Consider the following 56,499-nt stretch of genomic DNA (forward strand, 5'->3'; position numbering starts at 1 on the left):
CCTATTCATGAAAATCACTAATAAAATATATTGAGACACAGCTTAGCCTTTTGTTAATCACCCTGTCATCTCAGATTTTCAATATATGTTTTACAGCCAACGCTAGATAAGCATTTGTGTAAGTTTATCCATAGCCTAGCATAGCATTATGCCTTGCTAGCAGCAGGCAACCTTGTCACGGAAATGAGAAAAGCAATCAAATTAAATTGTTTACCTTTGATGAACTTCGGATGTTATCACTCACGAGACTCCCAGGTAGATAGCCAAAGTTCATTTTTTTCCCAAAAGATTATTATTGGAGGGGAAACAGCTCCGTTTGTTCTTCATGTTTGGCTGAGAAATCGCCTGGAAATTGCGGTCACCACAACGCTGAAAAATATTCCTAATTAGCTCCATAATATCGAAAGAAACATGGCAAACGTTGTTTAGAATCCATCCACAATGTGACCGCCTACGGCTATTCTTCAACAGAAATGCGTACAACTACGTCACAATGCTGTAGACACCTTGGGGAATATGTAGAAAGCGTAAGCTCGTTGATTCACAGCCAAATAGGGAGTCATTGGAACGCAGCGCTTTCAAAACCTGGGGCACTTCCGGATTGGATTTTTCTCAGGCTTTCGCCTGCAACATCAGTTCTGTTATACTCACAGACAATATCTTTACAGTTTTGGAAACGTTACAGTGTTTTCTATCGAAAGCTGTCAATTATATGCATATTCTAGCATCTTTTCCTGACAAAATATCCTGTTTAAAACGGGAATGTTTTATTCCCAAAAATGAAAATACTGCCCCCTAGCACGAAGAGGATATTATTAATTAAGAACAAATTCTTATTTACAATGACGGCCTTCCCCGGCCAAACCCGGACGACGCTAGGCCAATTGTGCACCATCCTACGGGACTCCCAATCACGGCCGGATGTGATACAGCCTGGATTCAAACCAGGGACTGTAGTGATGCCTCTTGTACTGAGATGCAGTACCTTAGACCGCTGCGCCAATACTACATAATGACAAAGTGAAAACATGCTTTTAGACATTTTTGAACCCTGTGTCAATAATTTGTAGAAGAATCACCTTTGGCAGCTTTTACAGCTGTGAATAATTCTGGATAAGAGCTTTCCACACCTGGATTGTGCAACATTAGGCCATTTATTATTTTGTCAAATTTGTAGGTCTTGCCATAGATTTTCAAGTAAATATATGTCTAAACTGTAACTCTGCCACTCAGGAACTTTCACGTTCTTCTTGGTAATTAACTCCAGTGTAGATTTGGCCTTGTGTTTTAGGTTATTGTCCTGCTGAAAGGTGAATTCACCTCCCCAATGTCTGGTGGAAAGCAGACAGAACCAGGTTTTCCTCCAGGATTTTGCCTGTGCTTAGCTCCATTCCTTTTTTATTCTGAAAAACCACTATGCTTGAAAATATGGGGAGTGGTACTTTATTGGATTTGCCACAAACATAACACTTTGTATTCAGGACAAAAAGTGAATTGCTTTGCCACATCTTTTGCAGTTTTACTTTAGTGCTTTATTGCACATCCAGAGTGACTTGCATGAGCAAATAGAGTTCAGTGCCTTGCTCAATGGCACATCATCAGATATTTCACCCAGTCAGCTCGGGATTCAAACCAGCGACCTTTCAGTTACTGTCCCAATGTGCTTAACCACTAGGCTATCTGCCGCCAAAAGTGATAATATTTTCATTTGTCAGCAACCAAGCATTGATCATAATGTCACCAGAATAATCAGATTTCATAAAACGGCAACATGTGGTCTCTTGTTTCTGCATCACTAAATTTGGTCCAATTCACACACATATCAAGAGAACATCCCTGGTCATCCCTCCTTCCTCTGATCTGACGGAGTCACTAAACAATTGTGCCGGCTCAGCTCTGAACCGCGTAGCGCATAAAAATTGTCTGTCCTCAGGTTGCAACACTCACTACCGAGTTCCAAACTGCATCTGGAAGCAACGTCAGCACATGAACTGTTCGTCAGGATCTTCATAAAATGGGTTTTTGTGGCCGAGCAGCCACACACAAGCCTAAGATCACCATGTGCAATGCCAAGCGTTGGCTGGAGTGGTGTAAAGCTCACCACCATTGGACACCACCAATGCCATCTCTGGAGTGATGAGTCACGCTTCACCATCTGGCAGTCCGATGGATGGATCTTGGTTTGGCGGATGCCAGGAGAACGCTACCTGCCAGAATGCATCGTTCTAACTAAAGTTTGGTGGAGGAGGGATAATGGTCTGGGGCTGTTAGTTCTAAGTCCCTTAAAGCTACAGCATACAGTGGCATTTGTCCCTACGATTATGTGCTTCCAACTGGGTGGTAACAGTTTGGGGAAGGCCTTTTCCTGTTTCAGAATGACAATGCCCCTGAGCACAAAGAAAGGTCCATACAGAAATGGTTTGTTGAGATTGGTGTGGAAGAACTTGACTGGCCTGCACTCAACTCTCAAGAAATATGTCATCCATGTTGGGCACCAGGCATGTCCATATAGCTGTTCTCATTGTCCTCTTCGGTGGGGTTTATTGGCAGTTGACATCCAAAGCTATGGTGCATTACTGCCACCTACTGTACTGGAGTGTGGGCCAGAGACAGGGAGAAACTAACTATACTCTTTAAACTCATTTCCTGTATCCCCTTCTCCCTCATTAGATCTCAGCCTCTCTTATTTCCCTCTGATACTGCGCACATTGTAGCAATACATGCTTCATGGTCTCTGTTTCCTGTCAGTAATAACAGTTTTCTGTTGGATGCTTTCCTATCACATTTAAGGGCGTATTTAACCGGCTGTGTCCCACCCTTAATCTTGTACAAATAGCTCTTCTGTCCTGCCGTTCTCTCCTCCCCGACATTCCTCTGTACTGCCTGCCTTAGTATCTCTATTCCACTGCTCCTGCCATCTCTACACCATCACTGACCATATTAGACTTTTTGCCTCTGCCTTGCTCATTGAAACGACAACATCAACATCCCCTCTACTAAGTGCTTGTTTAGCCAGTACACCCACTGCCTTGTTCCCCTTCATCCCCACATGTCCTGGGACCCAAGTAAATCTTATCTGTTTAACCATCAGTCTAATCCTGCCATGGGTTTGTAGCACCTCATAAAGCAGGTCTTGTCTGCTACGTGAGCTGAAAGACTGTAGACTTGTCAAAATTGCTCATGAATCTGCAAATAACTACTCTTTCTGGCTTAACTTCCTCCACCCCACATTCCTGCACTAGAAATGCTGACCCAGTACATCCTGTCCTTGGATCTTTTGAACCGTCTGTGTACATGACCAGACGACTCTTAAACCAATCAGATGGCTCAACACCCTCCCTATCTTTCTGTAGTCTCTCCAATACTTCTAGATCTACAACTGGAGGAAGGTGGAGCCATGGTGGATTTACAGGAATAGCTGCCGTTGGACTAAACTCCCTTCCATACAGTCCCATCTCCCTCGGCTGGGTATTACCCACCCAAAGCTTGTGTTCAGTTCTTTCTCATGTTCGCAGCATGCCTGTAAAATATATTTTGCAGGATGAGACACACCATCTCCACCTGTAGTGCAGCCACTGGGGACGTCCGAAACGCCCCACTACATATTCTGAGTCCTTGACCCTATATGACATCTAGCCTTTCCAATGAGGTCGGGGCTGCCAAACCATACGCTATACTGCCATAGTCTATTACAGATTGGATCAATGGAACATAAATGGTCCAGCCCCCCAACTCCTCAGACAGTGCATCACACAGTATTTCAAAATATTGGAAACGTATACCTTCAATGGGCAGTTTCAAGTTCTCACTGGAAAAAATTGCTAATTAGTAGCACGCCTCAAAAGTGAGTCGTAAGATTATAATACGTGGATGAGAAGGAAATGCCCGGGATAGTATATGTTCTGCCTTTTGATGCCTAATGTGTATAATTTTGTGATAGTCTTGTGTGTATATATAAGACAATGAATGCTGTATATATTAGGGGTAAGTAAGACCAGGGAGATGTACCTGTCCAGAGTTGTTTATTAGGAAATGGAACTGTACTAATTATCTCATTTTATGAAATAAACAACTATTGTGTCTGTCCATACCTGAGAGTAAACATCATTGATCATGATTGAGAACAACCGAGGACGAATCACGCTCCCCTGCGGTATACCGTTATCCACCAGGTAGCTGCCCACCCTCACTTGGATAGACCTTCCAAACAAGAAATCCTTTATCCAGTTGTACGTTCTTCCTCCTACCTCCATAATATCAAGCTTGATTAACTCCTCCTTCCACATCATATCATATGCCTTCTCCACATCAAAAAAGACTGCTACAACCGTTCACCTTAGCCTTCCTGACCACTGTTTCTAAGCAGAGCACTGGGTCCATAGTTCCCCTCCCCTTCCTGAACCAACTCTGAACTGGCCCCCTACTAGCCCCCTGCTCTCCAGGAAGTAAATTTGCCTCTCCGTAATCATACCTTCCTTAATCTTACATACTGTTGATATTAAAGCTATTGGCCGATAGCTTGTTGGCCTCGTTGGGTCCTTTCCTGGCTTCCGGATTGGTACCACTACTGCATCCTTCCAGCCGCCGGGTAGTTTCCCCTCTTCCCACACTCTGTTGTACAACACCAATACCTTATCCAGTGCCTCATCACTAAGATGGGCCAACATAACATAGCACACCTTATCTTTCCCAGGTGAAGTTAACCCAGGCTTACCTATTGCCCTTTTTATTTTTGCCATGGTAAATGGTGCATTCAACACATCATTTACATCCTCCCTCCTATCCAGAACTCCAGGGTCCTCCTCTCTCCCCTTCTGCCCCTCCTCTGACAAATGTGCAGAGCTATGCATCTCTGCCTTCTCATCTGTTACTGCCACATCCTTCCCACTTGTCAACACTGGATAATCCCACTCCCTTCTGACCCCACTCATCCTCTTAATCATCCCCCACACTACTCCCACAGGTGTCACACTTCCAATGGTGTCACAGAACCGACACCAACATGACCTCTTTGCCTGACGGATAGTTCTCACCAGGGTCTGGGCCTGCTTATACTGAATCAGATGTTGGAAATTGTGTTTCCTTTTCAGTACTCTAAATGCCCTGTTACTACTCCTCACCATTGCCACACACTCCTCCATCCACCATGGGACTGCTTTCCTCCTCCTCCTCTTCCATCTCCCTGAACTCTTAGGTATAGCCTTAGTAGCTGCCCCCGCTAAAGCTGTTCTCACCCAGTTATTGGTACTATCCACATCCCCTCTCATATCCACCCGAGCCATCACCTGCTGCTCACTCAACTCTTGAAACTGATCCCACTTTGCCCTTCCAAACACCCACCTGCCTACTCCATCCCCTGACACCTACTCCCTCCGGCTTACTGTGCATACTATGGGGTAATGATCACTCCCTACTACCGACTCCTCAACTCACAGATTTCAGCCATCGCACAAGATTTATTTTTATTTCACCTTTATTTAACCAGGTAGGCTAGTTGAGAACAAGTTCTCATTTACAACTGTGACCTGGCCAAGATAAAGCAAAGCAGTGTGACACAGACAACAACACAGAGTTACACATGGAGTAAACAATTAACAAGACAATAACACAATAAACAAGTCAATGACACAGTAGAAAAAAGAAAGTCTATATACAGTGTGTGCAAAAGGTATGAGAAGGTAGGCAATTGCTCTTAAACGCGAGTAAAACCAAATGCATGCTTTTCAACCGATCGCTGCCTGCACCCGCATGCCCGACTAGCATCACCACCCTGGATGGTTCCGACCTTGAATATGTGGACATCTATAAGTACCTAGGTGTCTGGCTAGACTGCAAACTCTCCTTCCAGACTCACATCAAACATCTCCAATCAAAAATCAAATCAAGAGTCGGCTTTCTATTCCGCAACAAATCCTCCTTCACTCACGCTGCCAAGCTTACCCTAGTAAAACTGACTATCCTACCGATCCTCGACTTCGGCGATGTCATCTACAAAATGGCTTCCAACACTCTACTCAGCAAACTGGATGCAGTCTATCACAGTGCCATCCGTTTTGTCACTAAAGCACCTTATACCACCCACCACTGCGACTTGTATGCTCTAGTCGGCTGGCCCTCACTACATATCCGTCGCCAGACCCACTGGCTCCAGGTCATCTACAAGTCCATGCTAGGTAAAGCTCCGCCTTATCTCAGTTCACTGGTCACGATGGCAACACCCATCCGTAGCACGCGCTCCAGCAGGTGTATCTCACTGATCATCCCTAAAGCCAACACCTCATTTGGCCGCCTTTCGTTCCAGTACTCTGCTGCCTGTGACTGGAACGAATTGCAAAAATCGCTGAAGTTGGAGACTTTTATCTCCCTCACCAACTTCAAACATCAGCTATCCGAGCAGCTAACCGATCGCTGCAGCTGTACATAGTCTATAGGTAAATAGCTCACCCATTTTCACCTACCTCATTCCCATACTGTTTTTATACTGTTTTTATTTATTTACTTTTCTGCTCTTTTGCACACCAATATCTCTACCTGTACATGACCATCTGATCATTTATCACTCCAGTGTTAATCTGCAAAATTGTATTATTCGCCTACCTCCTCATGCCTTTTGCACACATTGTATATAGACTGCCCATTTTTTCTACTGTGTTATTGACTTGCTAATTGTTTACTCCATGTGTAACTCTGTGTTGTCTGTTCACACTGCTATGCTTTATCTTGGCCAGGTCGCAGTTGCAAATGAGAACTTGTTCTCAACTAGCCTACCTGGTTAAATAAAGGTGAAATAAAAAAAATAAAAAAATAAAATAGATCCACAGATAATGCAATCGCCATCGCACTGCCCTATCAATCTGGACTACCGTATGCAAGAATGCTGTTCATTGACTATAGCTCAGCATTCAACACCATAGTACCCTCCAAGCTCAGGAGGCTGAAGAAATGTGTCTTGGCCCCTAAGACCCTCACAAACTTTTACAGATGCACAATTGAGAGCATCCTGTCGGGCTGTATCACCGGCAACTGCATTACCTACAATCGGAGGGCTTTCTAGAGGGTGGTGCCGTCTGCCCAACGCATCATTGGGGGCAAACTACCTGCCCTCCAGGACACCTACAGCACCCAATGTCACAGAAGAGCCAAAAAGATCATCAAGGACAACAACCACCCGAGCTACTGCCTGTTCACCCCTCTATCATCCAGAAGACGAGGTCAGTACAGTTGCATCAAAGCTGGGACCGAGAGACTGAAAAACAGCTTCTATCTCAAGGCCATCAGACTGTTAAGTTAACATCACTAGGTGGGTTCCATCTGGTTACGTAACCCTGTACCTTGGAGGCTGCTGCCCCATATACTTAGACTTGAAATCACTGGCAATTTTAATAAAGGAACACTAGTCAATTTAATAATGTTTACATATTTTGCTTTACTCATCTCATATGTATATACTGTAATGACCTGACTAGATCATAAATGAACAATTGTCCAGACAGAGGCTTGAGTTTGCGAATTGACGGTTTATTAAACCAACTTTACACAGGCTACTGTTTGGGCCGTAGCACACGCCAAATAGATGACAGATAACCCACAAGCCAATCGTGACCTTCTCTTGTGAAGCCCAGACGTAAGAGAGAGAGAACAAAGGCTGAACCTGGTCTTAACTTCCAATGCTCCACCCCCCTGCCCAACCCCCCTCCACGCCACTCCGCCAACCACCAGGATGCCCGACATCAGAACATTCCAGGCATCCCCGTGATTGGCAGATAGCAGGTTGATTGACATGTCGGACCCCGCGAACACCGGGTACTGGTCAGTACAACACAACCACCTCCTAGCCTAACACATAACACACAGCTGTCTGTGCGGGTCGCTACAATACTGTATTCTATTCTACTGTATTTTAGTCTATGTCACTCTGACATTGCTCATCCTAATATCATCCTAATATTTATATATTCCATATTCCCAACCTGTTGCCCAGCACAAGAGACTCATTTAGGTCTTGCAGTAAGTATTGAGTAATTCCAATAACATATATTAGTATTGTGGTTAGAGCATTGGACTAGTAACCGAAAGGTTGCAAGTTCAAATCCCCAAGGTACAAATCTGTTGTTCTGCCCCTGAACAAGGCAGTTAACCCACTGTTCCTAGGCCATCATTGAAAATAAGAATTTGTTCTTAACTGACTTGCCTAGTTAAATAAAGGTTAAAAAAAAACATTTATTAGTGTATTAACTTAAATATAGCCTACACAACAGCTTTCAACATACCAGTATTTGTGTGAACTTGGTGGTCGCAATGCTGTGAAAAACAGTTGTACTACATTAGTGTAAAAAAAAAGATATTCCCAAAGTTTAGCGTGGTTTTTCAATGAGACTCTTATTTTGAAGAAAACAAATCCACCATGTGATGCCAGCATAATATCCTGCTGCTGGAAGAACGGTAATGTAGACCTAGGCAACAATCACAACTGGCCGCAGCAACTGGTGAAAATAACGATTTGTGAAGGCAGCTTGAGCAAACGTACGGTTGGATTTCTTGCTAAATAATAATTATTCATCATGAACGTGGGCTTTGCTCTCGTTCTCCTCTGGTCTCTCCCAATAACCAATGGTAAGTAGCTAGCTAATGCTAGCTCTATATTGTCGTGTCTTGCTTTCTAATATAGGTAACGTTAGCTAGCTATAGTAACTAAATATTCAGTTTTGGTGATGGCATGTACTATTATGTAGTGGAAACCAAGATTGGTTATGGACAATTTTAGCTAACCCTTTAACTAACTTTAACCTAATTCTCGTAACCTGCCACGAAAAGTCACTTCTGCTAGTCAAAACCGACAAACCTGCCCCGAGAGCAGTGTAAGTATCCACTAATGTGATACAGCATTAGCTAGGCCTTTTCATAAAAATAAAAAAAATCAGTATACATACAAGAAGTATACAGACAATGATAACGTATACTAGGGGGTACACCAAATTACAGATTATACAAAGACCTTAAAATATGCACACATATTGATTGTTTTAACAGCTTTCTTATTAGAAGAATGTAGAATGGTCTTAATGTACTGCTCGAATTCCTTCTAGAAAACAGAATAGTTTTTATTTTTATTAGTGAACTTACATTTATGAATATGACATTTTTCCATTAGCACAATTAGAAGTTATGGAGGTAAAATTGTTTTTTCTTTATTATGGTTAAGGAAACCGAACAGTACAATCTCACATAAAAAACAAAAGTCATCAAGAGTATTAACAATTATAAAACTGTGAATATCTTTCCAAAATTGTTTTACATGTAGACAATGCCAAAATAAATGTGAAACGGTTTCTGGATGGTCAACACAAAAAGCACAATCAATGTTAATGTATTTTTCTGAGTTTCTTCAGGTAATGATTCGCAGGGTAATGCTTATGGATCATTCTGAAAGAGACCTCTTTGACCTTGTTAACAAGCAAGTATTTGTGTGGTAATAACCAGATTTTTTCCCAACAGATATTAGTGAACAATGTATTCCAGTAACTTGTAACATAAGGAATGGATACAATATCCCTTTGAAATAAAGCACATATAGATCTGTTGTTCTGAGGGAGCAAGGAGAAACATATTTTCCCTATTGGAGAGTCAACTGGATTAAGAGAGGGTAGGTCAGGAAGGTGAGGTCTGGCTACACCTCTAAATAACATGAGAGTTCCAGATGGAATAGCATCAAAGACTATGGCGAACTCTCAAGGTGTTACAGAGATATTGTAATTAGATAAAAATTCCTCATCATTGAGTGATAATCCTTCTGCATTAAAAAGTTAACTCACCAGCAGGATATGATTATTGAACCAGTTCTTAAAAAATAAATGCATGATTCAATACAAAACGTCCTTATTGTTCCAAATGAAATACCTATGCAGGGACAAAATGTTTATACAGTGGGGCAAAAAACTATTTAGTCAGCCACCAATTGTGCAAGTTCTCCCACTTAAAAAGATGAGAGAGGCCTGTCATTTTCATCATAGGTACACTTCAACTATGACATACAAAATTAGAAAAAAATCCAGAAAATCACATTGTAGGATTGTTAATTAATTTATTTGCAAATTATGGTGGAAAATAAGTATTTGGTCACCTACAAACAAGCAAGATTTCTGGCTCTCACAGACCTGTAACTTCTTCTTTAAGAGGCTCCTCTGTCCTTCACTCGTTACTTGTAATAATGGCACCTGTTTGAACTTGTTATCAGTATAAAAGACACCTGTCCACAACCTCAAACAGTCACACTCCAAACTCCACTATGGCCAAGACCAAAGAGCTGTCAAAGAACACCAGAAACAAAATTGTAGACCTGCACCAGGCTGGGAAGACTGAATCTGCAATAGGTAAACAGCTTAGTTTGAAGAAATCAACTGTGGGAGCAATTATTAGGAAATGGAAGACATACAAGACCACTGATAATCTCCCTCGACCTGGGGCTCCACGCAAGATCTCACCCTGTGGGGTCAAAATGATCACAAGAACGGTGAGCAAAAATCCCAGAACCACACACCTAGTGAATGACCTGCAGAGAGCTGGGACCAAAGTAACAAAGCCTACCATCAGTAACACACTACGCCGCCAGGGACTCAAATCCTGCAGTGCCAGACGTGTCCCCCTGCTTAAGCCAGTACATGTCCAGGCCCATCTGAAGTTTGCTAGAGAGCATTTGGATGATCCAGAAGAAGATTGGGAGAATGTCATATGGTCAGATGAAACCAAAATTGAACTTTTTGGTAAAAACTCAACTCGTTGTGTTTGGAGGACAAAGAATGCTGAGTTGCATCCAAAGAACACCATACCTACTGAAAGCATGGGGGTGGAAACATCATGCTTTGGGGCTGTTTTTCAAAGGGACCAGGACGACTGATCTGTGTAAAGGAAAGAATGAATGGGGCCATGTATCGTGAGAGTTTGAGTGATGACAATGATCCCAAACACATCGCCCGGGCAACGAAGGACTGGCTTTGTAAGAAACATTTCAAGGTCCTGGAGTGGCCTAGCTCGTCTCCAGATCTCAACCCCATAGAAAATCTTTGGAGGGAGTTGAAAGTCCGTGTTGCCCAGCAACAGCCCCAAAAGATCACTGCTCTAGAGGAGGTCTGCATGGAGGAATGGGCCAAAATACCAGCAACAGTGTGTGAAAACCTTGTGAAGACTTACAGAAAACGTGTGACCTCTGTCATTGCCAACAAAGGGTATATAAAAGTATTGAGAAACTTTTGTTGTTGACCAAATACTTATTTTCCACCATCATTTGCAAATCAATAACATAAAAAATCCTACAATGTGATTTTCTGGATTTTCTTTTCTCATTTTGTCTGTCATAGTTGAAGTGTACCTATGATGAAAATTACAGGCCTCTCTCATATTTTTAAGTGGGAGAACTTGCACAATTGGTGGCTGACTAAATACTTTTTTGCCCCACTGTATATTAACAACCACGCTAAGAATACTTAGCGTGGTTGAAAAGCAGATCATTTTGCAGGAATCTTATCAATGTCGTAGTTATTTTACAAAGTAACATACAATTGAGGCCACCAAAACAGGAGAAGATATGAGGGATGAAATTCCAAATTGAAGTAGGATTCTTTAAAAAATGTTTAGCTTAATTTATTTTAAATATTTTTCAAAGTATGAAAATCAACAACAAACAAATTAAGACCACCATATTCATATGAGTTCATAACGACAGATTTCCTAATATAATGTGTACGATTTTTCCAGATGAAGTTGAAAAGCACCTGGTCAACAGCTTTACCTATTTTGTTGTCAAGATATAGGGACTGGGCTGCATAAGTATGTCTGGAGATACCTTCAGCTTTAGAAAGCAATACTCTACCTTTCAAGGATAAATCCCTCTGCAACCAATGGTTCAACTTCTTTTTGTTTTAATAGGTATAACATTTAATGAGCATCTTTCTGCATATTTCCTGTTGATCCGTAGATATGGTAATCCCAAGGTATATTACTTTTTCCTTGACTGAAATATTGCATATAGAGGGTATTACACAGTCTTAAACAGCAAACAATTCACACTTTTTCACACTTATTAAGGTTCAGGCAAAAACCAGATGCTTGAAAAAAAACAATCTGTTTTAAGCTGTTCGGCAAATAAAATGTTTTGCCCTTGACGTTATTTCTTAACCCCCTAGCATTGAGTGACACAATAGACAACGACAAAGTGGAATATAGATCAAAGTACTATGAGCTGAACAACAATCGCAAATCGAAAAAGATTGAAAAGAAACCCGCATTGTATACCATATAGATATAAATGATTGAGTGTGAATAGCTGTTCTTGTCTATTGATGTTCTGTATTATGTTTTGTGTGGACCCCAATAAGAGTAGCTGCTGCTTTTGCAACTGCCAATGGCGATCCTAATAAATTGCCAATCTAGCTGGGCCCCAAGCTCTTTAGTGATGTCCCTGGTGGACCTCTTCTCCACCGCAGCACAGGACCACTGGCACCCAGGGGTCAGTTTGGCATGCTGTACTAACCATTCTTTCATTTTGGTAGATGCCTTAATTGTTTTCTATCAGGCTATAGTTATATTCAAGAATAACTGCATATACTTGAAATAAACAATAGCCTTAAAAATAACATGGATTAGCATGTACCTCCTCTGCCTCCTGCACAGTCTCCTCTAGGATAAACATTTTCAGGGAAGATGTCATCCTAGTTAAGACAACTGAACCCAAATGTATATCAGTTGGAATTAACAGGCTTCCTGTCTTGTATGCTTTGTCAAGACACAAACACACACAGCAAATACAGGGACATTTACTTTTCAGCAAACATTAACTTTGGGGTGGCAGGTAGCCTAGTGGTTAGAGTGTTTGGGCCATCGAATCCCCAAGCTGACAAGGTAAAAAATCTGTCGTTCTGCCCCTGAACAAGGCAATTAACCCACTGTTCACTGGTAGGCCGTCATTGTAAATAATAATTTGTTCTTAACTTCTTGTGACTCCCCATCCCGGATCCGGGCGTGTAATCATCGCCTGACAACAATTAGCATAAAGCAACGGATATAAATATCCCTAGAAAATATTCCTATTCATGAAAATCACAAATTAAATATATTGAGACAGCTTAGGCTTTTGTTAATCACCCTGTCATCTCAGATTTTCAAAATATGCTTTACAGCCAAAGCTAGACAAGCATTTGTGTAAGTTTATCGATAGCCTAGCATAGCATTATGCCTTGCTAGCAGCTAGCATTTACCTTTGATGAACTTCGGATGTTTTCACTCACGAGACTCCCAGGTAGATAGCCAAAGTAAATTTTTTTCCCAAAATATTATTTTTGTAGGCGAAATAGCTCCGTTTGTTCTTCACGTTTGGCTGAGAAATCGCCCGGAAATTGCAGTTACGAAAATGGCGAAAAATATTCCAAATTAGCTCCATAATATCGACAAACATGGAAAACGTTTTTTATAATCAATCCTCAAGGTGTTTTTCTAATATCTATTCGATAATATATCCGTCGGGACAATTAGTTTTTCAGTAGGACCGATTGGAGTAATGGCTACCTCTGTATTTTACGCGAGTCACCCTGGGAGCCATCATGTGACCACTTACGCAATGTAGCCACCTACGGCTATTCTTCAACATAAATGCGTAAAACTACGTCACAATGCTGTAGACACCTTGGGGAATACGTAGAAAGCGTAAACTCGTTGATAGGACATTCACAGCTCATTAGGGACTCATTGGAACGCAGCGGTTTCAAAATATGGGGCACTTCCGGATTGGATTTTTCTCAGGCTTTCGCCTGCAACATCAGTTCAGTTAAACTCACAGACAATATCTTTACAGTTTTGGAAACGTTAGTGTTTTCTATCCAAAGCTGTCAATTATATGCATATTCTAGCATCTTGTCCTGACAAAATATCCCATTTAAAACGGCAACGTCTTTTTTCCAAAAATGAAAATACTGAGTCGCAACTGACTTGCCTAGTTAAATAAAAATAAAAAAGCTGTGTCAACTTCAGTCTTGTTAAATGAGGTGGAGCTAACATTACAAAAACAAATCTGTCAACAAAATGTATTCCAGTACTTGACTATCTGAGGTGGAAGCTAGCTACAGTAACTACCTAATAATAGGGGTACACGGAGAAACTGTGTTGTAGTTGAGTTGCTTACTGATGTTATTTGCTGGAGGTGTTACACAATTAGCTAGTTACCTTGAACTAGAGTTGCAACAAAGTTGTTCAGTGTCTAACGCTAGACTAGTCAACAACAGTCATGACCGGTTAACGTTACCCCATTGCATTGACTCGCGTTGCCTCCTCAGTTCAGTCGTTTTTGAGATCTTGATGATGGTCGGTCGGTAACCACTATACCATAACCCTCAATGTCAAATGGAGGCGCAAGAAGAGGGCTTCAACATAGGCCTATGACTCCTTTCCATTCGGAAACTCCCGGTTGACGCATCGAAAGTGCCCTTCAACGCAAAGTCTGCCTCCGCGAAGTGCTGTCTGCAGATCCTGCTAGCTCAAACTAAAGGATGTGGAGCCACTTCTTCGAAAGTTGTGCGTCCTTGGGATTCCGATGGATTTTTTTGAACCAATTCATACAGCCTGGTGTAACAGTTTTTAACTTTACGTCCGTCCCCTCGCCCATACCCGGGCGCGAACCAGGGACCTTCTGCACACAACGACAACAGTCACCCTCGAAGCATCGTTACCCATCGCTCCACAAAAGCCGCGGCCCTTGCAGAGCAAGGGGAACTACTACTTCAAGGTCTCAGAGCAAGTGACGTAACCGATTGAAACGCTATTTAGCGCACACCGCTAACTAAGCTAGCCGTTTCACATCCGTTACACTGGCGCTATACAGTTCGTGTTTGAATTACTACTTGTTGCCATTTTCATTGTCCACACTTGACTCCACTCTCTTCGATTCACTCTCTGCACGAAAACTCTTTGCTGATTCCTGCTAGTGGCGCACTGGCGTCAGTCGTTACTATGGTAATTTAAAATGTTGCTGACCATGCCTCCAAATAAACCTTGTCGGCGATCAAAATACAAAATATAGATGTTGTGTTAAATACACATGTTTAGTATTAGTGGATTGAATACATCTCTTTGCTTAGTTTTACTTCCAAAAGTGTTTCCCTTTTTAAGCCCTGAAGTTTACGCTCAAACAGTAATAGCCTAAAATAATGAAAGTAAAACCTCAATGTAGCCTAAATTGCACAATGATCCATTTCTTTTAAAGGTATTATTTATCTTTATTCTACAATGTAATAACCCTGAACCCGTCCACCATGTGGTTATCCGCAGAGGCTGCGGGTTATGGGTCAACCCGCATATCACTAGTGTGTGTGCCCATCAGGAGGTTGGGGTAATTGTGTTCATCTCGATCAAGGCCCTCCCAATCTAGAAAGAGGGCTAGACATTCTGAGTCGCAACTGGGAAAGAGAGTGGAAAAAGAGCGAGACGTACAGATTTTGTTCATGGGGAAATATCATGTAATGACCCTTTTAAATCGCAGCCCCATGGGTGCACTGAAGTTTAGCAGGCCCACACACACACACACACACACACACACACACACACAGCTGTTTAGGGAACCATTCTTTACTCTACATTTTTATTTATTTATTCCAGCCCAATATGATAGTTCCTGTTGTGGTATTGCAAGTTCTGAGTCACGCGGCAGGCTGAAACCTCTTTTGTCTAGGATTAGCTCTACAGGGTTTTTCCTATTCAAAATGTCTGTGTACAATTGGTATAAAAGCACTGGCTAGCTAGTGAGGTCAATGTCATTGTGGCTAGCCTATTCTTTTTTTCACCACTGATGTTTTTGCTTCTTTGGTCTAGAGTAATTTGTGTAGATTTGAGTTTTTAATTTTTTTAATCCATTTTACAATAAGGCTATAACATAACAAAATATGTAAAAGTCAAGGGTTCTGAATACTTTGAAGGCACTATGTTCTCAATTTAAAATGATACCAGTAGATAATGTATATGCGGCTAACCCATAAAGCAGAAAGATTTCCTACATTATTTTTGTGACATGAAATTGTTTAGTGCAAAATTAAACCCTTGTATTCTAGGTACAGTAATGTTAATCAAAATAAGTAGCTGGCAATTATTAGGCTAATAAAAGATGTCAAAAAGGAAAATAGGTTTGGGGAGCGTTGTAATTCTACCTTTTTTTTAAATTTGTGTGAACATGATTTTACAATACAGAGACAACCAAGAAGGTCAATGTCATAGAGGATTGCAGACATTGTTGGTGATGGGTGAAAAGAGATCTGCACAACCAATGTTTGCAAGTCAAAGCCACTTGCCTTTACCCAAAGTACCCCTTCATGTGCATTTTAGCCCCTGGTGTTTTACAGGAAGTGAGCTATACTCATAAATGTCATGAATCAGCCATAATATATGAGAATCATAGGGGCAATAAACTGTTCCTTTTCTCTTAATGACCTCGACCCCGCTCCTCACTAATCCACAGCTCTCTACCCATATCAGTGCCTGCCAACGTGATCGTCTTCCCTGCACTCAGCACATTCCAAGCTTCATTTTTATTTTATTTTATCTTTATTTAACTAGGCAAGTCAGTTATGAACAAATTATTATTTTCAATTATGTCTTTGTCTCATCGCGCACCAGCGACTCCTGTGGCGGGCCGGGCGCAGTGCGCGCTAACCAAGGTTGCCAGGTGCACAGTGTTTCCTCCGACACATTGGTGCGGCTGGCTTCCGGGTTGGATGTGCGCTGTGTTAAGAAGCAGTGCGGCTAGGTTGGGTTGTGTATCGGAGGACGCATGACTTTCAACCTTCGTCTCTCCCGAGCCCGTACGGGAGTTGTAGCGATGAGACAAGATAGTAGCTACTACAACAATTGGACACCACGAAATTGGGGAGAAAAAGGGGTTAAAATTAAAAATAAAGATCTTTGTCGGAATGCACTCCCAGGACTCCCACTTCCACAAATGTTAGTTTTGTTCGATTACGTCCATATTTATGTCTAAATACCTCCGTTTTGTTCACGCGTTTAGTTCACTGTTCCAAAAGCACAATGTGCGAGCGCAAAATCCAGACGAAAAGTCAAGAGTTCCATTACAGTTTGTAGAAACATGTCAAATGATGTTTACAATCAATCTTTAGGGTATTTTTATGAGAAATCTTTAATAATATTCCAACCGGACAATAGCGTATTCATTACAGAGGAAAAAGAAGGCACGCGTGACCATGCAGTAAACAACTGATTGGCCATAGCCTAATAATCCACATGTTGAAACACCTCTTATTCGACCCCCTTCCACAATAGAAGCCCCAAACAACTTTCTAAAGGATGATGACATCTGCTGGAAGCCCTAGGAAGTCCAATCTGGCCGCATAGACACAGCATATTGGATAGGCAATCACTTAAATGAAACTACAAACCTCAGATTTCCTACTTCCTGGTTGGATTTGTCTCAGGTTTTCGCCTGCCATATGAGTTCTGTTGTACTCACAGACATCATTCAAACAGTTTTAGAAACTTCAGAGTGTTTTCTATCCAATACTAATAATAATATGCATATATTAGCATCTGGAACAGAGTAGCAGGCAGTTGACTCTGCGCACCTTATTCCACCCAGCTACTCAATACTGCCCCCCTGTCAGCAAGAAGTTAATAAACCTGTTTTCCTTTGTGTGTTTCAGTGCTTGCAGAGCTGCCTGTACCTCAGAACCTGACTCTGCTCACCCTGAACACAGAGTACCTACTAACATGGGACTGGGACCGGGAACAGACGACCACAGGCAACACTGTTACCTTCACTGCAGAGTACATGGGGTAAATCACCACACACACAGTATCACACTCTTGGACACATCCTCCACCCCTCCCCATGTCACATTATAATATATATCGCATGCTACAGTACACCCAAACTGTGGCTGGTCTAATTCTTCTTGCGCTACAATATGAGTTTCATGATCTGGTATTTGGCCAAGACTGCGTCTCATCAGTAGCAGATAGCCTAGTAGTTGAGCACATTGGGCCAGTAACCAAAAGGTTGCTGGTTCGAATCCCAGAGTCGACTAGGTGAAAAATCTGTCGATGTGCCCTTGACCCTAATTACTCTTATCCAGAGCGATGTCTGCTAAAGGACTAAAATGTAAATCGGTGTCCCTCTCTCTCCCCAATAGGAAGTATAAGATGCAGAGGAAGAAGAAGAACTGGAGCCGTGTGTGTGAGAGGACCATACATACCCACTGTAACTTCACAGGCTCTGATCTGCACTACCTGGGCATGTATGTGCTCAGGGTCCGAGCCAGTGCAGACGGACTGAACTCAGACTGGGTCCTTAAAGACTTCTGCCCCGATAAAGACGGTGAGAGAGAAATGGGGAAGACTGACTTTGATTTAAAAACACAAACTAAAGAGATGTAAATGTGAGAAAATAATAAACACAGTTGCAAAGAGGCAGTCACATATCTAAGCACAACCACACACCAACATACATTATCATCAAAAGTTTGGACAACTTGTGACGGCCCTGAATTTTTCTGAACCGTCTCAGTGCAGCTCCTTCCAATAGGGCGCTTTCCCTTTAATTCCCAATTAAATAGCCAGCATCAGCTGCGCGAAAGTGGGGTTGTGAAGGAGACGTGCATGAGGATGTGTTCAACCCTCAGTTCCAAAGCTTCTCTATTCCGTTTGTTTTGTTGCCGTTAAACGTGTGTTTTATAGCCTAAGAGAGTTTACCCAGGATCGGATCCACTCTTTGCGTCCCTGGACTACACCTCTCCGTTCTTCGTGGCCTTTCTCCGCTGGAGATCTATTGGCGGATTGGATTGTCTGACTGACCGACTGACTACCACCTTTTTGTATACGGTATTTCATTTGTTTGGATGTGATGTATACTGTGATTTAGGTAGTTAGTTGTAGTTGAGGACTTAATTAAGAGTTGATCCGCTTTAAAGTTCTGTGGTAAAGTAATTGTTATATTGATTGTATGTTTTAGTACTGGGTTTACGCTACACTGAATGAACGGACAAACATCGCGTGACAAAAGTCACTTGAGTTCACTGAACTCCTTTACCGGGCTGGACTCTTTTTAGGCACGAGGTACAGGACATTTCTGGAGGAACCAGAACTCATTGTGATATTATTATATATGTGTGTGTGTGTAATCATTGTTGCTAATACAACCCACGCAACAGAATATAGTTGTTTTTGAAGTTCTTTCCAATGTTTTAAGGGTTTATGAAAAGTTTATTTCCATCCTGACTTTTACATAAGTCCTTTGTATTGGTGTAGACTTGACGGACTAGATGGGACTCATTCCCACCCAAACTAAAAGGAGAAACCAATGTTTTCTCTGGTAGGCACAACCTACCTGGCACCCCTATAAATAATAACCTCAAGTCAAAACCGTTACATAAAAAATGGCACCCCAGATGGGGCTTGAACCCACAATCCCTGGCTTAGGACGCCAGTGCCTTATCCATTTATTGGCAGGTTGAGATGGACCAGGAAAGCAAGGACAAGACTGCTTTTGTCTGTGCTGAGGGCTTGTTTTCCTTTAAGGTGATGCCCTTTGGATTAAAGAATGCCCCTGCCACTTTCCAAAGACTCATGGAGATTGCGTTAGGTGAGCTCAAAGGGAAGATCTGTTTCGTCTACCTGGACGATATAATTATCTACTCTCAGAACAGAGAAAGACACTTTCAAGATCTTCAAGCAGTGTTGGACAAGCTAAGAGAAGCTGGTCTGACCTTAAATATGAAGAAGAGCAACTTCTGTCAAACCTCCCTGAAGTTCCTTGGCCATATTGTGTCTTTCGACGGTATTCATGTGGATCCTGAAAAGACAAAGGCTGTACAAGACTTCCCTGTGCCAACCACACTCAAGGCCCTTCAACGGTTCCTTGGGATGGCTGGATGGTACCATCGGTTTGTGTCGAACTTCTCCCAGGTGGCAGAACCCCTCAACGCGTTGAAGCGAAAAGGTGTGAAATTCCAATGGACGGCAGAGTGCCAGACCTCCTTTGAAACCCTGAAACGACATCTCGTCACACCTCCCATTTTAGGTCATCCCAACTTTGATTGCCCTTTTGTTGTTTACACTGATGCAAGTGATGTTGGACTTGGTGCTGTCCTAGTCCAACAGACTGGACTTGGCACTGAAGTGCTAGCGTTCGCCAGTCGGACATTGAATGGAGCAGAACGGAACTACTCCACAACCGAGCAAGAGTGCCTTGCAGTGGTCTGGGCTTTGGAAAAGTGGAGGTATTACTCGGAGGGAAGACACGTCACTGTGGTCACTGACCATTCCTCCCTTGTGTGGGTGTTCAAGACCAACAAACCAAGCACCAGACTCATAAGATGGGCTCTACGGTTGCAAGAGTTCACCTTTGCAGTGGAATACAGGAAAGGAAAATACAACACTGTTCCAGATGCCTTGTCCAGAGCTCCTGCTTGTGATAATGGTGGCCCTCATCTTACATGTGCTACTGTCCTGTCAAGCAGTCGAGACTCGCCCAAAACAGACTTTCCCATCTCTGATGAGGCCATATGGAAAGCTCAACAGGATGATCCAGAAGTACAGGCTTTGTACCAGACTATCCTGGAAGATGGAGAAAAGATGGTCAATCCTACCACAAAGCTGACCATCATTGAAGATAAAGTCTACCGAGTCGTACAACTACCTCACAGAACACTCTACCAAATGTACATACCGGAAACTCTACGCCTACAACTGCTTCAACATTTCCATGAAGACCCATTAGCTGGTCATTTGGGCAGGTTCAAAACCTACAAGCGGTTGCAAGCGTTACTGTACTGGCCACACCTGAGCATGGATGTGAAGTCACACATCCGAAATTGTCAGGTTTGTCAAATGTACAAACCAGAAGGTAGAAAGCCTGCTGGCAAGTTGCAGCAAACAGTGGTTACCCGACCTTGGGAAATGTTAGGAGTGGATTTGATGGGTCCATTTCCTAGAAGCTCCAATCAGAATGTGTACATGCTTGTTTTTGTTGATTATTATTCAAAGTGGGTGGAGCTCTTTTCCCTGCATCAGGCCACAGCGAGGACCGTCTCTAACATTCTTACGAAAGAGATCCTGACTCGCTGGGGAGTGCCTGATTACATCCTGTCTGATCGAGGTTCCCAATTTGTCTCTGATCTCTTTGAGGAGACCTGCCAAAGATGGAACCTGAGACAGAAGTTGACCACGGCCTATCACCCACAGACCAATCTCACTGAGAGAGTAAATCGAACCTTGAAGACAATGATTGCTTCCTATGTAGGGACCCAGCACAAACACTGGGACAAGCACCTTCACGAGTTTCGATTTGCCCTGAATTCTGCTGTGCAAGAGTCCACTGGAGTCACACCTGCAGAGCTGAACCTAAGTCGTCCTCTCCGAGGACCCTTGGATATGGTGCTACAGCCCCAGCAGCTTACTCCAGACGCTGCTTGCTATGACCAGGTAGGCCATCTCCTTGACTTGAGAGCTCTTGTCTCAAAGAACATGATCCAGGCTCGACTCAAGTAGAAGAGAAATTATGATAAGAACAGACGAGACATGCAGTTCCAGCTTCGTGATCGGGTGTGGCTTCGCTCTCATCCTTACTCGAAAGCTGAACAATTCTTCTCGGCCAAGCTCGCTCCTAAATGGCAAGGACCATATAGGATTGTGGAGCAGATGGGCCCTTTGAACTACCGAGTGGTGAAAGAGGACACAGGTGAAGATATGCGCATTGTCCATGTCTCACGCCTTAAGGCCTGTTACCCCTCGGCTGAGGAATTGGAGGCGATTGAGCGCCGCAAGGTCCTGGATATCTTTGAAGAGGATAGTGAGGAGACTTTTCTCAGATTCCCAGACCCAGAAATCTCACACCTTAAGGCCTGTGACCCCTCAGCTGAGGAGCGTGAGCTCCAAAAAGTAATGAATATTTTTGTAGAGGAAAGTGATGAGGAGACCTTTCTCGGTTTCCCCGACCAAGATGTGCCTTCCAGGGCAATGGTCGGCTTTTTCCAGGGGAGGGGGTGTGTGACGGCCCTGAATTTTTCTGAACCGTCTCAGTGCAGCTCCTTCCAATAGGGCGCTTTCCCTTTAATTCCCAATTAAATAGCCAGCATCAGCTGCGCGAAAGTGGGGGGTTGTGATGGAGACGTGACTGCGGATGTGTTCAACCCTCAGTTCCCGAAGCTTCTCTATTCCGTTTGTTTTGTTGCCGTTAAACGTGTGTTTTGTAGCCTAAGAGAGTTTACCCAGGATCGGATCCACTCTGCGTCCGTGGACTACACCTCTCCGTTGCCTTTCTCCGCTGGAGATCTATTGGCGGATTGGATTGTCTGACTGACCGACTGACTACAACCTTTTTGTATATGGTATTTCATTTGTTTTGATGTGAGGTATACTGTGATGATTTATGTAGTTAGTTGTAGTTGAGGACTTAGTAAGAGTTGATACGCTTTAAAGTTCTGTGGTAAAATTATTGTTATATTGATTGTATGTTTAGTACTGGGTTTACGCTACACTGAATGAACGGACAAACATCGCGTGACAAAAGTCACTTGAGTTCACTGAACTCCTTTACCGGGCTGGACTCTTTTTAGGCCCGAGGTACAGGACATTTCTGGAGGAACCAGAACTCATTGTGATATTATTATATGTGTGTGTGTAATCATTGTTGTTTCTAATACAACCCACGCAACAGAATATAGTTGTTTTTGAAGTTCTTTCCAATGTTTTAAGGGTTTATGAAAAGTTTATTTCCATCCTGACTTTTACATAAGTCCTTTGTATTGGTGTAGACTTGACGGACCAGATGGGACTCATTCCCACCCAAACTAAAAGGAGAAACCAATGGTTTCTCTGGTAGGCACAACCTACCTGGCACCCCTATAAATAATAACCTCAAGTCAAAACCGTTACATAAAAAATGGCACCCCAGATGGGACAGCTAAACATTGAGAACTAACCAAAGCAAATATTTTGTGTGGAATTAAAACAATGGATTCACCCCAAGATAATGTGCTCATCCATGTCATACCTGTCAATGGGAATACACAGGGCCATTCTGACCATCAAGCTGACAATACAAATCATAATGTGAATGGAGATAATGGAGTTGATTTGGGCCAGAGCCCTGGGAATCTGAATGCTCGGCCTGAGCCACAGGCCACAGGAGGTCTAACCAGTTACTCACTTATTGACATGGATCTGTGTGGAAGTACTGAGCTAGCCCTCCCTCTGACACCCAACCTTCCTCCATTGTCTGGTTTATCTCCATAGGTTGTAGTCTTACAACTTCAAGGTGACATCCTTGATATTCGTCAGACTCAACAACATCTCCAAACTCTTATCCACCATAATTTCCAATGTCTGAGGGAAGAGCAACAACAGAGTGCCATGGAATTCAAAAACTCACTGAGCACTCTAACCCACACGCGGACAGAGCTCAGTGAGAGTGGAAGACGGGAAATTACTGGTGCCATGGACAGGCAGTTTGACTACCAACGAAACCAACTCACTGCCACTCTCCAATGGTGCCTGCAACATCACCACACTGAGGTCCTCAAGGACGTTAATTCTGTTTTTTCTCCCATGGTTAACACTGTAGGCCACTTGCAGACAGAACTCTCTAATTGTGTTAAAATGTTGGATGACGTGTCTGTGGACATGGCCTCCATTAGGCACAACTCCTTACACAGAGTTGCTCTGGTGTCCACTTCTGTTCAGACCACTGAGGGCCAAGCTGGCACCTCTGAACAGCCAAGACCAGGCCATGCTACAGCCACCCCTTGCAGGATGCAATCCACCATGCATCCTGGTGTTCATTTTCATAGTCCGATAACGCCCTCCCCCTCTACTTCCTCAATCCCTCCTAGCTCGTTTGTTCATGGTGATTTGAGTAGACGTCATGTGGGGGCGATGCCCATTAAATTGCAATTTCCCACCTTTGGGAAAAAAGATGACAGTCCTGATCCGATAATGTATCTAGAAAGATGTAGTGACTTTCTTGCCCTCAATCCCCTGGCTGACGAAGAACTCCTTGCCACATTGAGGAATGTGTTGCATGGAACAGCTCGAGACTGGTGGGATGTGGCACGTCTCACCACTACCTCCTGGGCTGACTTTGAGGCCAAGTTTTCCTCTGCATTTCTGTCTGAGGACTACACCGATGAGCTGGCAGACAGAGTCAGAAATCGAGTACAAAGAGAGAAAGAGAGTATCTGTGATTTTGCATACAGTTACCACTCCCTGTGCAGAAGGTGGAAACCTGGCATTGAGGAGGAAGAGGTCATTAAATTGATCTTGAAGAACATCAACCCACTACTAGCCAGTCAACTCCGAGAACGAGTCACCACTGTCGATGGACTGGTTCGCTTGGGACAGCAGTTTGAGAAGGACAGAGAATGCCAACAGCAATATGAACAGAGAAAGAAACAGACACCCAAACAGTTACCCAAGACAGACCATCAACAACAGCCAGAGTCTCCAGCCAAGACCCCTCTCATGTTTTGTTGGAGATGTAGCCAAAAGGGACATTCTTCAGCTACATGTCCAAGACCGTATCAAGTAAACCCTTCCAGACAGCACAAATCACAACAGGCCAACACACCTAACTCTCTTCGCAGGAATGACCGTCCTTCTCTGGGTGCTTTAACCAGAGCTGAAACCCCAAGAGTCACTGCCTACGCCCCCCCATCGACATCCCCTTCCTTTCAGTTAATACCGCACCAATCAGAAGCTAAAAAGTTACATGATTGGGGTTCAAATGTGGCACTCTTCTCTGCCGTTGCTCCGGTACCACTAACCCTTGATAATCCTTCTGATGATCTCATTTTACAGGCTGTGAGAAGAGCTCAGCTGGAACAGCCAGAGGAGTTAAGGCTGTTGGAGCAGCTGCAGAATAATGCTGATGTATGTACTTCAAAGCTAGGACGCACCGGGCTCCTGAAGCACAAAATATTCCTTACACAGGAAATGCCGATCAAGCAAAAGCCATATCGTTTGTCCCCAGCGAAGCTAATCATCCAAAAGGGACTCATAAATGATATGTTAACCCAATATATAATAGAACGTTCCTCCTCTCCCTGGGCTGCTCCTGTTGTCCTCATCCCAAAAAAGACTGGTGGTCTTAGATTTTGTGTGGACTATAGGAAGACCAACAATGTTTCCCAGACTGATGCCTATCCTCTTCCCACCATCCATGAGATCCTGGAGTCATTGTCTGGCGCTGTTGTGTTCACTACCCTTGACCTCAATAGTGGTTATTGGCAGGTTGAGATGGACCAGGAAAGCAAGGACAAGACTGCTTTTGTCTGTGCTGAGGGCTTGTTTTCCTTTAATTAAGGTGATGCCCTTTGGATTAAAGAATGCCCCTGCCACTTTCCAAAGACTCATGGAGATTGCGTTAGGTGAGCTCAAAGGGAAGATCTGTTTCGTCTACCTGGACGATATAATTATCTACTCTCAGAACAGAGAAAGACACTTTCAAGATCTTCAAGCAGTGTTGGACAAGCTAAGAGAAGCTGGTCTGACCTTAAAATATGAAGAAGAGCAACTTCTGCCAAACCTCCCTGAAGTTCCTTGGCCATATTGTGTCTTTCGACGGCATTCATGTGGATCCTGAAAAGACAAAGGCTGTACAAGACTTCCCTGTGCCAACCACACTCAAGGCCCTTCAACGGTTCCTTGGGATGGCTGGATGGTACCATCGGTTTGTGTCGAACTTCTCCCAGGTGGCAGAACCCCTCAACGCGTTGAAGCGAAAAGGAGTGAAATTCCAATGGACGGCAGAGTGCCAGACCTCCTTTGAAACCCTGAAACGACACCTTGTCACCCCTCCCATTTTAGGACATCCCAACTTTGATTGCCCTTTTGTTGTTTACACTGATGCAAGTGATGTTGGACTTGGTGCTGTCCTAGTCCAACAGACTGGACTTGGCACTGAAGAAGTGCTAGCGTTCGCCAGTCGGACATTGAATGGAGCAGAACGGAACTACTCCACAACAGAGCAAGAGTGCCTTGCAGTGGTCTGGGCTTTGGAAAAGTGGAGGTACTACCTGGAGGGAAGACACTTCACTGTGGTCACTGACCATTCCTCCCTTGTGTGGGTGTTCAAGACCAACAAACCAAGCACCAGACTCATAAGATGGGCTCTACGGTTGCAAGAGTTCACCTTTGCAGTGGAATACCGGAAAGGAAAATACAACACTGTTCCAGATGCCTTGTCCAGAGCTCCTGCTTGTGATAACGGTGGCCCTCATCTTACATGTGCTACTGTCCTGTCAAGCAGTCGGCTTTTTCCAGGGGAGGGGGTGTGTGACGGCCCTGAATTTTTCTGAACCGTCTCAGTGCAGCTCCTTCCAATAGGGCGCTTTCCCTTTAATTCCCAATTAAATAGCCAGCATCAGCTGCACGAAAGTGGGGTTGTGAAGGAGACGTGCATGAGGATGTGTTCAACCCTCAGTTCCGAAGCTTCTCTATTCCGTTTGTTTTGTTGCCGTTAAACGTGTGTTTTGTAGCCTAAGAGAGTTTACCCAGGATCGGATCCACTCTTTGCGTCCCTGGACTACACCTCTCCGTTCTTCGTGGCCTTTCTCCGCTGGAGATCTATTGGCGGAATGGATTGTCTGACTGACCGACTGACTACCACCTTTTTGTATACGGTATTTCATTTGTTTGGATGTGATGTATACTGTGATTTAGGTAGTTAGTTGTAGTTGAGGACTTAATTAAGAGTTGATCCGCTTTAAAGTTCTGTGGTAAAGTAATTGTTATATTGATTGTATGTTTAGTACTGGGTTTACGCTACACTGAATGAACGGACAAACATCGCGTGACAAAAGTCACTTGAGTTCACTGAACTCCTTTACCGGGCTGGACTCTTTTTAGGCACGAGGTACAGGACATTTCTGGAGGAACCAGAACTCATTGTGATATTATTATATATGTGTGTGTGTGTAATCATTGTTGTTGCTAATACAACCCACGCAACAGAATATAGTTGTTTTTGAAGTTCTTTCCAATGTTTTAAGGGTTTATGAAAAGTTTATTTCCATCCTGACTTTTACATAAGTCCTTTGTATTGGTGTAGACTTGACGGACCAGATGGGACTCATTCCCACCCAAACTAAAAGGAGAAACCAATGTTTTCTCTGGTAGGCACAACCTACCTGGCACCCCTATAAATAATAACCTCAAGTCAAAACCGTTACAAACTACTCATTCTACGTTTCTTTCTTTTCTTTTTACTATTTTCTACATTGTAGAATAATAGTGAAGACATCAAAACTATGAAAAAACACATGGTATCATGTAGTAACCAAAAAAGTGTTAAGAAAATCAAAATATATTTGATATTCTTCAAAGTAGCCACCCTTTGCCTTGATGACAGCCTTGCACACTCTTGGCATTCTCTCAACCAGCTTCACCTGGAATGTTTTTCCAACAATCTTGAAGGAGTTCCCACATACACTACCATTCAAAAGTTTGGGGTCACTTAGAAATGTCCTTGTTTTTGAAAGAAAAGCAACATTTGTTGTCCATTAAAATAACATAAAATTGATCAGAAATACAGCGTAGACATTTAATTTTTTTTAATGACTTTTGAAGCTGGAAACAGCTGATTTTTAATGGAATATCTACATAGGCCCATTATCGGCAACCATCACTCCTGTGTTCCAATGGCACATTGTGTTAGCTAATCCAAGTTTATAATTTTAAAAGGCTAATTGATCATTAGAAAACCATTTTTCAATAGTTTGCATAGCTGAAAACTGTTCTGATTTAAAGAAGCAATAAAACTGTCCTTTAGACTAATTGAGTATCTGGAGCATCAGCATTTGTGGATTTGATTTACAGGCTCAAAGTGGCCAGAAACAAATAACTTTCTTCTGAAACTCGTCAGTCTATTCTTGTTCTGAGAAATGAAGGCTATTCCATGCGAGAAATTTTCAAGAAACTGTAGATCCCGTGCAATGCTGTGTACTACTCCCTTCACAGAACAGTGCAAACTGTCACTAACCAGAATAGAAAGACGGGTGGGAGGCCACGGTGCACAACTGAGCAAGAGGACAAGTACATTAGTGTCTAGTTTGAGAAACAGACCCCTCACAAGTCCTTAACTGGCAGCTTCATTAAATAGTACGCGCAAAACCACCAGTCTCAACGTCAGTGAAGAGGTGACTCCGGGATGCTGGCCTTCAAGGCAGAGTTGCAAAGAAAAAGCCTTTTCTCAGACTGTCCAATTAAAAAGAAAAGATTAAGATGGGCAAAATAATACTGGACAGAGGAACTCTGCCTAGAAGGCCAGCATCCCGGAGTTGCCTCTTCACTGTTGACATTGAGACTGGTATTTTGCAGGTACTATTTAATGAAGCTGCCAGTGAAACATATGTTTCTCAATTGTCTGTAATATGTTCCGGGATTCATCCAATGGCTTTGAGGAGTATACCACCTCCGTCATCAGCTTCATCAATAAGTGCATTGACGACGTCATCCCCACAGTGACCGTACATACATATCTCAACCAGAAGCCATGGACTACAGGCAACATCCGCATCGAGCTAAAGGCTCGAGCTGCCGCTTACAAGGAGTGTGACACTAATCCGGACGCTTATAAGAAATCCCGCTACACCCTCAGTAAAACCATTTAAACAGGCAGTGTCAATACAGGATTAAGATTGAATCCTACTACACCGGCTTTGACGCTCATCGGATGTGGCAGGGTTTGAAAACTATTACAGAGTACAAAGGGAAATCCAGCCACGAGCTGCCCAGTGACGTGAGCCTACCAGATGAGCTAAATGCCTTTCATGCTCGCTACGAGGCAAGCAACACTGAAGCATGCTCTCGGTAGCCGATGTGCAAGACCTTTACAGGTCAACATTCACAAAGCCACGGGCCGGACAGATTACCAGGACGTGTACTCAAATCATGTGCGGACCAACTTGCAAGTGTCTTCACTGACATTTTCATCTTCTCCCTGACAGAGTCTGTAATACCTACATGTTTCAAGCAGACCGTCATAGTCCCTGTGCCCAAGGAAGCGAAGGTAACCTGCCTAGAATGATTACCGCCCCGTAGCACTCACGTCGGTAGCCATGAAGTGCTTTGAAAGACGTTAACATTTTAAATCTATACAAACTCAGTCAGCTTAATCCAACGTTTTTTTTTATACAACCAGCAGGCACTATTTAAGACGACTCTGCTTGAGTTGTTAAGTGTTGGGATGACTATAACGGTATGCATTTTAAGGCTCACATCAGCAGCATCATCCCGGATACACTAGACCAGGTATTCTCAAACTGGGGTACGCGAAATGCCGTCGGGAGTACGCCAAATAAAACTGATTCACGTTTAAAAAATAGTGTATAGATTTTTTTTCTTCATTATTCACATTTTCAAACAGTCCATTTATAGTTTCCAACGGGGCTATACATTTGGGTTAGAGTTGTTTTTTTTTCTTCGACTGAGTAGGCTCATTTCACTGCCAAAAATAAAATTAAACCATCTAGTGTTCAGCGAAATAACAACAATGTCAAATAAGGGTAGCCTAGTCAATTAATTAACATCCAATCACATTAACCGTTACTCTCTCGCGGAAATTCCACTAACGGTCCATATGTAGCCAAACTTAGCTGCTGTTCATGTTGATATCTGTACTTGTGGTGCAAAAGCCATGACAGGGAGACGTAGTGGAGTGGTAACACCCATGCAAGCAGTTGGTCCCGACGCCACTTGGGTACACTGTAGCATCCACCGAGAGGTTCTTGCTGCCAAGGGAATGCCAGGGAACAGCTTGTTTTGGACACTACAGTGGAAAATGGTGGAAGGTTCCTGAACTATTTTCTGCACTATGAAATGATATGGGCAGCGACCATGTAACGCTTTTACAACATACAGAAGTGATCTGGTTATCAAGGGGCAAAGTATTGACACATTTTTTTTAAATTGAGAGACGAGCATAATGTTTTCTTTGCTGACCATAATTTCCACTTGGCTGACCGCTTGCATGAGTTTCTGACACGACTGGCCTATCTGGGTGATGTTTTTTCTCGTCTGAATGATCTGAATCTAGGATTACTGTGACTCTCCGCAACTTTATTCAATGTGCGGGACAAAATTGAGCCTATGATTAAGAAGTTGGAGCTCTTCTCTGTTTGCATTAACAAGGACAACACACAGGTCTTTCCATCATTGTATGATTTATTTTTTTGTGGTCAAATGAACTCAAGCTTACGGACAATGTCAAATGTGATATAGCGAAGCACCTGAGTGAGTTTGTTGCGCAATTACGCAGGTAAAGCCACTTTCTACCACTCTAAATTCCAAGCTTCTGCCTCTAACCCTAGGAAGCTCTTTGCCACCTTCTCCTCCCTCCTGAATCCCCCCTCCTCCCTCTCTGCAGATGACTTCGTCAACCATTTTGAAAAGAAGGTCGAAGACATCTGATCCTCGTTTGCTAAGTCAAACGACACCGCTGGTTCTGCTCACTCTGCCCTACCCTGTGCTCTGACCTCTTTCTCCCCTCTCTCTCCAGATGAAATCTCGCGTCTTGTGACGGCCGGCCGCCCAACAACCTGCCCGCTTGACCCTATCCCCTCCTCTATTCTCCAGACCATTTCCGGAGACCTTCTCCCTTACCTCACCTCGCTCATCAACTCATCCCTGACCGCTGGCTACGTCCCTTCCGTCTTCAAGAGAGCGAGAGTTGCACCCCTTCTGAAAAAACCTACACTCGATCCCTCCGATGTCAACAACTACAGACCAGTATCCCTTCTTTCTTTTCTCTCCAAAACTCTTCAACGTGCCGTCCTTGGCCAGCTCTCCCGCTATCTCTCTCAGAATGACCTTCTTGATCCAAATCAGTCAGGTTTCAAGACTAGTCATTCAACTGAGACTGCTCTTCTCTGTATCACGGAGGCGCTCCGCACCGCTAAAGCTAACTCTCTTTCCTCTGCTCTCATCCTTCTAGACCTATCGGCTGCCTTCGATACTGTGAACCATCAGATCCTCCTCTCCACCCTCTCCGAGTTGGGCATCTCCGGCGCGGCCCACGCTTGGATTGCGTCCTACCTGACAGGTCGCTCCTACCAGGTGGCGTGGCAAGAATCTGTCTCCTCACCACGCGCTCTCACCACTGGTGTCCCCCAGGGCTCTGTTCTAGGCCCTCTCCTATTCTCGCTATACACCAAGTCACTTGGCTCTGTCATAACCTCACATGGTCTCTCCTATCATTGCTATGCAGATGACACACAATTAATCTTCTCCTTTCCCCCTTCTGATGACCAGGTGGCGAATCACATCTCTGCATGTCTGGCAGACATATCAGTGTGGATGACGGATCACCACCTCAAGCTGAACCTCGGCAAGACTGAGCTGCTCTTCCTCCCGGGGAAGGACTGCCCGTTCCATGATCTCGCCATCACGGTTGACAACTCCATTGTGTCCTCCTCCCAGAGCGCTAAGAACCTTGGCGTGATCCTGGACAACACCCTGTCGTTCTCAACTAACATCAAGGCGGTGGCCCGTTCCTGTACGGTTCATGCTCTACAACATCCGCAGAGTACGACCCTGCTTCACACAGGAAGCGGCGCAGGTCCTAATCCAGGCACTTGTCATCTCCCGTCTGGACTACTGCAACTCGCTGTTGGCTGGGCTCCCTGCCTGTGCCATTAAACCCCTACAATTCATCCAGAACGCCGCAGCCCGTCTGGTGTTCAACCTTCCCAAGTTCTCTCACGTCACCCCGCTCCTCCGCTCTCTCCACTGGCTTCCAGTTGAAGCTCGCATCCGCTACAAGACCATGGTGCTTGCCTACGGAGCTGTGAGGGGAACGGCACCTCAGTACCTCCAGGCTCTGATCAGGCCCTACACCCAAACAAGGGCACTGCGTGCATCCACCTCTGGCCTGCTCGCCTCCCTACCACTGAGGAAGTACAGTTCCCGCTCAGCCCAGTCAAAACTGTTCGCTGCTCTGGCCCCCAATGGTGGAACAAACTCCTCACGACGCCAGGACAGCGGAGTCAATCACCACCTTCCGGAGACACCTGAAACCCCACCTCTTTAAGGAATACCTAGGATAGGATAAGTAATCCTTCTCACCCCCCTTTTAAGATTTAGATGCACTATTGTAAAGTGACTGTTCCACTGGATGTCATAAGGTGAATGCACCAATTTGTAAGTCGCTCTGGATAAGAGCGTCTGCTAAATGACTTAAATGTAATGTAAATGTAAAATGATTTAAAACAATACAACTCAACATTGCAGAGTTATGTGCATCCTTTCAAGCATACCCTTCTCATTAACCTGTGGTGAGTTATTCACAATTTTCAATGAACAAATAAGGTTTTATATGTAAGATGGTTAAATAAAGAGCAAAATTATTGATTATTATATGTGCCCTGGTCCTATAAGAGCTCTTTGTCCCACGAGCCAGGTTGTGCCTCCCACCACACAAACTCTCACTCATTCTTATGTTTAATAAATGTATCGTATAGTATGTGTGGGAGGCTTACAATAATGGCAAAAAACATTTGAGAGTGCGCTGACCCTGGTGCTAGAGGAGGTTAAATATTTGAAGGGATACAGGACTATAAAAAGTTTGGAAACCGCTGCCCTAGACCAACTCTAATTCGCATACCGCCCCAACAGATCCACAGATGACGCAATGTCAATCGCACTCTACAATGCCCTTTCCCACCTGGACAAAAGGAACACCTATGTGAGAATGACTACAGCTCAGCGTTCAACACCATAGTGCTCACAAAGCTCATCACTAAGCTAAGGATCCTGGAACTAAACACCTACCTCTGCAACTGGACTTCCTGACGGGCCGCCCCCAGGTGGTAAGGGCAGGCAACAACACATCTGCCACGCTGATCCTCAACACTGGGGTCTCTCAGGAGTGCGTGCTTAGTCCCCTCCTGTACTCCGTTCACCCACGACTCCCAACACCACTATTACGTTTGCTGACGACACTACAGTGGTAGGTCTGATTACCGATAACGATGAGGGCCTATAGGGAGGAGGTCAGAGACCTGGCAGTGTGGTGCCAGGATAACAACCTCTCCCTCAATGTGAGCAAGACAAAGGAGCTGATCGTCAACTACAAGAAAAGGCAGGCCGAACAGGCCCCTATTAAAATCGACAGGGCTGTAGTGGAGCGGGTCGAGAGTTTCAAGTTCCTTGGAGTCCACATCAGCAACATGTTGATCATGGTCCAGAAACACCAAGACAATCGTGAAGAGGGCACGACAACAACTTTTCCCCCTTAGGAGTCTGAAAAGATTTGGCATGGGTCCGCAGATCCTCAAAATTCTACAGCTGCACCATCGAGAGCATCCTGACTGGTTGCATCACCACCTGGTATGGCAACTGTTCGGCATCTGACCGTAAGGCGCTACAGAAGGTAGTACATATGGCCCATTACGTCACTGGGGCCGAGCTTCCTGCCATCCAGGACCTATATACTAGGCAGTGTCAGAGGAAAGCCTCAAAATTGTCAGACTCCAGTCACCCAAGTCATAGACAGTTCTCTCTGCTACAACACAGCAAGCGGTACTGGAGCCTGGACTAATTAACAGCTTCTACCTCCAAGCCATAAGACTACTGAACAATTAATCAAATGGCCACCTGGACTATTTACACCCCCCACAACCATTTTGTTTTTTACACTATTGCTACTCGCTGTTTAATCTATGCATAGTCACTTTACCACTACCTACATGTACAAGTTACCAATTGACCAATTACCAATCTACTAATCTGTATCCCCGCTCATTGACTCGGTACTGGTACCCTCTGTGTATAGCCTCGTTATTTTGTTACTTTTTTATAATTTTTTACTTTAGTTTATTTGGTAAATATTTTCTTAACCAACAATGCAGTTCAAGAAAGAGTTAAGGGCTTGTAAGTAAGCGTTTCACAGTAAGGTTGTATTCGGCGCATGTGACAAAGTTTGATTTGAATGAGTAGGTGTGTCCAAACTTTTGACTGGTACTGTACGTAGACACCCTAACACACAACTAGTACAGGAAGATCGCTATCGATCACCAATAATCGTTCTCTGGAGTTGGCTCGGCCGGATTCTGACTTGATGATTACTGAAAGTTTATTTATGCTTATTTTTCTGTTCTTCCCCCTCTAGCTGCTTTGGGCCCACCATCCAGGGTTGAGCTGGCTCCTGTAGGGAACCTGCTGGACGTGACCATCTCTGACCCCCTGACCAGCACCCAGGGCTCCATGAAGGAACACGTCCTCTCCCTGTACTACCACATCCTGTACTGGAGCCTGTCTGATGACCCTCGGGTACTGTCATTTCTTACTAGCACTGACTTTTCTGATAGCTACTTATTGGTGGAAAATGTACTGTTGTTGATATGTGGTGGCTCACCTAGCTACCTTAAAATGGATGCACTAAGTAACTACTAAATGACAAAAATGTGAATGTTACTTTTTTTGGTTTCTAGCTGAAACTAGGACAGATTCATAATTTTTTTGGAACAACTAGAAATCCTCAGAGAGAAGTTTTTAAAATACCTTTATTTCTCCAACTCACACTTCCCTTTTCTATGTTTTCTTAAGGCACCTGGGCCTCCCCTCAGTAAGCGTGTGACTGCTATAAAACCCCACACACCAGAAGCCACAACATGTAACACTCTAAACCGCAACCTTAAAAAGAACACACCTGTGTTCCTACTCTGGTTTTCTATGCAGGGTTTCTATGTAGGTTGTCTATGTAACGCAACACAATAATAGACCTTTCAGACTTATGGAATGTGGCGCCTTGAAAGCGCTACGGCATGTGTGTTTGTCTGAAAGGGTACACTACAGCTTTTTAAATGCCGCAACGAAACCTTTTCTGGAGGTAGTTTCGAAGCGCCATTGAAAACAGGAATTTAACTTGTCTGTTAAGGAATGACGGGACTAACATCAATTTCTAGGCAACCAGAACTGTCAATCAAATGAGCATCAGCATCATCTGGGTATGTGTGCAACAAAAGTTCAACGTTCACCTTCCGCTACCATTTCCGTCAAGCCGTCTATACATAGTTTGTCGGGTACGTTGGATGAATCCAACGTCTGCACCACACAGAACGTACTGCAACTGCCTCTGCAACGCAATGCTGTGAGGCAAACGCAGTGTTCCATTGGAACTGAATGTACTTCTGGTGTACAAAAATGCAATGATGCTGTCGGTGTGGTCGAGGTGTGAGAAAAGTTCTTTGAAGCTCATAAAATATGACTTACCAATACATTTTGTAGGGGGGAAAAAAACTATTTCTACCCTACCATAAAAACAGCACATCAATGAGCAACATTTTATTGTTTTCAGGGAAACAATACCAAACATTCTATGCTGGAGCAGAATTCTGTCTGAAAAGGTACATCAGGTTATCAATTGTTGCTATCGACCTGTTACTGTAGTGGCATCCTATGTAAGGGACTGTGCACTTGAGGTGTGTGGCCACTTGGAAACACCAGTTAGACCTCTCACTCAAACCCTTGTAATTTGTTTGTCTTATGTTGCACCTACCTCACATTTTCCAGGAATATTGGCCCAACGTGGTCCGGGTTAGGGAAGTGTTTGGCCGGGGGGGCTTTACTTGGCTCCTTGATGCTATAGCGACTCCTTGTGGCGGGCTGGGCACTTGCAGGCTGACTTCAGTCGTCAGTTGAACGGTGTGTCCTCGACACATTGGTGCAGTGGGTGTTTAGAAGCGCGGTTTGGCGGGTCATGTTTCGGAGGACGCATGACTCAACCTTCGCCTCTCCCGAGCCCGTTGGGAAGTTGCAGCGATGAAACAAGATTGTAATTGGATCAGTTGTGTACTCATGGTTATGCATATACTTTTCATATTTCTTCTGTACGATTTCAATTTAGCCCTATCCATATAGGACAATCCCCACGAGTGCGAATGGTTGAATATTTAAAAAAGTATTTATTCTAAAAAGTAAAGCCAACACGTTTCAGGGTTTTTATTCTGTTCGATATCGGACAGGGCATTCAAATGCGCATCAGATTGAATGCAAAGCTCTTATTACGTATTCTCTGTAACTCCCCCAGGGCTTCAACATCAATTGTATCTGCTCTTCTGCAGCCATTCCACTTACTTGATTTAATCTAGTACTAGCATAGATGGTTCATGTGAAGAAGGGCTTGGTGATTAGTTCACCAGTGGAATCAACTGTGCTAGTACTGCATTACATCAAGTAAGTGGAATGGCTGGAGGTACTCCAGAGAGGTTTGGGAAACACAGCCCTATCTTATTTCACTCTGTAAAAACCTATTTTAACATGTTTTTATTGTTTGAACAGGGTCTAAAGCCTAATGTGGTGAACTCTAACAACAACCTGGTGACGCTGCCTGAGCTGGAGGCCTGGACGTGGTACTGTGTCATGGTTCAGTCTCGCTACGACTACTACAACAAGACAAGCGGCTACACGGCACCCCAGTGCATGCAGACAGAAGGTAAAGACTTTGAGATTGGTTTTGAAATAGCATGACGTGTTTGTGTGTGTAACCTACCTGTATCCGTGTGAGTAAGTATACTGGATGAGTGTGTTTTTTTGTATATATATTTTTTTTACAGGAGTATTTACACATTAATGAGGGCACTGTAATCTGAAGGACACTTGTGTGATTGTCTTCATCCACAGGTGACACCCAGTGGAGGCAGATCTTCCTGTACTTCCTGGTCTCCCTGGTAGTATGTTTCCTGCTGGTGCTGCTGCCCTACACCTTCTTTAGGTTCTACAGAGTACTCAAACACACCTTCTACCCCACCATCCAGCTGCCTGCATACATCCAGGAGGTAGGCTGTACATGGGCTAACAAGCACACACATCCTATCAAATTGTATTTGTCACATGCGCCGAATACTACCGGTGTAGACCTTACCGTGAAATGCCTACTTACAAGCCCTTAACTTCTTATGGTATAGGGGACGCTTGCGTCCCACTTCGCCAAAAAACAGGGAAAATGCAGCACGGCAAATTCAAATAAATTGATATAAAAATCAAACTTTCATTAAATCACACATGTAAGATACTCAATTAAAGCTACACTCGTTGTGAATCCAGCCAACATGTCAGATTTCTAAAAGGCTTTCGGCGAAAGCATAAGAAGCTATTATCTGTTGATAGCACAACAGTAAACAAAGAGGGTAGCATTTTTCAACCCTGCAGGCGCTACACAAAACACAGGAATAAAAAATAAAACATGCCTTACCTTTGACGAGTTTCTTTTGTTGGCACTCCAATATGTCCCGTAAACATCACAATTGGTCCTTTTGTTTGATTAATTCCGTCCATATATATCCAAAATGTCAATTTATTTGGCGCATTTGATCCATAGAAAAACAGCTTCCAAAATGCGCAATGTCACTACACAATATTTCAAAAGTTGCCTATAAACTTTGCCAAAATATTTCAAACTACTTTTGCAATACACCTTTAGGTATTTTTAAACGTTAATAATCGATCAAATTGAAGACGAGTCTAACGCTACTTTTCAAGTCTTGGCCAAATCTCAACAGCGTTACCCTTTTCCAGGATGGCCTTACTTCTTCATTGCACAAATGAATAACCTCAACCAACAACAAGTTCCTAAGAAATATTGTTTGCCAATGAGAACTCAGTGAACAGACAGACCTAAAAAAAAAAAGGAATTCTCTGGGTTTTGCCTGCTACATAAGTTCTATTATACTCACAGACATGATTCAAACAGTTTTAGAAACGTCAGTGTTTTCTATCCAAATCTACTAATAATATGCATGTCTTATATTCTTGGCATGAGTAGCAAGAAGTTGAAATTGGGCACGCTATTTATCCAAAAGTGAAAATGCTGCCTCCTATACCTTTAAGAAGTTAAGCAAAAATGCAGTTAAGAAAATGGAGTAAAACAAAATTGACTAAATAAACAAAAGTTTAAAAGTAACACAATTAAGAAGCTAAATACAGGGGGTACTGAGTCAATGTGCGGGGATACAGGTTAGTCAAGGTAAATTGTACATGTAGGTAGGGGTAAAGTGACTATGTATGTACAGTGCCTTGCGAAAGTATTCGGCCCCCTTGAACTTTGCGACCTTTTGCCACATTTCAGGCTTCAAACATAAAGATATAAAACTGTATTTTTTTGTGAAGAATCAACAACAAGTGGGACACAATCATGAAGTGGAACGACATTTATTGGATATTTCAAACTTTTTTAACAATTCAAAAACTGAAAAATTGGCCGTGTAAAATTATTCAGCCCCCTTAAGTTAATACTTTGTAGCGCCACCTTTTGCTGCGATTACAGCTGTAAGTCGCTTGGGGTATGTCTCTATCAGTTTTGCACATCGAGAGACTGAAATTTTTTCCCATTCCTCCTTGCAAAACAGCTCGAGCTCAGTGAGGTTGGATGGAGAGCATTTGTGAACAGCAGTTTTCAGTTCTTTCCACAGATTCTCGATTGGATTCAGGTCTTGACTTTGACTTGGCCATTCTAACACCTGGATATGTTTATTTTATTATTATTTTATTTTTGAACCATTCCATTGTAGATTTTGCTTTATGTTTTGGATCATTGTCTTGTTGGAAGACAAATCTCCGTCCCAGTCTCAGGTCTTTTGCAGACTCCATCAGGTTTTCTTCCAGAATGGTCCTGTATTTGGCTCCATCCATCTTCCCATCAATTTTAGCCATCTTCCCTGTCCATGCTGAAGAAAAGCAGGCCCAAACCATGATGCTGCCACCACCATGTTTGACAGTGGGAATGGTGTGTTCAGGGTGATGAGCTGTGTTGCTTTCACGCCAAACATAACGTTTTGCATTGTTGCCAAAAAGTTCAATTTTGGTTTCATCTGACCAGAGCACCTTCTTCCACATGTTTGGTGTGTCTCCCAGGTGGCTTGTGGCAAACTTTAAATGACACTTTTTATGGATATCTTTAAGAAATGGCTTTCCTCTTGCCACTCTTCCATAAAGGCCAGATTTGTGCAATATACGACTGATTGTTGTCCTATGGACAGAGTCTCCCACCTCAGCTGTAGATCTCTGCAGTTCATCCAGAGTGATCATGGGCCTCTTGGCTGCATCTCTGATCAGTCTTCTCCTTGTATGAGCTGAAAGTTTAGAGGGACGGCCAGGTCTTGGTAGATTTGCAGTGGTCTGATACTCCTTCCATTTAAATATTATCGCTTGCACAGTGCTCCTTGGGATGTTTAAAGCTTGGGAAATCTTTTTGTATCCAAATCCGGCTTTAAACTTCTTCACAACAGTATCTCGGACCTGCCTGGTGTGTTCCTTGTTCTTCATGATGCTCTCTGCGCTTTTAACGGACCTCTGAGACTATCACAGTGCAGGTGCATTTATACGGAGACTTGATTACACACAGGTGGATTGTATTTATCATCATTAGTCATTTAGGTCAACATTGGATCATTCAGAGATCCTCACTGAACTTCTGGAGAGAGTTTGCTGCACTGAAAGTAAAGGGGCTGAATAATTTTGCACGCCCAATTTTTCAGTTTTTGATTCGTTAAAAAAGTTTGAAATATCCAATAAATGTCGTTCCACTTCATGATTGTGTCCCACTTGTTGTTGATTCTTCACAAAAAAATACAGTTTTATATCTTTATGTTTGAAGCCTGAAATGTGGCAAAAGGTCGCAAATTTCAAGGGGGCCGAATACTTTCGCATGGCACTGTATAATAAACAGAGAGTAGCAGCAGGCCTCACAGTGGCTAGCATGTAAACAACAGTAATATCTAGGTATCTTTGGGTGGGTGTGTGTCTCTGGGGTGTTGGGATAAATTGAGTAATCGTATGCTGCTCCCTCTCCCCTCTCCCCCCCACCCCCACCACCAGTACCTCTGTGACTCCTCCCTCGGCTCTGAAATGCCCATTCTCCTCACTCCTGAGTCAGAGCTGTGCTGTGATAATCTGAGCGTGTACGCCGAGGTGGTGCTGCTGGAGATCCACATAGCTCCTCCCTTCACAGCTCCCCCCTCAGGGCTGCAGCATGACAGCAGCAGGCATAGCCGCCAGGGCAGTGAAGGCAGCGGAGACTCTGGGGTCTACTCCACAGAGGAGGCTCCGGCCAGCAGGGTTCTAGTGGTGGGGGTGAGCCAATCAGGAGAGACAATGAAGTGGAGAAGGTCAAGCTGGAGGAGATGGGGGAAGAGCCTGGAGACGAAGGAGTTCCGGATGAGGGAGTTGTGGATGTGTGCGTCTGAGGAGAGATGGAGAGCGAGAGGAGCGCTGGGTGGAAAGACTGTAGGTGATGGTTGAAGAATTGTAATAGGGAAAGGAGGAGGGTCATACAGAATGTTCTCTGAAGTCTGTCTTTCTAACCCTCAAAGGACACTTTGAAGTTGATGACATCTCGCTTAAAAGACATCACACAGATTAAAAGACACATCTCAAAAGTAAGGGTGTAACGGTAAACATATTCATACCGACTCGTTCGGTATGGGGGACCTCTGTTCAGTCTGCACTGTGAACCCAGATTAAAACATAAACAATTTTACTGTACCAGTCAAACGTTTGGCCACCCACTCATTCCGGGGTTTTTCTTTATTCTTACTATTTTCTAAATTGTATAATAATACTGAAGACATCCAAACTATGTAATAACATACATGGGATCATTAGTATTCAAAAATGTGTTAAACAAATCGAAGTATATATTTTAGATTCTTCAAAGTAGCCACTCTTTGCCTTTGAAAGCTTTGCACACTCTTGGCATCCCTCTCAACCAGATTCATGAGGTTGTCACCTGGAATGCATTTCAATTAACAGGTGTCTTGTTAAGTTAATTTGTGGAATTCCTTTCCTTCTTAATGTGTTTGAGCCAATCAGTTGTGTTGTGACATGGTAAGGATGGTATACAGAAGATAGCCCTATTTGGTAAAAGACCAAGTCCATATTATGGCAAGAACAGCTCAAATAAGCGAAGACAAATGACAGTCCATCATTACTTTAAGACATGAAGGTCAGTCAATCCGGAAAATGGAAAGAACTTTGAAAGTTTCTTCAAGTGAAGTCGCAAAAACCATCAAGCGCTATGATGAAACCGGCTCTCATGAGGACCGCCACAGGAAAGGAAGACCCAGAGTTACCTCTACTGCAGAGGATAAGTTCATTAGAGTTAGCAGCCTCAGAAATTGCTACCCAAATAAATGCTTCAGAGTTCAAGTAACAGACACATCTCAACATCAACTGTTTAGAGGAGACTGCGTGCATCAGGCCTTCGTGGTTGAATTGCTGCAATGAAACCACTACTGAAGGACACCATTAAGAAGAAGACTTGCTTGGGCCAAGAAACACGAGTATTGCACATTAAACCGGTGGAAATCTGTCCTTTGGTCTGATGAGTCCACATTTGAGATGTTTGGTTCCAAACGATGTGTCTTTGAGACGGAGAGTAGGTCAATGGATGATCGCATGTGTAGTTCCCACCGTAAAGCATGGAGGTGTGATGGTGTGGGGGTGCTTTGCTGGTGACACTGATTTATTTAGAATTCAAGGCACAGCATTCTGCAGCAATACGCCATCCCATCGGTTTGCACTTAGTGGGACTATCATTAATTTTTTAACATGACAATGACCCAGAACACACCTCCAGGCTGTGTAAGAGCTATTTGACCAAGAAGGAGAGTGATGGAATGCTGCATCCGATGACCTGGCCTCCACAATCACCCGACCTAAACCCAATTGAGATGGTTTGAGATTAGTTGGACTGCAGAGTGAAGGAAAAGCAGCCAACAAGTGCTCAGCATATGTGAGAACTCCTGCAAGACTGTTGGAAAAGCATTTCTCATGAAGGTGGTTGAGAAGGTGGCTACTTAAATCAAAATATTTTATATTCTTCTAACACTTGTTTGGTTACTACTTGATTCCATATCTGTTATTTCATAGTTTTTATTCTACAATGTAGAAAATAGTCAAAATCAAGAAACCCTGGAATGAGTAGGTGTACAAACTTTTGACTGGCACTGTACATGGATATTTCACTAGGCCTATAGGCTGCATTGTATGCCTCTTGGGTAAATCTGAGCAACAACAAAAACATTTCAGGCTATCCCGTTAAAACAACTAGAGACTACAGAATGTGCACGTTGTAATTACAATTTGAATCTTAATTGATGGATCTCTAACTGTCCTTTTTGAGAGGCACAGCCAGGAAATAGTTCTTTCTGTCCAATGGCGAGTGGTGGGGTCGATTAACCAGGAGGATTCCCCATCACCAGTTTGGGAACATTTTGGCTTCCCAGTAAGATTATTGCAGGGATGGACACAGAGTATGTTGCCAGTGCTGGAAGAGAATAGCCTATGCAGCTGCCAACACCTCAACATGTTGACACAGTTACGCCGACATCACGCCAGTATTCCTACCACCAGAACAAGACGGCAACTCAAAAAAAACAACACAACGTCGTCTCCCCGCTGCATTCAAGCAGCCCTTCGCAGCTGATTCTGACCGGGCCAAAATAAACAAATGACAAGAGCGATAGGTATGTTTATTACCATGGAAATGCGCCCATTCTCGGTGGTTGAGAAGAATACAGCGTTTCAGCACTTCTTGAAAGTGCTCAAGCCACGTTACGAACTTCACCCACTCGCACCCATTTCAGCAGATGGGTAGTACCCACTCTATATAAGCAAGCTGAAACAGAAGTTGTCAATAAATAGGCCAATGCACCCTGTGTTGTGCTTACTACAGATGGATGGACCTCCCAGGGCTACGGAGAGCTACTTAAGTGACAGCCCTTCACATTTCCCTCAACTGGGAAATGAAAAGTACCGCGCTACAGACACGCCCCCTTTATGAGAGTCACACAAGTGCACATATTTTTCTCTTGGGAAGAAAACCTTATAGCATAGGCTTCTACAATGTCTGAGCCATGTTTACATGTTGATTTCACACACATATTGCACTTTATTTTAGTGTTGTTGAGTAATCATGTGTTTTCATTTAAAAAAATATAAACAAAAATGAACTACAGTAACTGTTGACATTTTCCCGCTGTACCAAATCTGAACCGTAGCGCGACCCCAAAACCAGGTTCTGTGAACTTTTACACCCCTACTCAAGGTACCATCCATAGCCACCTTGTGACAGGATGGCATGTTATTAATGTGATTCCTGTTTTGTCTTTATTCTACCTTCTCACTGTGACAGTTGTGAATTTGTGCCTGGGTTGTTCTGGGAATCCCATGTTGCTCTGTGTTTTAAGGGCATAGAAACAATATTAAAGGTGGGAGAGGAAGGAGCATCTATCAGATTAAGAATATCAACAAGACCCCAGCCCACCTTTCTTTTCTATGGCCATGCTGGAAGAGTGTAGTGGCATGGTATCGTGAGATGGGCGTGCTCCAAACTACATGTCAGACAGTGCTGGTCACTGCCAATGGCATGCCTTCTTTTTCCAGCTAATTCTGTGACCGTTGGTCCATTGGCATGTATGAAGACTGACTGCTGCAAGATGTTGTGTGTTCCCCTATACTGTAACTAAAGCGGTAATCCCCATTCAAAATAAATGAAGGAATTCATGGGGAAACAGGGTAGCTCATCAGTTTAAACAGTTAAATTTGAACATTTTCAATCACAAGTATGGTGCAGATAATCAACCTCAAGTTTGTCCAGTCAAGACATCTTCAAAACGAAGCCCATCGTGCATGTTGCTTTTTATGTACATGTTAAATGTATTAGTTTGTCCTTTTTATGATTCTTATAGAATCTGAAATCAAGAATAGTGTCATGTTTTCTCTCTGAGACCTTCTCATTATTTGACTTCCTCTTTGTCATGAAAGGTGCTTTGCTCCAACTGTTGCTGATTGGACCCCTGAGTCTTAAAGAAGAACTGAATCTCGTGTGTGATTTATTTGAAGGTCTGTTATTGATGCATTTGTTCTCTGAGCTGAAAACTCCCCTGTCGAACAAATACCTCCTAGAGGTTTTTCATTGTAAATACAATAACATTTTGTCAAAGTTAAAAAAGTGGAAATTATCAGCGTCACTTAAGTTGATAAAAGTGACATAAAATATTTTCAACAAATAACCATAATGTATATCAGCTAAAGCCTCAAAACCGAAGCCAATACAAATGTGAATTTCCTATGCTTTATTATTATAACCAGCTACAAACAGCTCTTTGTATTACATGCCTGTACAGTTGAAGTCAGAAGTTTATGTACACCTTAGCCAAATACATTTAAACTCAATTGAGATGTACAAACTATGGCCATGCTGTCAATGAAGCATGCCAATGTTGAATGTTTTATCATTTTAAGATTGGAAAAGACACCCTTGATCCCAGACTTGGGACCAGATAGCCACTCCACTGAATAGCAGGCTAGTGATTGCTTTGCAATGCTTGACGTTAGGATTTGCCAGTAAATTGTCGACTTGATTCATAATGATGACTGCTAGCTAAGATTTTGAAAGTATGTTGATGACATGATCCGTCCAATCAAAGCTACTTTAGATGAAATTACGTCAGATCACATATCTGTGGTCAATGACCTCGAACCTTCTTGGGTGGGCACTTCAAATGTAACTCTATGGCAGCACCCAAGGGGCTTGAATTTTCGAGTTTTACCCTACCCTGACTACACAGCTTGCAAAAATACATTTGGAAATCTATGTTATTAATTTATTGCACCCACACTGCTCGTGCACGTCAACGAGCGTCTGCGTTGCCACGGGCTAAAATAGAAGTCCTTTCTATTTTTTACATTTTTTTTAACCAATTTTGTGAAATCCAATTGGTAGTTACAGTCTTGTCTCATCGCTGCAACTCCCGTACGGACTCAGGAGAGACTAAGGTCGAGAGCTATGCATCATCCTGGAAGGAGGAGAGATCACTAGAAATTATTTGGTTGACCGTTATATGTGTGGATTAATTGTCGGAGTAGGGGACGTTGTGCATTTCGGGTAAAATAACAACTCAATGTTTATATCCCAGGACAAATTTGCTAGCAACAGCAAGCTAGCTAAATAGGACAAGTGAGCTAGCAAGCTAACTAGCTAAATTTCCATACATGTTTAATGCTTTTCGACCTGTCCCTAAATTAATGTCATTGGTTCAGAGTTTGTTTTGCTATTTTAACCTGCGTGTCGTGATCACGTTTGGTGTAGTGTTGTACATTTCATGTATTGTTTAGAGTTTTGTCGCCCCTTCGCTGGCATGCATATAAAATAACATGTTTGTCTCACCAAGATTGACATGCTAAAATTGCCACTGAAAGTAGTCCTGGTGAATAGTATGCACAAAACAATGGTTGTCTTCATGTATATCTTTGGTCATGCTGTACAATACTGAACATGCTGTATTATTGCATCCAAATTGAGTTGAATTCATATTAAAGTATTTAACTCGCCTCATACGTCTTGCCTAAGTGTTTGATTGCATACTGATTCATTGATGTTGTAACATGCTGTGAACTTGACCTCTGTTACATTTGTGATTTCACTTTTTTGTTATTTAAAAAAAATGAGTATCGGTCACGTGTGGCATTGAGAGTGCGTGCTGCTTCTTCCAGACAGTGACTAACTTTTAGCACTGTAATTTTGATTTCCTGTGTGTGTGGTTGGTTTCTACATTGAATTGTACTGGGGCGGAAAGGTACGATCGTGAACACACGCTTCCACGTGTGTAGGGTATAATGAGAACAACGCAATGCCGCGCATCCTTGAGAGGTCTTGTCGCGGTGACTGAAGAAGGGTCGACGTGGAAATAGAGGGGAGGGAAGCGATCAAGACCAGGGATCAAGATATGAAATTACGTCTATTTGCATGGCCAGTTTTTCTCCTTGCATACACCGGTAAATATTTTGATTCAAAATGAAAGCGAAACGACAGACCGCTCCACTCGGCTTATTTTTGCAATGATTGAGCGGAGAATAGACATTTTGATTCAAGTAAATCCCACCTAAACAAGTGTTACAAATTAATCTAAAATCTTGCAATATTAATCGTGTATAGTCATTGTGTATTCTCTGAACTGTACCAATCTTTGAAGATTTAGGATGAGCTGCCACACGGGTTTAAAAATGATGTACATAACATAATAAAACAGGCTGAAGATGTCTTGGTTTCCTTTTCTTTCTCAACATCCTGTGCTACATGTCAGTAAACTGTCTCGTCTAGGCAAAGGTGTGTTATGAGTGGTTCATATCTTAACCACATTAATTCGAATTCTATTCATTTCACACTCCTTCCACAACAGCTTTATCATGTCTTAGAGTGATACTGCTCCAGCAGACTAAAAAGTCTCAGTAGGCCTAGATGTTGGTGTAATGTCGTCATTGTCCTCCACCTCTGCTGTAACGTTACTATAACATCAACACTGCTGTGATACTAAAGAACATCTGAATTCTGACATAATTCTGGCGTTTCCCTCAGTGTTTGCTGCGCTGCCTAGACCTTATAATGTGAGGATGGATGCAGTGAACACTCGATACATCATGAAATGGGACTGGAATCACTCCATGGCCAATCGCAACATCACGTTCACCGCTCAATACACATTGTGAGTACCAAGAGCCTTTCTTAATCCAGGACAATAAAAGGTACATATTCAGTCAAAAATATGCTTATTCTGTTTTACTCTGCTTCAAGCATGCTGTCTGGTACTTGAATGAACCTCACCAACAAGCTAGCCATTTTTCCTCTCTTGTCTCCTCATAGTTCTCATAAACAGTTGGACGAGAGGTCCTACACAGGGATGTGTATCAGGATAACTGAGGAGAGGTGTGACTTCTCTAGGGAGCTGGACTTCTACATGGGGTCATACATACTGAGAGTGAGGGCCGAGGGCAGGGGTCAGATGTCAGACTGGTACAGGCTGAAGTTCGTTCCTGATGAACATGGTGAGGCCAACAACATCTGTAACTGGACATGCACACTTTGGCTGTGTGCAAGCTTTTGTTTCAGCCCAACTCCAACACATTTTTTGTCACTTAGCAGAGGCTCTTATCCAGGCAAACTTAGTGGTAGGTGCATACATTTTCATACATTTTTCATACTGGTCCACTGTGGGAATCGAACCTACAGCCATGGCGTTGCAAGTGCCATGCTCTAACAACTGACCTACACAGGATTCATAAAACACACCTGATTCAAATAACTGTGGTCTAAAATTAGTTTGTTGATCATTTGAATCATGTCTGTAAAGTGGAACAATGCTAGCCTACAGACTTAAAAACAGCATGTGCTCAAGTGCCATAGGTTATTGCAGTTGAGGCTGTGATGTAGCCATTGACAACACTGTTTGTTCCTGTGTTACAGCGGACCTAGGCCCCCCATCCCATGTGGCGTTCGATCCAGGGGACACTATGTTAACAGTGAGCTTCAGGGAGCCAATGACGGAGCAGAACACCCCCATGAGATCTGTGTTAGACATGTCCTTCAGTCTGCAGTATTGGGAGAAGCATTCACCCAGCAAGGTCAGGACTCACTTCAACAGCTAGGCTTTTATGGTTAAGTAGTAGTGATTATTCACAAGTAGAGTGGTGGTAGGAGTTTTGTTAAGATGGGAATAAACGGCAAACCGCCGTGAACAGCTCTTTCGGAAGCACCTGCGGAGGGCCAGACATGTCATGTCATCTCATGTGCACAAGCAAATAGCGCCACTCCACTGACCTTTCTCGTAACATAATATCCTCCAAACCAATTATAAAACAAACTGTGCTGTCTTTTCTTTGAAGTCTAGCAGCTGGATATGCTGTGATAAGAGACCGGGGGGTGGGGTGTAACATGTCCTCTGTCTAAAAAGGACACGCTGCATTGCCTTTTCAAATGTTGCCAGATCAAACAAGTTTTTGGTGTATTTGAAGCCTGCAAAGATGAAGAAAAGGTTTCCATTTCTTCTTTGTTCACTCTTCAATGCCTATCCTCAAGTGCCTCACTTGTGTTATTGTCCCCTGTTGTGTGGTTGGGCCATGTGACATAGAAAAGAAGGGCAGGAAACAGGACGTGAAGGAGCTTTGGTGGTTTTCTCTCATAATCCATCTGTTACTTACATACTGTTGTGTCTTTACTATGGACTACATTATATTTGACATGCTATTTTATCAAATCAATTCTCTGTAAATAATATAACCTGAATAAACATATCATGTAAATGTAATTAACTAGGAAGTCGGGGCACCACGGAAGAATGTTTATAGAGCTGTTATCTTTCGAATAAACTCTTAAAGACCCGTTAATCTTTTATATCAATAGCAGTCAATTATTAATCGTCACCTTATTCAGTCTTATCTGAACGTCGTAAATTTCTTGGTTATCTTCACGAACCCTGGCTAACAAGTTGAATCAGCAATACAAAATTTGGTTGAATTGTTTATTTACTAAATACCAAAATAATCACACAGGATGGATCATACATTGATTACTAATTATATAATAAAAGAAAACGTCCCTAGCGGACAAAACTGATATGACGGCTGGCTGGTTACACAAAGAAAGGGGGTTGGGTTTGAATGAAAGCGCGGGAAGACTGAGGAACAAAAGGATTGTGTCTCTATCGGACCTTATGAAGCTATCCTATCGTAAATACAGAATTTTATGCACTCTAAATAACCTCCCATTTGAAAAAGGAAAATGCAAGAAATATATTTACTCTGAGCTGCGCTTCGATAGATTGTTAGAAGATGGAAGCCTGAGTTGCCCAGCAGAGATGTCCCATATCCTTTGAAGAATATTTCTGGTTGTAGGGCGGATACGTTGTCGTCTGTCGTCGTGTGGTTGAACAGTTACATTGTAGTACCCTGTCTTTCTGAAGAGATTGTCTGTCCTTTCCTAGGCCACGCACGTTTACAGCTGCTGCTGCTAACTCGACTTCTAGGATGTATAATTTCTTTAGTGAATAAGAGTTCAAAGTTGATACCAAGTTGCCATACTCAGCTCGTGTTGTATTCTGGCTGGTATAGTTAAAATGTATCCTTCCAGCGTGGCAAATGTCACCTCCACGTTGAAATTTGCCCTTTTGAATGCATCGACACCAGTCCTCACTTCATCGGGAACTAAAGTTAATTTCATTAGGTTGTAGTCGTTCAACCATTTGCAACCACAGCTCCTGCTGGGATTTGCTTAGTCTGCCATGAATTGGGTCACGGGGCCTCTTACAGAAATGTACAAAAGGTGTTGGTTCATAATTTCCAACCAATGCCTATTCACTTGGGCGTGGCCACTGAGTGAGCATATTTTACTGATGAAAACAATTCATTTTAAAAAGGTTAACATCACATTACATAATTTCACAAATAGTTACATCTTTACTCATTCATTTAATACAAGAATTAGATGCACACCCTATAATTTAAAAATGTACACATTCAGAGATATAGTTGTGTGTTTCCTGTCCTTCATGAGGTCCCCAAATGAAACACACTCGTCATAACTGTCCCTTAAGTGTCCACGGACCCTTCCCACATTCTCAAAAGTGGACATATTGTTTAATTCTCCCATTTTGGAGATTTAGGTGTTTGGCCAAGTCTCTGTTCTGGGAGACTCTCTCCCTCGATATGGCATGGTAGTTTCTACCCAGTATTTATGACCTGAGGTAATAAACCTGGGTTAGGAGAGCGAGTGAGAGGGGGGCTATGATCTACACCCAGAAAGGTCCACGTCATGACTGTTGGAATTGGCTAAACTTTGAACATTGAGATATTAAATGATAAATCAGAAGCATAGAATATAAGGAGTGAAAGAGACTGGCTTTTATGTTATGTTTATAATCAATCTTCAGGTTGTTTTTAGTCATAATAATCAATAATATGTCAACCGGACAAAAGCTTTGTCAATATAAAAGGAAAACAGGGTTGCACGCATTAAAAACCTCTGGGACACTGCAGTGTCCACTCATTCAGAGTGGTCTTACACCCTCATTTTTCAGAATACAAGCCTGAAACAATTTCTAAAGTCTGTTGACATCTATTGGAAGCCATAGGAAGTGCAATTTGAGTCCTAAATCGATGGAATCTGTATAGACAGTCAATGGAAAACTACAAACATTTTTAAAAATCCACTTCCTGGGTGGATTTTTCTCAGGTTTTCTCCTGCCATATCAGTTATGTTATACTCAGACATCATTTTAACAGTTTTGGAAACTTTAGAGTGTTTTCTATCCAAATCTACCATATATGCATATCCTAGCTTCTGGGCCTGAGTAACAGGCAGTTTACTTTGGGCCCGCTTTTCATCCGGATGTCAAAATACTGCCCCCTATCCTAGAGAAGTTCAACAATTGGAGGTGTACCTGTGGATGTATTTCAAGGCCTACCTTCAAATTCAGTGCCTCTTTGCTTCACATCATGGGAAAATCAAAATAAATCAGCCAAGACCTCAGTATAAAGATTGTAGACCTCCACAAGTCTGGTTCATCCTTGGGAGCAATTTCCAAATGCCTGAATGTACCACGTTCATCTGTACAAACAATAGTACGCAATTATAAACACCATGGGACCACGCAGCCGTCATACCGCTCAGGAAGGAGACGTGTTCTGTCTCCTAGAGATGAACATACTGTGGTGCAAAAAGTGCAAATCATTCCCAGAACAATAGCAAAGGACCTTGTGAAGATGCTGGAGGAAACAGATACAAAGTATCGAAATCCACAGTAAAACAAGTCCTATATTGACATAACCTGAAAGGCCGCTCAACAATGAAGAAACCACTGCTTCAAAACCACCATAAAGTCAGAGTACGGTTTGCATGGGGACAAAGATCATACTTTTTGGAGAAATGTTCTCTGGTCTGATGAAACAAAAATAGAACTGTTTGGCCATAATGACCCTCGTTATATTTGGAGGAAGAAGGGGGACTCTTGCAAGCCGAAGAACACCATCTGAACCGTGAAGCACAGGAGTGGCAGCATCATGTTGTGGGGGTGCTTTGCTGCAGGAGGGACTGGTGCACTTCACAAAATAGATGGCATCATTAGAGAGGAAAATTATGTGGATATATTGAAGCAACATCTCTAGACATCAGTCAGGAAGTTAAACACCCAAGCATACTTCCAAAGTTTTATCAAAATGGCTTAAAGACAACAAAGTCATTTTTGACATTTTTGTTGTTGTTGAGATATCTGAAAAAAGTAGAGCTCACTGCTTTATCAATCAATGTCACACCTTTTTGTTTTTTCAAAATGCTCAACTCAAGTACTATTTATATGTCTTACTGTGTGCTTTTGTCTACATCATACAGAAACAAGAGAAAGTTTTTGAATCCACAGAGGGAACATTGTTCCCGCTGAAGCCCTGGACAGAGTACTGCCTGCAGGTCAATGCATTCAACAAATTGTACAATAAGACCAGCCCATACACGCAGCAACAGTGTGTGAGGACCCTGGGTAAAATTGAGAACCATTTACACACCATTACATTTAAATCCACATTGTCCCTGAAAAAGGGATCTTTCAGATTTGAGCTTAACATCTATATTGACGCCTGCTCTGTTTGTCCCTTTAAGGATATCCTCCGGTGTGGAAGGTGTTGCTGGCTCTGCTGGGCTGTGTAGCTCTGATGACGACAGTGCCTGTCTACAGATGCCACAAAAAGAGAAAAAGTATTGTCTCAAAGCACACATTTCCCAGCAGTATACTGCATAACACACAGGATACAATATCCCTTCTCCTCCTGCCTCGGGAGGAGAGCTGTGTGGCCACAGTTGTGGTGGCTGTACAGGTAGAGCAGACAAGCCAGGGTCAACAGCAACAGGTCAAGGGTCAGGGAGATGTTGAGGCGGAGCTGGACAGTGGCTCCTCCTCCATCCAGAGAGAACAAGGCAGCTCCAGTCAGGACTCTGGGATCTACTCAGGAGAAGACAGTGGAAAGAAGAGCGCAGGATCAACAACAACAAGTCAACCTAAAGAGACACACTGAGAAGAAAAAAAATGGATCCCCATAGCAAACTGCTGTAGAGCAATTAGTGGAATTTTGGGAAGCAGGCTTGGATTCACTGTCAAGAGGAGAGCTCTTGGGGAAATTCTCTTTTAGTCAAATTACTTTTTAAGACATTTTTAGACTAGCTATAAGACCCATTGCAGTTGAGTTTATTGAGTTGCCTGGGAATAATTGCCAATAATGCAGGTTATGGAATGTACTGTATATGTTATTATTTTTACGTTATTCCCATGCAATAGGAGATATGAAATATATTTTGCTCAGATAATTCACAGGCCATTTAGAGTTCCCCTGTCCAGTGTTCTTTTGCCCATCTTAAACTTTTCTTTTTATTTGCCTGTCTGAGATATGGCTTTTTCTTTGCAAATCTGTCTAGATGGCCAGCATCCCAGAGTCGCCTATTCACTGTTGACGTTGAGACTGAAGTTTTGCGAGTACTATTTAATGAAGCTGCCAGTTGAGGACTTGTGAGGCGTCTGTTTCTCAAACTAGATACTCTAATGTACTTGTCCTCTTGCTCAGTTTCGCACCGGGGCCTCCCACTCCTCATTCTATTCTGGTTAGCGCCAGTTTGCACTGTTCTGTGAATGGAGTAGTACACAGAATTGTGCGAGATATTCAGTTTCTTGGCAATTTCTCGCATGGAATAGCTTTCATTTCTCAGAACAAGAATAGACTGACGAGTTTCAGAAGAAAGTACTTTGTTTCTGGCCATTTTGAGCCTGTAATTTATCCCACAAATGCTGATGCTCCAGATACTCAACTATTCTAAAGAAGGCACATTTTATTGCTTCTTTAAGCAGGACTACATTTTCAGCTATTCTAACATCATTGCAAAAGGGTTTTCTAATGATCAATTAGAATTTCAAAATGATAAACTTGGATTAGCTAACACATGCCATTGGAACACAGGAGTGATGGTTGCTGATACTGGGCCTCTGTACGCCTACGTAGATATTCCATTCAAAATCAGTTTCCATCTACAATAGTAATTTACAACATTAACAATGTCTACACTGTATTTCTGATCGATTTTATGTTATTTGAACCCCTCTGGGATATGTGGGATGATAGCGTCCCACCTCGCCAACAGCCAGTGAAAGTGCAGGGCCCCCAAATTCAAAACAACAAAAATCTCATAATTAAAATTCCTCAAGCATACAAGTATTTTGCACCATTTTAAAGATAAAATTCTCGTTAATCCAGCCACAGTGTCTGATTTTAAAAAGGCTTTACAGCGAAAGCACCACAAACTATTGTTAGGTCACCACCAAGTCACAGAAAAACACAGCCATTTTTCCAGCCAAAGAGAGTCACAAAAAGCACAAATAGAGATAAAATTAATCACTAACCGTTGATTATCCTCATCAGATGACACTGATGAGGACTTCATGTTACACAATACATGTGTGTTTTGTTTGCTAAAGTGCATATTTATATTTAAAAAACTCATTTTACATTGCCGCGTTATGTTCAGTAGTTCTAAAACATGCGGTGATTGTGCAGAGAGCCACATCAATTTACAGAAATACTCATCATTAATGTTGATGAAAATACAAGTGTTATACATGGAATTAGAGCTATACTTCTCCTTAATGCAACCGCCGTGTCAGATATTTTTTTTACGTTACGGAAAAAGCAAACCATGCAATAATCTGAGTACAGCGTTCAGACAACAGAGCAGCCAAAAAGATATCCGTCATATTGTGTAGTCAACATTAGTCAGAAATAGCATTAAATATTCACTTTTCTTTGATGATCTTCATCAGAATGCACTCACAGGAATCCCAGTTCCACAATAAATGTTTGATTTGTTTGATAAAGTTAATCATTTATATCCAAATAGCTTTTTTTATTAGGGCGTTTGATAAACAAATCCAAACGCGCGTTCAGGTCCAGCCGAACATCGGACGAAAAGTTCAAAAAGTTATATTACAGGTCATAGAAACTTGTCAAACTAAGTATAGAATCAATCTTTAGGATGTTTTTATCATAAATCTTCAATAATGTTCCAACCGGAGAAGTCCATTGTCTGTAGAAAAGCAATAGCTGTGGCACTCTGCCAGACACTGGGCTCAATCCCCTCTCATTCGCCCCCACTTTACAGTAGAAGCCTCAAACAAAGTTCTAAAGACGGTTGACATCTAGTGGAAGCCTTAGGAAGTGCAATATGACCCCATTTACACTGTGTATTGGAATGGCAAAGAGTTGAAAAACTACAAACCTCAGATTTCCCACTTCCTGGTTGGATTTGTCTCAGGTTTTCGCCTGTGATATGAGTTCTGTTATACTCACAGACATCATTCAAACAGTTTTCGAAACGTCAGAGTGTTTTCTATCCAATACTACTAATACTATGCATATATTAGCATCTGGGACAGAGTAGCAGGCAGTTTACTCTGGGCACCTTATTCATCCAAGCTACTCAATAACCCTGTCACCAAGAAGTTAATGGACAAGTGCTTTTCTTTAAAAAACAAGGACATTTCTAAGTGACCCCAATCTTTTGAACGGTAGCATAAGAATATTTTGAAAATAAATACACAACGCAGAGGATGAGAGGATTAAAAACTAGAGTACTAATGGTCAATAGTGAATTGTAAATAGGAGTTGGGTTTCAGTTCATCATATGTTAGAATCTGTGGAATGTCACTTCTGAACTCAGTGACTTGTGCCAGGTTTTCATTGGTCTGTACATTGAGTCGAGAGCAGGATACTTGTTATTTGGCTATTGGCCAAGTTGTACTGCAAGGACAACCCCAGGCTAGGGTGGGGGGTTATAAATGGCATCATGTTCCTTTGTTCAGTGGGGAAAAGCTGAGGACAGGGGAAACTGAACATCTACCTTCCAGCACAACATCTTGATTTGTCAAATAAATAATAATAATCTGAATAAACCTATTTTTCTCCCCCTGATTTGCGTTGGAGTTTGTGTTATTGAAGAATAACATAAATTACTAACAGTAGTGTACCTAAAAAATCTATAATAAAAAAAAAATGAATTAATGAATGAAGAGATCCCAGTATAGGGAGACGGGCTCAATTCCAACATCCATATTAGCATACCACCGGTGTGCATACCACCACTTGAACAATTCAAATGTTTACTGTCACGTGTCCTTGGGTATCTTGAACAATGCTTCAAGTTGTTATTATGTAAGTGATTTGCTACTGTACTGTAAATAAGAATCATTTAGGCTTCTTTTTGAATGCCGGTCAAGATATTAATGAACCACTCAAATAAAATACCGACTCGAGATCATCTTTAGCCACAGTGGCAGTCTTTAAGGGCATGTGAGGCAGAGCTTGTTTTGAATGTTATTTTGGCATTAATGCTTGTCACATATGAGTTTGCAAACAATGTGAAAAAAATATTTTTAAAAAGCACCAAAACACAGGTGTTTCAGCCTAGCTCAGTGCATTCTGTGGTAGTGAGGCATCCAGCGGACAATACAGAGCGTAGGGGTTGGTAATGTTCTCTAGTTGCGCCGTGATTGGCTCAGTGTTCTGTCACTCATGGGGACACAAAGTCACCGCAAAATCTACAGGGAGAGCTCGAAAATTCAAGCCCCTTGGGTGCTGCCATAGAGTTACATTTGAAGTGCCCATCCAAGAAGGCTCAAGGTCATTGACCATAGCTAAAATGACATCAAATCACGTTATATCGACATTCGCTTTGATTGGACTGATCATGTTAACATCATACTTTCAAAAGCATGACTTCTGCTGCGCTGAAAACAACTTGAAACTCAGAACTGGGAAATCTCAGAATTCAGTGAGTTCAAGACAACTGGGAACGTTTTGAACGATCATCCAACTCTGAATTGCAAGTCGGGAACTCTAGCCTCTTTCTAGAGCTCCGACCTGAAGATCTGGTCAATTGTCCACTCAGAATTTAGCCTACTGTTCTGACTTGGTGGTACATATGTAGCCTATAACATGTTTTAGAGAAATGTAATTATCAAATATTGTAAGAGCTTTCATTGTCTGCTTATATGCCCCTTTATTTATCCTACGGTTCTAACTTGGTGTACAGGGAGAGCACTGTAAGAAGGGCCCATGTTCTGAATTCTGTTGCTGTCCATTTAAGAAGTGCTGAACAAATACTTATATTGACTACGTCCAGACAAGCTCGCTCATTAATGTCTTAATCAAAATTATGGATTGCCTCCTATCCTCTCGTCATCGCCGATGCCATAGTTTGTACATCTCAATTGTCAGTAGAAACAACATTTGTTTAAGCAGGTCAGCCATATCAGCAAAGGCAAAAAATGAGGCTGAATGAACTGTTTCGCTGCCAGACAAGGCTCCGCTGATAGCCAGGTCTAACAGTGGTAAGGTGTTGGGACTGCTGTTGGTACAGCTTTATGTAGACCCCAACAGTTTGTGGCCACCCTTTGTCACCATTTAATGTATTGTTGGGGAGTGGCTTTGCTGGCATGCATCAAAATATATTTTTTTGATTTTTCCCCACCAAGATTTCACCTAGACGATGAAAACCAGATGTTTATGTAACTGCGGTTTGTTTGCCACACATCTGTGCTCTATTAGCTAAGAAGCCTCTTTGTACCTGGCCAACTAACTGCTTGATTGCCTGTTGTCCATCTG

At 42.7% G+C, this 56,499-nt stretch overlaps 2 protein-coding genes across 2 annotated transcripts; both read left to right on the forward strand.

Moving 5' to 3' along the window:
• Window positions 1-8,423: 8,423 nt before the first annotated feature.
• Window positions 8,424-45,372, forward strand: LOC118386068 (interferon alpha/beta receptor 1a-like). The gene is made up of 8 exons (XM_035773465.2): window positions 8,424-8,613; window positions 17,688-17,820; window positions 18,177-18,361; window positions 34,145-34,305; window positions 36,316-36,469; window positions 36,658-36,812; window positions 39,850-40,257; window positions 40,344-45,372. The coding sequence occupies exons 1-8, from the start codon at window positions 8,562-8,564 to the stop codon at window positions 40,419-40,421; spliced, it is 1,326 nt and encodes a 441-aa protein (XP_035629358.2). The 5' UTR covers window positions 8,424-8,561; the 3' UTR covers window positions 40,422-45,372.
• A 128-nt stretch (window positions 45,373-45,500) lies between these two features.
• On the forward strand, window positions 45,501-54,807 carry LOC118386069 (interferon alpha/beta receptor 1a-like). Its single transcript, XM_035773466.2, has 6 exons — window positions 45,501-45,810; window positions 46,391-46,517; window positions 46,676-46,857; window positions 47,276-47,433; window positions 51,194-51,338; window positions 51,458-54,807. Exons 1-6 carry the CDS (start codon window positions 45,762-45,764, stop codon window positions 51,868-51,870), a joined length of 1,074 nt encoding a protein of 357 aa, XP_035629359.1. The 5' UTR covers window positions 45,501-45,761; the 3' UTR covers window positions 51,871-54,807.
• Window positions 54,808-56,499: the final 1,692 nt, after the last annotated feature.

The sequence above is a fragment of the Oncorhynchus keta genome, chromosome 7 (genome assembly GCF_023373465.1).
Source record: "Oncorhynchus keta strain PuntledgeMale-10-30-2019 chromosome 7, Oket_V2, whole genome shotgun sequence".
Lineage (NCBI taxonomy): Eukaryota > Metazoa > Chordata > Actinopteri > Salmoniformes > Salmonidae > Oncorhynchus > Oncorhynchus keta.

Coding starts and splice junctions, on each gene's coding strand:
- LOC118386068 (XM_035773465.2), top strand. CDS start 8,562: ATGAACGTGGGCTTTGCTCTCGTTCTCCTCTGGTCTCTCCCAATAACC. Junction 34,306..36,315: donor GCCTGTCTGATGACCCTCGG/GTACTGTCATTT, acceptor TTGTTTGAACAG/GGTCTAAAGCCTAATGTGGT. Junction 36,470..36,657: donor CCAGTGCATGCAGACAGAAG/GTAAAGACTTTG, acceptor CTTCATCCACAG/GTGACACCCAGTGGAGGCAG.
- LOC118386069 (XM_035773466.2), top strand. CDS start 45,762: ATGAAATTACGTCTATTTGCATGGCCAGTTTTTCTCCTTGCATACACC. Junction 45,811..46,390: donor TTTTCTCCTTGCATACACCG/GTAAATATTTTG, acceptor CGTTTCCCTCAG/TGTTTGCTGCGCTGCCTAGA. Junction 46,858..47,275: donor GTTCGTTCCTGATGAACATG/GTGAGGCCAACA, acceptor CCTGTGTTACAG/CGGACCTAGGCCCCCCATCC.